The sequence below is a fragment of the Rattus norvegicus genome, chromosome 6, assembly GCF_021556685.1.
Source record: "Rattus norvegicus strain SHRSP/BbbUtx chromosome 6, alternate assembly SHRSP_T2T, whole genome shotgun sequence".
Classification (NCBI taxonomy): Eukaryota; Metazoa; Chordata; class Mammalia; order Rodentia; family Muridae; genus Rattus; species Rattus norvegicus.
The window spans coordinates 28,833,585-28,905,673 of NC_141539.1; the positions used below are offsets into that span (position 1 = coordinate 28,833,585).

Here is a 72,089-nt window from a genome sequence, read left to right on the forward strand (position 1 = left end):
CTACTAACCAACTCTTCCAGCAGGTTCTATTTCGATAGCTCCAGGGATCCTCTTGGCTCAACCTTTTCGGTCCCGGGTAACTAGTCTTTTGTGTATGGGCTCTGCAGGTATCAGGTAAAATTCTTCATGTTTACATAACAAGGACTCTATCACCTAAGCCACGTCTCTAGCCCAAGCTACTCGTTTTTCAACAGGCATACGACAGTGACAGTGTCATTCCATATGACAGCAATGTTTCCTTGTTGACCTCTAGGCCCTCACATTCTGCAGGGCTTTCACGCATGCATGAATGGCACACCCACGTCTCCAATTCATCCCTGAATATAGAGTAACTGGCTAGAAAAGGGTGGTCCTCCAGGCCCCTCGGGTCCCTCCCACAGTTCTGTATGGGTTCTTTTAAGCTGCAAAATAAGTCTTGTGTGGTCTGCATTGGGTAGCCTGCCGGACTGGCCAGGCTGGTAAGCAGCAGACACATGACCCTGCCCTTCCCCCTGCAGGGCAAGGATACAGGAAGGAGAGGCCATGATGAATGTAATTTCAAGACTCCAAAGAGTGACTCAGACATTCCACTGGAGCTTTTCTTTTCCCTCTGTGTTGATGTGTGCAATGTAATTGTAGTCATTTTTTCCAGCATTGATAAACAATGATTATCCATGGCAGATTATGAACTGGGGACGGTGAGAACAGCCCGTGTTGCCAGCAATTCTCCCTCCCACCAGCAACACCTAAGACAACTGCCCAAGCCTGGGATTTCTTGATTCTAGGGGTTTTAGGAAGGGTTCAGGCTGAGGGTATCGAGAGGGATCTGTTGAAAAGAATGGAAAGAAAGCAGTTGGGAGCTTGAGAATTCTGGCCTGACCCTGGCCCTATCCCACACTCCTTTGTTGCCTGGATTGAGGATAAATACAGAGATGGTTGGGTTGGCATAGCAAGGTAGCTATCAGGAAAGAAACAGAAGGCAGTACTTGGCGAGAACCTTGCGCAGGCCAGCAGCCCTGCTAAAAACCTCCTCCAGTGGGCTCTATTCCCTATCCTCTCCACAGTAACAGGGAAACACCTAACACTGCCTGCACACTCATACCTGATGAGATTCAGCAACAATCAGTTCACCTTTCACATTTATTTCTAAGTGCCATATCCTCAGATCCTCAGACTCTGGATTGAAACCACTTTTAAAATTACTCCCGTACTAAACCTGCACACATGGTTGCTTCCTGTCATTATCCAGTAAATAATATAGTATAACAATTCTCTACGTAGCATGTGCATCACGTGAAGTGTTGTAAGTAGTGTAGAGTTGACTTAAAGAGTACAGAAGGACTCGTGTAGCGTCTATGCAAATACTTCACCATTGTATGTGTGAGACTGGAGCATCTTCAGATGTTGCCGTGTGGCGGGAGAGGGTATTAGAAACTGATTCACTGCCTTCTTCCAATTTAGAGATGAGACGTTTGGAGCAGAGAGGATTGCATCACATGGCTGCTCAGTGATGAGGGAAGGAATCAGGTTTGGAACCAAGGTCATATAATTCCAAACTCTGTTTTCTCACCCCAGCAATGGTTGCTTCCCACCAGGAGCTGGCCTTGTTGCACCACTGTGAGGACAATCTTCTGTCTGTAGCTCTGGCAATGTGGGAGAACCCCGGGTAGTGACTCTACCAGCTACTAAAATGCTGGCTGCTAGCAAAAAGCTGCTCTACCCATGAACTGGTCACTGGGGAACAGATGTTCTAGGGAGTGACCAGAGGCAAAATTGGCTGGAAAGCCAGACCAGCTGTGTGTCACCAATATCTGTTTTCTCTGTTGTCCCAGAGGCAACGAGACACAAGGGCTTCTTAGAGGGGCAACATAATTGCTTTACTTGGTGTTCTCCAGAGAAACAGAACACACACACACACACACACACACACACACACATACACACACACATACACACATATATACACACATACACACACAAATACACACATACACACATATACACACATACACACACAGATACACACATACACACATACACACACAGACACACAGATACACACACACACAGACACACATATATACACACATACACACACAAATACACACATACACACATACACACACAGATACACACATACACACATACACACACAGACACACAGATACACACACACACAGACACACACACAGATACACACACATGCACACACACAAATACACACAGACACACACAGAGATACACACACATACACACAGACACACACAGAGATACACACACACACACACACACACACGGAGATTATTATAGGAATTCCATCACCTGGTTATGGGGGTTGAGACGTCCCACCAGTCACCATGTGCAGACTGGAGGACAAGAGAGATGTAATTCGGACCTTCTGTTTCTACTCAGGCCCTTAATGAAGAGCATGATGCCACCCACATGCAGAAGGCTGTGTGTAACTTATCCATCCAAATGCTGATCTCTTCCAGAAACACCCGCCCGGATACACCTAAGAATCATATGTCACCCACCATCCAAATGTCCCTCAGCCCAGGCAGGTTGATACACAGAGCTAGCCATTACAATATTCCTGAGGTATAGCCTTTGCCTTTGTGGGGTAAATTCTCTGGAAACGGGAACACAGGGGACTCCTGGAGGACCCTCTAGGCTAGGCCCAAATGTCAGTGCTGGTGTTGGATAAAGGATGAAAAAGCCAGCAGGCCTGGGGTCCTTGGGCAATGGTCTGGCTAGGTTTCTCTCCATGCTTCTTGGTCTTCGGTCTCAAAGGATTATAAGGTGCTGGCAGTGAGGGCTGGACGAGCCGTTGAGGATGAACATTTGGGTGTATATCAATCACACTGAGCCGAGTAATTATGGGAATCAGGAAACTAGTGGCTTGGATAGACAGAAACACCTTTTCTAGTCCAGCTTATACTACAGGCCAGCTGGGGCCTGGACTTCCAAGATTAAATCTCGAACTTTTAAAAGACTTGTTTTTATGTACGCTTATGTGCCTGCTTCTCTGTTTGTATACTGTGTGCGCATAGGTGCACCTCTGTTCCCCAAGCTCCCACAGGAGCTTACGTTTTAATTAGACCCAAGAGCTTTTTCAAGGGGTTGAATAAGGAGGAGCAGGTAATTTAGTCAAATGAGCCTTGGGAGGCAGAGATAATGTGGAGGCTTGGAATTAGAACCACACTGACGCCCCGGGGTTCTGAGCTGCTGTTTCTCACCATGTAGATGGGGTCCCAAATTCCTCAGTCACCGGGGATGAGATTTGACACACAGAAAGTATGTGATTGGTCCTTGTGTCCTTTTAAGTATAAGTTGGTATACTAGTCGGGGGCCTCCAGAGGAGCAGCAGTAAGACCTGGATTCCTGGAGAGCCACTGGTCTTCAGTCCACGTTGGAAAGTCACAGAATCTGGATTCTGACAGGAGTGAAGGACCCCGGCAACAATATATGCTCACCGGAAAGAAGCCAGTTCTACACACCCGACCTGTTTGTCACTGGAAGAGGCTGCCCATTCGGAACTCTCCCTTGATCCTTTCTGAGAATACGCTCATGAACCCAACCAGACATGTCTCTTTGTTGCTCTGAGGTCCAACTTAAAAAGGGTCAGGGGAGTTTGTGCTAATCCAGACCACAGGACTGGCCCCTTTAAAGATGGAGAGATGGGGCTGGCTGAAAGGAGGTGGTCATATAAAACATTTAACCCAGAGTCCTCCAGGTTCTCCTGCTTCAGGGGCTCCTCCCATAATCCCAATGGAAGCTGCCCCACTGTTTAAATAAAGTTCATCATTTCTGTACTTTCTCCTCTCTGGGACTTCTGTGTGTCCCTTGTCTGTGCCTCCCTTCTTTCTGCCTGTCAGCCCACTGTCCTGTGGATCCCACCCCTGCATCCTCTGCCTCAGTGACCAGCCTTTCCCCTCCTGTCACACTTGCTTTTTCTATGAGGAGCTTCATTCCCAGAGATGCAATTCTTTGTCCATCACGGGCCTAAACTTGGTGGCTCCCCTAGAGGGCCATCCTTCACCCAAGATACCCGAAGCACAATCAAGTTGACAATTAAAATGAGCCGTCAAGGGATAAAACAATAATTAATTATCTGACTGGGCTGGGAGCCTTACACTCACCTCTAAATCTGCAAATTGTTGTAAAATATATTTCTGTGATGCCAGTTGGGATGAAGGGAGGAGCGTGATGCTTTCCCGGGTCTTTTCTATTCAAAAGTCGGTTTGCAAACCACTCCAACCAGTGGCATTAGCATCACCTGGGAGCTTAAAACTGCAGCTCCTTCGGCCCCACCTGGCCCTACTGAACCAAATTTACATTGGAGCAAGAACTCCAGAAGGTTCATATGCACTTTGCCTTCCAGTCTTGGGTGGGAGTCATCTAAGTCATTTTAAAGGCACCAGAGCCTGGGCTCACCCAGAGAGGTAGCAGTTTTCTTGGTCTGGAATGAAGCCTGGACATCTGAGTAGTTTTTCAAGCTCCCCAGCAATTCTGACATGTGTCAGGGATTGAGAAGTTTCTCCCCTTAACATATCCCAGGTATCATGGCACCTGGCAAAGGCAAGCTAGGGGAAGTGAGGTGTATTCCCAGGTTATCCCATGCAGGCCCTCCTGGCCAGCAAAAGCCAGTCTTGGCATTCCTGAGGGTAGCCCAGGACTGAAAAGGAAGAAGACTGTCCGAGAATTCTGAGCTCTAACCTGGGCTCTGCCTCACCAACTGCCTGTATGTCCCTCAAACCAGGCCATGCTGGCCAAACAGGGCTAAGCTCTCTGTCCTATCTAAATCTTTGCTTGCAAAGTAGCCTGGTGGTTTTCCTCCAACCATGACATCTTAATGCTTCCCCACCCACTCTGCCCTTTCCTGTCTCATGGTGCTGAAGAAGTGGCAGTTTATACCAGCTGTGCTCCTGAAGGTCATAGAGGGCCTGGTTCCTTCCCCTGTGGAGGCCATTCTCAGACAGAGGGACAAGAATCATCCCAGCAGTGCCCCCCTTGGCGGTGCCATTGACTAGATGCCGAGGAACCTTGGGTATAGCATTCTTTATCTGTCCCTTGTGGTAGTTTCACGGTGAATGGATGGTGACTGTGATAGTCAGTCAGGAACCAAAGGCTTTATGTAAATTATACTTCAATTATAAAGAGTGAGTGGAGCTCAACGGGCCCCCAGGGAAAGATGAGTCTTCCGTGCAGTTGCAGGGGACTTAGGCAAACTTGAGCATTAAAGCCAAGTTGAGAGGAGGGAATGTGAGAGCCCGAGAGAGACCGAGACAAGTGTGGACAGAAATGAAGAGACACCTGGAGAAGCAAAAATTTCCCTCCAGTTCTAGCCAACCAAATGAGTCCTAGGCAAAAGATGGGTTTGGCTTCCAAGTAGAGTGAGAGCCATACTGGCCTGCTCTGGGACTATCCGCACTTCATCGGCGAAAGTTCTGTGTCTCAGGGAGCCTCTCAGACCAAGATAAATGGGTTACCAGTTCATCGCCCTATTCCCAAGTCTGGGGCTGTGGGTGGCGTTTAGACAGGGCTGTGCAGCAGATAAACTGACTCAGCCCAGAAAGGGAACTCCCAACACACCAAAGGAGCCACCGCACCAGATACCAACTTGTCAAACCAATGCTTTTGTTGTTGTTGTTGGGATTACCAACAGAGTATGCATGCAGGGTTACTTACAGGAGCAGAAATGACTCAAAAGCAGCAGCACCACCAAAACCCCCAGCCCATCACAGGAGACAACTCACAAAGGCTCTCTGTACAACTCAGAAGCATCTCTACAGGTCTGGGAGTCTCCTCTCCACAGTGCTGCTGCCCAGCTGGTCGGCATCTCTTTTCCCAGCAGTCAATTGCTCCTTCTATAAAGCTGGGGAGAGGGCTCAAATCTTGCATGTTTTATTTGCCTCCTGTGATGGTTTGTATATGTTTGGCTCAGGGAATGGTTATTAATAGGAGGTGTGGTCTTGTTGGAGTAGGTGTGTCACCGTGGGTGTAGGATTTAAGACCCTCATCCTAGCTGCCTAGAAGCCAGTATTCTGATAGCAGCCTTCAAATGAAGATGTAGAATTCTCAGCTCCAGCTGCACCATGCCCGGTTGGATGCTGCCATGTTTCTGCCTTGATGACAATGGACTGAACCTCTGAACCTGTAAGCCAGCCCCAATTAAATGCTGTCATTCTAAGAGTTGCTTTGGTCGTGGTGTCTGTTCACAGCAGTAAAACCCTAAGATACCTCCTGAGTCTCGTGAGTCTCTTTCTCCTCTCTCTCTCTCTCTCTCTCTCTCTCTCTCTCTCTCTCTCTCTCTCTCTCTCTCTCTCTCTCTCCTGACCTCAGTTCTAAAGATCACCTGCTATATATCAGGTGCATGCCTAGGAAGGGTTTGGTAGATGGACTCTGTCATCTTGATTAGAAGTGCACTAGGCATTCAGAGAAAGAAACAAGGTGGTGCCCACCAGTTCCTCACCACCTCAGGTCCAACATGCTCTCCCAGGCTTTCCCAGCCAAGCTTCTTGTGCAACCTCCACCCATGGATGACCTCCAGGTTCCTGCACGATTGCCTATTTGCTTGTATTTCCTTGGATCTTAAGCCTTTTGGGATAGGAATACATCCTTCTTGCCTTCAGCTATGGCTCTGCTCAGGGCCACAGACCACCAGGGAGGGAGGGAGGGATTCTTTTTGCACCGTGAATCATTTCAGAAACTCGAGGGAGTTTTGATTCTCTTTTCAGAATAAAGCTTTAAATATCATAAGATGCAGGAAGTTGCAAAGAACATCAGTTCTGCTAAGACACAGCTATTGAAAGGTATTTAAAAACACATAGACTCGTGGGAAAGTCTTCAATCTCCTTCTTTCTTAAAGCACCGCACAGTGTGATCCAGCAGCCGGTGTGTTTTGAGGTCGCCATGACGACAAGTGTTATTTCACAATACCTGCAACAAGGGTGGTATGAAAAACAGAAAACACTCGTGACTTCTGCTAGTGAAAAATGGGTCCCGCTGACATTGCTGTAGCTTGTCCCCTATACCTCTGATGACAGGAAATGCTAAACTTCGCTTAGTTCTGTTTGACAACACACATGTCATTTTGTTCTGTCACTCAAACTCCTGAATAGTGTAGACAACTATCCAAGAAATGCTACAGAAACTAATGAAAACTAAGAAAATGCACCTTGCAAACCATCAAACACAATGTCCTCCTGAGTCCTCTTAGTCACTGAGGGATGCGGCAGTTTCTAAGATGACCAAGAAAGGTTGGAAACAAGGCTCAAACCAGATCATTCATGAGCCCCGGTACTCTGAGACCAGATGGAAATGGAAACTCTAGCTCTTTGTTTTCTGAGCTGAGAGTAGAGTCTTCTAGGTAAGTTGTCTGCTAACACAGTGAGTCTTGGGGTTAAAGTGTGAGCTGGCATTAGTTAGCTAAGGAGAGAGCTTCTCACTGTACCCTTTGAAGGGACGATTCTTTGAGCACAATCTTCGGGGCCTTGCTTGCCCATAGGCATAAGGATGGACTCCAACCACAACATCTTAAAATGAGTGATTTTTAAATGTTATTCTTATTTTTAGTGTGTGTGTGTGTGTGTGTGTGTGTGTGTGTGTGTGTGTGTGTGTAAGCCAGAGTACTGGGTGATTGTTTCTTCAACTGCCTCTCCACTGTAGTTTTGGATCAGGGTCTCTTGCCGAACCTGGAGTTCATCAGTACACCTAGACCAGCTGGCCAAGGAGTCTCAGGGATCCTCCTGTCTCCATCTCCCCAGCACTGGGATTACAATGTCATGCCTAGCTTTTTAGGGAAGTCCTGCTAATCCAAAATCAAGTCCTCCTTCTGAGACAAACACTTTACCATCCAAACCATTCACCCGCTCCACAGCATGAGTTATTTTTAAAAAATACCATCCTATGCAAAGGAACAGGGAAGCAGAGAGTGTGAAGACTTGGGAGATCCCATTCATGGTACTCGGTGTTGATGACCTTGGGCAGGAAAACTGACCTTCAATTGTAGAATAAGAAATTGTGGCCTCACATAATGTCAACTGGATGATCCTAACCCCAGCCCCTTGACATTAAAGCCCCCTGTATAGCATGCTCTTCCTCGCCCCGACCTTGCAGGGCTGAAGCTATTTTTATCTTGCGGTGCTGGTTGTCTGGTAAAGGTTGTGGTGGGCTCCAGAGGCAGCTAGCTTGCAGCGAGCTTCCGGTGTAGCTTTCTCCTTCCTCATGCATGCTGTCTCTCTCCCGGTAGCACTTGCTTCCTGTAGCTCACCCTTGACCTTGGATGTCTGCTGAGCCTTACACCTGTACGCTGTCTGCCCATACCCTGCCTTGGATGCCCAGGTCCGTTTCCGCTGTAGAGAGGGTTCTCAAGGTACTTATCCCCATTTCCCCCTCCCACTCGTGACTCTGTTATGTAAAAAGTACAGCTTTCTAGAAAGTCAGATTCACCAGGTTGGTGCTTAAACATTTGACTGTGAGACACAGCAAGAAACATCTTTTGTTTGTGACCCAGCACAGATATCTACCCATAGCTATGGAGAAAAACAAGCATTCCTCCAAAAAAAATGCGGTCGCCCTTCCTCCTTCTGTTGCCCTCTGACCCCCTTTTATTCTTTCTTGAAAAAAAAATGTTGGTTTCCACCCACAAACAAGCAAGTCGATTTTACAACTATTTTGAATCATAATTCAGTTTGAAAAATATTTGTTTTGCAGTAGTTTTTCTTCCCTGACCTGGGGATGGTGCTAGCTTTCGAGATAGTCTCATTTCCTTAGAAAAGGAAGCTAGTTCTGTGTTCTCATGACTTAGACGGTGAATATTTGGGATTCTGCATATGCGCTCAGTGGGGTCAAATTTGGTCCCACGCCAGTCTTAATGAAATTGGCCACAGAGAAAGCATTTATGCTGTGGTAATGGGACATTAAGCTAGAATGGCTGCTTTTCTTACCTGGTTTTTCTCTCAGGTAGCTGGCTGCTAACATATTTTCTAATATATATTTGATTCTAGTACTGCTCTTGTTCTGGTTGCAAACAGTGTATTGTGAAGCTCTCTGGCATCAGCTTCCTCGCTGATGAAATACGTTGAAAATGCCCTCTTCAATGGGGTGGGGGTGGGGCAAAATGCAAATAATCAATTTGCTACCCAATGGGACTTGAAAGATGAAGTCCCTGAATTCCAGTGTGCTGTTTGTCCTCTCCACCCTTGCTAGTTACACAAAAACAAGATCGTTTCCTATATGAAAAGCCACAATTTGCAGAAGTGTGGTCAGGGACAGGAGAAATGGAGGGAGGCCAGAGCTCTGTAAACTGGAGTTAGACAGAGAGAAGCGTAAATTTGTTTTGTTAGCTTAGTTGGTTTTTCTCTGGCAGAAAATGGCAAGGAAGCATTACAAATCAATGGCCGTTCAATGCAAGCCTTCCATCCAGGTACTGAGAGAGAAGGGGATTCTACTGAACGAGTGTTGTGATTCACTGATTCTCAAGTGTCTAGTGCAAAGGCTTTATGGTCGTCACAGCAATCCAATCCCAGATCCTGATGGCTCTTCCACAGGACAGATGTCTCTGCCTGGGGACAGAAGACACTGAGCCTGGCAAAGTTGGGGCCTCTGTCCATTTGTCGCTGTCTGAGATCAGGCGGACACGGTCCATAACATTGTCACTCCACGCCAAGGATGAATGGGGGATGTGTCCGTTTAGAGTTGTGACTGTGACAGGATTACAACATCAGTACCTTAAACAAAACTTACTCTCCTCCTACAGTTAGTTCTAAAGGTCAGAGGATCTGCCTGCATCCACCTCCCAGTCACTGGAATAACAAGTTCGCAAGGACACCCAACTTAAAATATAGATTTGTTTACTACTCTGAGAATGTCATGCACGTGTATAAAGCATTTTGATCGTATTCACTTCCGTCATCCCCTAACTCTTCCAGATCTACTCATTTCTATACACAATCTTCACACTTCTTTTTCTTCTTCTTTTCTTCTTCCTTTTCTTCTTCCTCCTCCTCTTCCTCTTCCTCTTCTTCCTCTTCCTCTTCCTCTCCTCCTGCTCCCTGCCCTTCCTCCTTCTTCTTCAGAAACCATCAACTGTCAATAGCTCCTAAGCTAGGGGTTGGGGCTCACGATCCACTCCCTGGCCAGGGCTAGAATACTGGCGAGCTTGAGCTCGTGTAGACAGCCACAGCCGCTGAGAGTTCACTATTACAGAAGTCATGTCTAGAAGACACGGGTTGGCTTAGATCCTCTCTACCTTTGTCTCTTACAGTCTTTCTGCCCCCTTTTCTGAAATGGTCCCTGAGCCTTGGGGGAAGAGTATAATATAGTTGACCCATTTGTACATCCACCTTTTTTGTTATAGGTCCTGGAGATCAAAGTCAGGCCCTTGTGCATGCAAAGCAAGCACATCACTGACTAAGCCATCTTCTCAGCCCCCTTCCTTCTCTTAATGCAAGGACCCTTGCACTTAGAGTGGACTCAGTTAGATAACTCAGGATCATCTGATGTAGGTTAGCTAATTAGCAACCTTTCTTCCATTTATAACCTTAACCCATCCTCCCCTCTACCTTATAATATAACATATTCACAAGCCTCTGAGATCTATGTAGGTATCTATGGGGTTTGGAATATTATTTGATTAACTAACATCTCATAAACGTTTATTTAGGGTCTGTTGCAGTTATAAGTAAGCTACTCTTAGTAACCTGCTTAAGCTCCTCACAGCCATCATCCGTAATGGTTTATAAATGGGGACAGTGAGGCAAAGAGAAGCAACTTGCTTAAGGTCACAGAGCTTGTAAGAGAATGGGTTGAACTAGAAATCCATCAGTCTTAGCATAGAGTTCCCATTCTTGCCATAATCAGTTACTTAGGGATGGGTGAGCAATTGAATTCTCTCTGGCTTCATTCTGCTTTGAAGATCTAGAATCCCTTTTAAGATGGGGCAGTTTCTCGGGTCTACCTATATTACCAGTATATGCAACTTGTTTGGACATGGCAGACCTGGAGATGTCTACAGTTGCCTGTTGCTGCTCTTCAGTTCCAAGAGCACTACTCACAGAGGGTCTACAATTCTAAATCAGCTGCTCCATACCCTAGGATCCACGGGTACTACATGTGGTATCTGACCTGAGCCACTTGTCTCCCTCTTCTGCCACAACTCTCTACTGACAGACGTGTCTCAAAAAGTGCCAAAGCAAACGACTACAGGGCTTTTCTGTTGGTTTGTTGTTGTTGGTTTTTTTTTGTTTGTTTTTTTTATAGATTTGTTTATTTATTTTATGTATATGAGTACACTGTAGCTGTCTTCAGACACACCAGAAGAGGGCATCAGATCCCATTACAGATGGCTGTGAGCCACCATGTGGCTGCTGGGATTTGAACTCAGGACCTCTGGAAGAGCAGTCAGTGTTCTTAACCGCTGAGCCATCTCCCCAGCCCCCAGGGCTTTTCTACTTACTATACCTCTCCCCTGCAGTTTTCTCCTCTGTTCACACCAAGTCCAGCCATTGGTGGTTGTGTATTCTAAGGAGGACCTTGAATGTCTGATCCTCTTGAGTTCTTTAACTGCAGGCATGCACAGTCTTGGGTTATTCATGCCATGTGATATCCACCAAGAATGGATAATGAAACTTGACATTTTCCTACTTCTCTTTGCTGTTGCAATCTCAGGACGACAAACGAAAGTTGCCAGAGTAGGAGTTGTACTTGAAGGGAGAGCAACATTGTGCTGTGAGGTGACTTTTAAACCCTTTGCACAAAGGAGCCAGAGTAATAAAGCAGGTCCCAGAAGACAGGAGGTATTCATTAGCCACAGAATCTTCAAAAAGAGGGTAGGGAGACTCCTGACTGGGAAGGCCAGCTAAGTATTTCAGTCTTCACACTCCCATGCAAGAGCTGCCTGTCTTATCTCCAGTCCTCAGACAGAATACTGAGGAGTCTAGACAGTAAGAAATTGGCCTGAAGTACAAATGAAGGAGCCAAATTATATCAGCTCATGTAACATAGCCAAGTTCACCCATCGCCACTCCGTGCACCTCCATTAGGAGGTTTGAAAAGTCGGACAGTGTTGATGGGCCAACCATGAGAAAGGACGAAAGAGCTATTTTCAAACAAAGAATCATTCTGTCTAAAAGGCTACCTGAGGCAGAAGTGAAGAGTCAGGGTTCTGTGACCAGAAGGTAGTGGCCTTTGGAAGGCCACTCATAGCACAGTTGTTGACGAAACTATGTTCCACTGAGTCACCTTAGAACCTTTGTTAAAAAATAAATAAAAAAAATCAATTGGCCTATGTGTGGTTATTTCTGGATTCCATTCTGTCTTATTAATCTTTGTTTAATCTTCATGCAAATACTGTGCTATCTTCATGGCTGTCGCTTTGTGGTAAGTTTTGAAACTAAGAACTGCAAGTCTTCAAAGTTCTAGTTTCTCTTCCAATATCGCATTAGCCCTTCTGAGTCTTTTGCAATGTTACAGAAATTTTAGCATCGGATCATCAGTTTTGAAGGAAACAGTTTTGTTGAGATTTTGATTGCTTTGAATCTATAAATGAATCAAGAAAGTACCAACTTAATTACATTCATTGTCTTTGAGTCCATGAACATGGTATCTCTCTCATTTTTGTACGCCTTGTCTAGTTTCTTTGTTTTGTGGATTTTGTTGTCCATGTTTTATAGACCTAACATTTATCCCTAAGTGATATATTTTATATGCTAGTATAAGTGTTATGTTGTTTAAATTTCAATTTACGGTTTGTTTATTACTACATGGAAATCCAATACATTTTTATATGTTGGATTTAGGTGCTGCAACCATGCAAAAATCACATCGATTCTCTCCTTATTTATACTTTCACAATATTTTCCATATAAATGTCCTATGTAAGTAAAGAGAGATTTTTCACAGTTTATGTTCAAGAAGTCTGCGTTAGATGAACTCTTCAGAATATAGGCGTGAAATAGAGGGACAGTCTAACATGGAGATGGATGAATTTCTCAAGTTACCCACAGGCTAATAGATGCATTGATCTGGTAGCTTTGTTATGGCTAACACTTGTGTGGATTGATATTCCATTGGATATTGGGTATCAGCACAGATCACGTGATTATTTTTACTCACTGTTGCTAGGAGTCTAAATGAGGGCTTAGTGGAGGCAAAAATGCATGGCCTTGGGGTAGAAAATGCTCAAAAGATTTCTTCTCTTTTCCACCATCTTCTTTCCCTCTGACATTCACAAAGCCTTTTCTGGTCTCTGAGAGTCTCACCTTGCCTCCTCTCTCTGAATCAGAGTATGTCAAATGCGAATCCTCCATTTGGGATGAAAATCCAAGCTTTCCCATTCCTGAGTACTCCTTGGCACATTATTTCTTTGCGCCTATCCTGATCAAGTTCATTCCAAGCCCCTCTGTGCAGCTTTCTCCCACACATTAAGTCCCCCCTCTCTCTGCTACTCATATTCCAACCAAATCCTCATCAAGTCTCCTGAGGCCCTTCCCAATGTTCCCACTGACCTGCTAATCACTCTCAGCCCCTTCCTGAGCTTGAATTTGGGCTTATCATTTGACACTAACATGGTGACATGCCATGAGGGCCTGGGCCACCCCTGGACTGTGTACTTCCCCTTCTGTCTGACAAGCGGTGAACACTCATGGATGACTAGGACTGTGTTCCATTTCTCTGGACTCACACATCTAGGCCTAGATCCCTCCCGCCCCATCACAGCCTTAAAGAACAATCTTATGATATACACTGGGCTCCTCTTCCTTTAAAGACCTTTGGCTTCCTGTTTAAAAATCTCTCTAAGAGACTTTAGAAAATACAGATGCCTAGTCCTCCTCAAATCACTGAAATCCAAGTTTCTTGAGGCAAGGGTCTACCATTTGCCTGTGGGATCCTCCAGGGAGTTCTGGTATACGTCAGGGATTGAGAACCACTAACACTGAAGAAAGGCTGTTACCATTCAACCACGCGCTTGATGGACTCTTGTGGAATATGAAAGCCAAGTTGTGGAATGGTGTCTGCTGAGTGTAGCAGTCACCACCACCTTCACCAGAGAAGTTGAGGTCACACACGGAGACCCTCAAGGTCAGGCTTGATGATGCTCCTCACAGAGGGAGAAGCTGAGGAGGGCCATTATACCCTTACCTGGGATTCCAGCTACTCTCCTCCTCCCTGTGCGTCCTTCCCAGTTTTCTGTCATTCTACCCCAGCTGCACTAGGGTATGGAGTACACAGTATGCATGGAGGTATTAGAGTACACACGGGTGGATTTATTCAGCTATGGGAAGTTGTCATTCATGCTAGAGTGCGACTTTGCAGTGCTGTCTACTCTAGGGTCACCATGTTTCTATTTAAAAAACAAACAAACAATAAATGCATCTGTTCGCCATGTTGGACTTGGATGAACAGGCTTTTCTCCATGTCACCCCATGAACAGTTAGTGTAAGCAGCAGCATGGCAGACCCCTCCCGCCTCAGTCCCCTTACTCATGACCTGAATCCTTCCCTGCCATCCAATGCAATGGGAGGAAAAAAAGGAGCCCAAACCAAAATGGAAAGCATTTTCAAACTTTATTTACAACTGTCACAGTGACAAAAAGTAGTTTGGAAAAAAAAAATGCTAGTTTCTCCCTGAGCCTCGATACAGAACAGACAGAAGTCACAGGAGGTTCATCTCACAACAGGCATGTCACTGAAATACTAGGATTTTTTTTTTCAATACGATCAGTTAGAAATACACACAAATTACTTAAAGAAAGAAGAGGAGGAAGAGGAAGAGGAGGGGAGGAGGAGGAGAGGGAAGAGGAAGAGGGGAAGAGAAAGAGAAAGAGAAAGAGAAAGAGAAGAAGAGGCCAGACAGGAGCTCAGCCACTTGTCCAAGAGCAGCTGGGTCCCCCCAACAGGCTCAACCGCTGAGGGGCCTGACGTTAGCTATCAGCCCCTGACCTGCTCAGACAACACACGGTTGTACAACATGGTCTAGTGACCGGCAAAAGGAAGAAGCCACCCCACAGACACACATATACACAAAGCTGATTGATACTGGATTTACAAGCACATCCCGTCACACGGCAAGACCAAGACAGATCGGGGTAGGGGTGAGAAGACACCAAAACACAGGAATTTCAAAGGCCAAACACCTGTCCATAAAGGGAGGCGAGGGACGAGAAATGCCGTGGGAGAAGGGGAGAAGGATGAACAGATCTCTGTAGCCAAAACAGAACAGAGTGGAAGCAAGAGAGAGAAGCTCCCCCATGGTGGGATTGGCTGCAGCTCTCTCCCACTTCTGCAAGGAGCCAGAAAAAAGTTATTGCCATCGGTGTGTATCACAGGCAGACGACAGAGGGAAGAGGCGGGGGGCAGGGGAGGGTGACCATCGGCATCCCAGAACCAAACCTTGCTGAATGCCGTGTCAACAGCACACCCCCACGCTCTTGCCCCAACGTGCCCCAGAGCCACACTGACTTTGAGGTATTAAATAGAACCAGACACACTAGTCCAAAGATGGGGGTCAACCTGGATTGACAGAGACGTGAGGGGACATTGTGAGTGCCTCAGTTGGCCAAGTGAAGCCCAAGGAAGGCTTAAGTCCACCTCTTGACCAAACAGCCCTGCTCTGAAAATTCTGTCCTCTAACCCGCTATTCCAGAAGGTTCTGAGCTATGATCAGAGGCTAAGTCCAGATGTTAATTGTCCCATGCAATTGCTGCCCTTCCAGAGACAGGTAAGGTGAGGAAGGAATAAAGGCTGCTATTCTACAAGGATACCCCAGTGCACCCCATGTCTTCTCCCAGCCTGTGCTCAGGAGCAAGATGAGGAGAAGCAGTGATCTCATAACAGCTACTGTCTCAAACTGGATCCCACAGCTGCTCCACCGGAGGCCTGGTACCCACCGGCGAACTTTAACATATCAATGCGGCACCATGGTTCCTGCATGGACACCCACTAGCCAACTTCCAACCAGGAAACACACTCTGCTTTGAGCGCCCATGGAAGCCAGACTGGGATCCCCACTGGAGTGGTCCTGCTGCAGGTCAGAAGGATGATGACGGCCACAGCAGAGCTGGGGACCATCCACCTAACTGCTGTGGCCAAAGGAGAAGAAAGGGCAGGCCTGGGAGAGCTGACTCTTCTACCCTTTTGCTCCATGGAGACTACATAAGAATTCTTGGGAGACCCACAGTGGAAGGTGGCACTCTCTGTTCAGGTTGCAGCCTTGGAATGTCCCACAAGGGCAGGAAATGCTCTGGCTGTTCCCCCTATATACCGGGAGGCAAAGAGGGGCAAATAGGGAGAAAACTCAAGAGTACTATGCCTTAAAGCCTTCCAGCTCCTGGGGGCTCCGAGAGCCTGAAGCAGCTGGGGCCAGAGTCCATAAGAAGGACAGGTGGGATCTTCCTTTCTTATGTATCCCTCCATCTGGCTTCATAGGCAGCTTCTCCAGACCCTATTTCTCTGCGGGCGACCAAACACACTTGAAAGGAAAGCAAAGGCTGGTGGCTTTGACCAACAGAGCAGGAGATAAAGACGCCCCAGTAGCCAGAGTAAATGCAGGGAGAGAAGCACTTCCTAGCTGTACTTCTCTTTAAAAGTGTGGGGTTTGTTTTGTTTTTTGTTGTTGTTGTTGTTTCAATCCAAAATATTTCTCGCTCATTTCCTCATCCACCTCAGCCAGAACCCACCCCCTCCCCAACACACACACATAGCACTGCCTCTGGCCTCTGGCACTAGAGTTCAGATAGGGATCTTAGAAGCAGCACCCCCTTCCCCCCACCCCAACCCCTGTTCTCAGCAGCTAGCTTCCTTTCTCAGCCTTGCAAGTTGTCAGAGGGCTCCATTGCTCAACGAATCAAAAACAAAACAAAACAAAAAGACAAAAAAAAAAAAAAAGGAAAGAAAGAAAGAAAACCGACTCGGTGATTTTCAGGTGCAAAAAACGGAAGCCTCATTTGACATTTTCAGAATGACTGTGTCTCACTCTTCTCCCATCGCCGTGGGAAAAACAGTTCAGGTATGCTGGCTGGCACGACCCGGGCGAGCCCGCGAGGGACTCTACTGATCCTTCTTTTCTTTTGTTGTCTCTTCACAGTTGTCCTGCTCATCCTCCTGGACCAGGAATTCCTCAGGGGGCCACCGGAGCTCCCCACTCTCCACCTCCCCTTCTGTGGGTTCCACCACTATGGAGGGCAGGCGGTCCTTCAGTTTGCAACAGCGGTCAAAATCTGATGGGTCGGGAAAGATCTGGAAATTTAAAGAACAGACATCTGGTCATATACATATATATCTGAAAGAGAAGCTTGGTTCTTTCCTTACACGCACACACACACACACACACACACACACACAGAGAGAGAGAGAGAGAGAGACAGAGAGAGAGAGAGAGAGAGACAGAGAGAGAGAGAGAGAGAGAGAGCACACTGGCTGCCTTCCAAGGATCATGTTCTGCCTTCTAGACACTGTGGGTGTAAGACAGAATCCAGGGGAGTATGTTCTAGGGAAAACTATCTCTCAGCCAGATTTTTTTTTTTCTAATCATGAAGCTAAAAATTTGTGGACCATACCGCCGAACAAAAGGGTGGGCGTAACTCTGCTTCTAGTGTTTTTCTTCTAGATAAAAGAATAAAAAAAAAATGTTGCTCTCCGTACGTCAGGCTCTGCTAAGGAATAAGCAAGCACCTAGTGCCTACAATCCACATCCTGCAGCAGCCACTAAAACATTACGTTCCTGCTAGAGTAATTATTATTGGTGCCTAGAAGAAATAAACAGCCAAATCGTTCATCATCTTCGACTAACAGTCAAAAACAAGTGTTATGTTAAAAGTCCCCGGCTCGGGCAAACTAGTTATCTAGGCCTTCCTAGCCTGAACAGAGCTAAGGCTCACACTCAGGTGTGCTAGCTCCCATGCTCCTGTATCACCGGCCTTTTGGATTTCATTGCAACAGCCAAGTCTGAACCAAATCCAGATCAAGGCAAGGCCTCCAGTCACAAGCTAGCTGGGAAAAGCATCCACAGAGCCTTCCCTTTGCACCTGTGAGCAACTCCTGACTTCCTGCCACCGGTACACCTGGAAGACTCGGATCTCCTCCCAGAGTCCCACAGAAGAGGCTCCACTGATGTGGGTTCTTCCCAGTGCTGACCGAAACACTGAGCCAGGCTATAAAACTAGGGGCCAAGTCTGGTTTCCCTTTGCACACACTGCCCTGTGACTACAGCTGACCCAATTCTTTGCCCAGTAGCTAAGCACTTAATCCACCGAGCTGCTGGTCCCTTGCCATTCATAGCCCTCAGTGACACACCCAAGAGGGGAGAGGAGCATTGGTCTGGGAAATCTGGGGCTCACCAGATCACTGACAATTGGCACCTTCAAAGCCATCTCCTCCCACCTCTCTGTCTGACAGACCGGAAACCCAGGCTCCAGAGGGGACAGGAGACTTCACTGAAGGTCACACAGTCTGTTCACATCAAATTCAACTGGATGGAACAGACATTAGGAGAAATCCTGGGAAGTTGCCTGTTTTGCTGTACCGAGAGGGTAGAAGAAATGCTTATCCCACCCAAGTTCTGTGGTACCGTGTCTGATCTCCTATGTATACTCAGAAGCCCACATAGGGCTTTTGAGAATCACAGGCTTCAGAAATCGTCCCAATCCCTACAGGCCAGTGATTATTAACCATTTATCCAATAAAGACCTATTGCTTGGGATTAAGCCTTAAGCCAGCTGCAGGAGTACGCATCATTAAAGACTTAAAAGGGCTCATAAAAAGTATCGTTAATAGCTGCCAGACGGAAAACAAACCAGGGAGGGGCTGGACCCAGGCGGGTCAGGGAGGCCTGGAGAAACTGGCCACCATGTCCTGTCATGCCTCCCGCTCTGATGTTTGCCCTTGGACTTCGTGGCAGGTTCACATTAACAAGTGTGAGCAGAAAGTGGATCAGCTAAGTTCTGGGGAGCCTTTACTCACTTCTGTGGAGCTGAGCCCCTTCCCAAAGGTGAGGACACGGACACGAGGTGTGTTCTTCCAAGCATGGGCTCTGAGGTGTGATGCAGGTGCTCCCCAGTGAGTGGAAAACACCCTTCAGTTGACAAAGCTCTATCACATATGACTTCACTGAGACATCACTACCGCCCCAGGGTTAGCAATCGTCTGGGGCTCTGAAGGTCAAAAGGCAGAGGTAGCATTCAAACCTCATTCTGAACCAGGTAGGTTACACATGATAGCACAAGAGAATAGCACAAAGGACTAGGGCAGCCCAGGCCAGCAGAATCAGAGCAGCCAACTCTACTACGAGCTAGAAAAGCGACGCTGATGACGTATGAAAGACAGTGCTGATGATGAGGCCATGGCTGAGCAGAGCCTCTGTCTCCATGGTAACAGTATAGAGTAGGCAGTGGACACAGGGCAGAGCCACCGAATCTGGATTCTTTTTTTTTTTTAATTTATTTATTATATATGCATACAATGTAGCTGTCTTCAGACTCACCAGAAGAGGGCATCAGATCTCATTACAGATGGTTGTGAGCCACCATGTGGTTGCTGGGATTTGAACTCATGAGCTCTGGAAGAGCAGTCAGTGCTCTTAACCACTGAGCCATCTCTCCAGTCCCCGAATCTGGATCCTTATTATCCCCTTGACATCCATGGCATGACCCCTGCCTGTCCAGGCCTCTCAAGCGACCCTCTCAGGTTCTCCTCCAGAGAAACCAAGCGGCCTTCTTATCACACAAGATGGGTCCAAGTTCTTGGCCAGCAGAGAAGTGATACGATGCTTTGAGGACAGAAGCAAAATTCAGATAACAACGTCTTCTTTGCAGTGACCCCCCTCCCCCGCCCCCTCAGATCTAGAGTTCATTCGTTTCCACTCTCCAAGTGTGAGGCCACTCTTCTAACACAGTCATGAAAACAATATCCATCAATGGCTTTCACACCAAGAGATCCACAGTCAAGTCTTTTGAGTCCTTAGTCGGGGTAGGGAGGGGGTGGCAATCCAAGCATCGGATGTCTGATACTGTGGCAGTTGCCAAAGGTCTTTGCACTGTGACCTACTCAAAGCAGGAGCCATTAAAGGGGAAAAGTCAATTTTACTAGTTTTTGTATTTGTAAAAAAAAAAAATCACTATAATAATTGCTTTACCCCTTCCACCGGTGATTTTCTTTTATTATCAGATCACACAGAGTTGTGCCTCTGAAAACTGTAGCTCTCTCCAAAAATAAACAACAACAGCAACAACAACAACAGCAGCAGCAGCAGCAGCAGCAACAGACCACACCCTGCATCTAAATGGCCTCTTTTGTTTCTCCGGGAAAAGACAGAAAAAGCCTTGCAAAAGTGTTTCTGAGTCTTTTCCAGCACAATCTTATCTCCGGCAGCTGCTTAAGAGGCTGACCCGGAGGAGGTCAGCATTTTTCCACTAAGTCATGTTTTTTAATCACCTAGGCAGCAGAAAAATGAGAGGCTGCAACTACAATTTGATGGGGTGGGGAAGGCAATGGAAAAAAAAAAAAAAGAAGAAGAAGAAAAAGAACTCTCAGGTTCGACTTGCCAAGCACATGACAGGTACGGTTGGGGCGGCAGGCAAAGTACAGCACGCTGGGCTGCCCAGCGGAACCTGGCAGAGAACAAAGAACTGCCCTGTTCAGAAACACACTGCTTCTGGTTAAACCTTCAATCCAAAGAGCCCCATCCTCTCTCCCAGCTGCAAACAAACAAACCAGAAAATCCCTCAAGCCATAAAGACTCTTCAGGAAGAATAAAGACTCTACAGGACCAGCCTCGGGTCTCTCCTACCCTCATCCCCTGCAGGACAAGTTCAGAAACATCCAGCAGCCTTCAGCCCTATGTCTTCTTATCTCTGCCATCGCTACCCTCCACAGCCAGCTGTCCCACGGGGAGGGGGGAAATGCCAGGATGATGCCAGGGACAGAACTACTGAACACAGTTCCCACCTACACAGACCGTATAGAGTCCTGTCAACCACACGCGCTCCAAGAACATCTTGGATTCTACGTGAGCAGCACGGGTGCAGCCTTCGTGACATGCTGTTGGTGGCAATGCCCTTTGCCAGGTGCCCTCTCATCACCATGGATCCTGACATTTTGAGAACTTGAGGGCATTCCATGGAAAGGTGGAGGGAGCTTCAGCATGATCTAGGTCTGTGCAATGTGATTTGGACGCCAGCATGCTGGAGTTTCTGGCTGTGAGGGCAAGTGTAGTCCAAGGGAATGCTGTGCCGTGACGAAAAGGTTTTCTGTGCTGTCCAGTACAGTGGCCACTGTCATGGGTGTCATGGGCTAACTGAGCCCACCCTTGAGAGGGGGCCAAATTTTGCATGTGACTTAAATAAACATAAATTTAATAAAAATTTAAACAGCTACTGGACTCAAGCTATATCATTAATTATGAGGACAATGAAAACAGGGTTTTCGGGGAGACTGAGGCAATTGGACTGGCTGACTGATATGGGTGACCTCAGAACAGACAGCTGTGGGGCGGAGGCCAAGGTTTCTAGAGACCATAAACTCATCAGTAGCCTTTTTGCTTCGGGCTGGAGTGTTACTAGTGAGCCAGCTCCCACATCATGAACAGATAGGAACCAAAAGACAAAACTAGGCCTCCAAAGGCCCCAAATTTGGAGGCCTAGCTATCAGCTGTCTGCCCGTGAGCCAGGTGACCTAAACCTAGCTGCCTCTGGGGTGGGGATAAGAAAGAGTTGCCTGGCACCTACTGTGGAAAATGTGAGCGAGTCTAGTCTTTGGGGCCCTTCCCTGTCTGTGCACTGCCCGCCATCCTCTCTGACAAACAAGATGATCTGGCCACCGAGAGGGTGGAGGGCTCAGCAAGGAGCTGGGAGATGCTAATGGGGAAAGCAGACACCAGCAGGTGGGGCAGATGAAAGGTGCTTAGCTGGACACAAAGGGCTAATTACCAGCTGTGCAAGCTGAGAAGCCCGCAGGCCTAGGTACACTGCTCTTCTTTGCTGGGGAGGAGCAGAGGGCAGAAGAAGCTGGGGTGGGAAGGAGGACAGGAGGCCTGGGAGAGAGAGTCAGGCTAGCTCCCGAAGGCATTGAACACACAAAACTACACGGTAAGCCTTTACCCTCTCCAGTTGCAGAGAGCAACAGAGAACCAACCCCAAGCAGGCTACGGAAAAATAGCACACCATGCCTACAGGTGGAGCAGGAATTCAAAAGGTTTGCCTTTTACCTGGCCACTAACCCTTGCTGTCTCACAGGCCAAAGGCCTTGGTTGGATCACCTTAGCTTTTCTGGGTACCCTTGAATGGAAGGAGGAAGTGGTTTAGACTCTGCAGGGTTGCTGAGGAGGGGGTAGGGTTTTGATGCTGAGTCGGCTCTCCCCGCCCTCCCCCTCTATAAATTTGGATTTATACTAGTGCTGATCTTACAGGGTTAGAGAGAGAGAGAGAGTCAGATCCAGGTGTGTATGAACATCCTTTGGAAACTCTTAAATTGCTAATGTTGGTCCTTGTTAAGTAAAGCAGCCTCCCCACCCCCACCCCCAACCCCACCCCCACCCCAGGAGCATTTAAAGAGACCCTGGAAAGCCAGCAACTGTTACTTGAGACAGGAGCAAATGAACTGGGTTTGTACTCACAAACCCCAGTCCAGGTTCTTGGAGTAAAGCCTGTTCTTTGGCGGACCTGCCCCCTTCCCAGAGCCGCTGGTTCCCCCTAGGACATGGATTAGGCCAACTGGAATGGAAATCACGCTCTTGACCAGACTCTTGTCTCACCACAGAGAACCTCTGCTCCTCCTCCCTGAGCCTACTCCAGGGGCCTCACCCAGAGAAGTCGATTCCCTCCTGAAGCCTAGCTTCCCAAAGCCTGGAATTCTCAGTTTTCCTGAAGACCTGGCGTGTTTGCCTGGCGTGTTTCTTCCTTCCTAGGAGGGGCTGGTCTGTAACAGGGAGCGGATCTCTCCCAGCATCCTGCTCTGAGGAGGGTGGAATGAATGAAAAAGCAGCCGATTCAGCTAATACCCTGCACTTTGGTCCTTAACCGTGATGGCGAGAACTACAGTCTTTGAAATCTGACCTCCCGCTATCTAATCTTATCATGTTGTTAGTACTATTAGCATCTTATTGAGTTTTCAGTTTGTTGAGTGGCTGGGGAAAACCCAAGGGCTCTTAGGGGCAGAGGGTTCTAGAGGGGATTCAGAGAAGCCTAATGCTGTCCAGTTTCGTGCTGTCTGTCTCAGCTCCCAACTTGTCTCTGAACCAAAGCTATGGGACATCCAGCTCACCCCGCCCTGCCCTTCCCTGATGCTTCTGATCCTTCAGGGCACTTGAGCAGAGGTTGGAGCTTCATATCAACTTTGAACCTCCTTCCTTTGGATCAAAGATACTTAAGTGGAACCGGACGGAAAAGGAAATCCTCGGGATAAACATCGTCTTTCATAAACATCTCTCAAACACACACCCATCCTGCAAGCCAGGGGTTCCAAATTCCAATCAATTAGTACTAATGGCTCCTGATAATGCTGGACCCAGAAATAGATGAAGCTTCTGGAATATTAGGGGATTTCCCCAAACTTCTCTGGGGGACATAAATGATCTCAAATACCGCTATCTTATCAAACATGTGTGTCATCATTACTTCTTTACAGCCTCCTGCCCAGTCTTCCCAATTCCTCTCACCATGCTCCCTCCTCAGTACTACCCACATGTCCCATGACTACATATCCTCTGTCAGAGAACTCAGCCTGACCCAGCTGCCGTTTCAATCATCCCTCCCTTCTTCATTTTAGAGACAAAAAGTCGAGATTCTTTAACCCCAGCATCCTGCCTAGATTTTGCTTCTAAAGTCTACCCTACAACTTCCAAACCTACCACTCAGTGGAAACTCTTTCAAGCTTCCCAGAACAACCCTGCAGTCCTGTCTCAAGGCCTTTGCCAGGTTTCACCTACCACCATTTTTGCCCCATATTACCAGATCAACTTGTCTTGCTCCCAAAGTTAAGTCATCTGCTAATGACCCATCTTTAAGGGTATCCCCCAACAAAACCTGCCAGACAGTAACACACATCTCATTTCCTGACGGCCCCACTGTTCTCCTCAGCCACATTCTGTTCAGTCTAGAGGAGCCACTTTCAAGGTCCTCTCAGGGAGAAAACACAGATGGAAATGAAAATATTTTCAGTAATACTCAGTTTCCACTTGCTTTTTATATTGTGTTGACACTTACAATGAGGTATAAAAAGCCACAGTCACTGAAGCCACTGGCACCATCACAGTGGCCTGGAATGTGTACCTGTCATCACTTATCATTTCTCACCTCACATGATTAAATAAAGACAAACAACAACACAGTAACAACCCTCCAAGTACTTCATATTTGCCAAATACTGATTCCTAAATAATGCTTTCAAATTTGGAGTGGTGAAATGTCAAGATAAAGTAAAGCATTCCTGCTGCTTACCAAGGTACCAGGTTATCCCCAATAAAAACAATGACATGGTTGAGTTGCCAGCTAAACTAGCCACTTTTTCAATGGAACATCACTGTATTTGAAAAATTTCTTAAAAAAAAACCCAAACTATGGTTATTCCAACATGGATAATTTCTCAAAAATGACAGAGTAGATTGCCATTTTCAGAAAAATAGCTGATGATATCTGTAACCAAAGATGAAAATAGAGCTTTCAAGTGAAAATTAGAATTTTGGGAAATGTGTGTCAGTCATCATGCGTTTGATAACTTCCTATTTCTTGCTAACTTTCTGATAATACTAGCAGTGATATTAACAAGTATGCTTCTTTTATACAGCATAATGAAATGCATCACCATTTGAAAGATCTTATTTCCCAAATGATCAGTATAATACACTACAAAACTGAGCTTGAAGAAAAAAATTAAAAAAGTGCAAGCCAGACCAATAAATCTTAATGTAAGAGTACAAAAAGTTTATATATAAGGTTTTTGTGTGAAAACACATGACACTTGTTTATTACTTGTGTGTAATCCTAGTGCTCTGGAGTTAGAGGCAAGAAGAATTTGAAATTCAAGGTTATCTTCTGCGATTTAACAAATTGGAGGGCAGCCTAGGCCACACTGAGTTCTTGTCTCAAAAGAATGTCAGGGGAAGGGAGGAGGGAATGGGAAAGGAAAGGAAAAGGAAAAAAAAAAAACCTGCCTACTACATGTTACATTTTGGTGATGTACCAAAACAATCTGGAAAAGATGCGAAGCCATTTCTCCCACTCCTAACTGCATAACCTGTATAAGCCAAGTTTTATTCATTTAGTTCAACCAACGCATATTGCAACAAATTTACTCATGGGAAGCACACGTGAGAATCTCACCATTTTCCATTAGACCAGACATTAAGATTTTTTTAAATGTAAAAACAATGCTTTTCCTCTTAGGGTTTTCTGTTTTGGAAAATATAGTTATTTTATGAAAATCTATTATTTATGTCAACATAGAATTGTTTCATTGTTAGTCTAAATAAGCTAATAAGCTAAAATTGAAAAAAAATAAATTTTAATTCCTAAAACAATAAATTTAAAGACATAGCACACATGAACAAAAGATCACAATTTTTTTTTAAAGTGTAAACTGAAACCCAAAATTTAGAACCATTGGCCTGAGAGAAAAAGCATATTCTCAGAAAGACGGCCAGGGAAGTCAATGGTGAAGACAGCATAGGCTTTAACGCTGCAGAAAAGCTGAGTGGAACATCAAAGGTGCCTTCAGATATGTCAAAGGCTGACATGTGAAGACCTAGAGACAGGAGGATTTCATGTCATCACTAATCTGTCCAACAATATTAATAGAGATTAATTCTTACTGTGGATGAGGAAATCAAGGCCCACAGCGATGACATGAGCTGCCTGTGTTGGCACAAATAACACAAAAATGAGGGTAGAAAATAGCTATCCAGATGCCCTTAATCCCTCTGAGTTGAGGGGTTCTGTGTTCCTGGTGGTGTCCAAAGGACTCCTGGGTTAAGCAACACCATGCTACTCTAGAAGAGGACTCAGGTCAAGATGGCTGGCCCATCTCAAACTTGCCTCCCATTCAGATGTTTATTCTGGGAAGGTGCGGTTAGAGGGCCTGTGGGTATAGATGCATTTTTGCTGACATCATCACTAGAAGAATTTTGAACAACTATGTCTCCTTTTGTATGTCCAAACGCTCCTGCTATATCGCAAGGTTAACACCTTAAACAAGGATGTATATACTGCTCTTTTAACTATACCCAGTGTTGAGCTCAGCACAGGAGTGCGTACTTACAAATCCAGCACTTAGGAAGCTGAAACAGGGAGGATCATTGAGAGGTCAGTGCCAGCCCAAGCTACACACTGAGTTACAGACCAGCATGAGCTACACAGCAAGGCTTTGCCAAAAGGAAAAGGAAGGAAGAAAGGGAGGGAGGGAGGGAGGGAAGGAGGGAGGGAGGGAGGAAACAGAAACAACAAAAAAAACCCCAATACACTAACAAAAAACTATGCCAAGTGTATTGTGAGAACTGTAGTAATTTTGAATCAATCATTTTCCACTAAAACAGTTGTAAATAATCTCCTAAGTCAACTTTATAGTATTCCTTCCTCTATTTTAAACCATATTTCTACTCTATTTCTAAACGGTATTTATCCTTGTTTTGTTTTAAAGTATAGATAGTGTTCCACTATGTAACCCAGGCTAACCCAGAACTCACCAAGTACCCCAGGCCTGCCTCTCAAACTTACGATCTTTCTACCGTAACCTTTTGAGAGCTGAGATTCCAGGCATGTACCACCACACCTGACTGGATATTTTCTTAATATATTTTCAAGGTTTTAGCCATTGGTTTTGCATACTTTCCTCCAAACAAAAGATCTATTATGTATAATAGATTGATATTTTTAAAAGTCCAGTGACCTTAAGGTTTTATAAATCTAAATTTTCTATGTTGGCTCGATGTGGCTATTAGTACTAACTGATCAATAAATATCTCAGTTAATTAAGTACAGAGGTTAATTTTTATTGGATAAGTTTCTCACTGTGAAGGAAGGGGGGCTGCCTGGACATGTGTTTTGAATGGCCCATTTTTCCGATAGCCCTAAAGTTTCTACCCCATGGCCAGCTGCTCTCCCTTGTAAAAAGACAGAAAAGCAACCTGGACAGGGAGGAGAGAAAGAGAGCTAGTGAGATATTCTCCAGAATGGTAATTTGTACAGAGTCACAGAAGGAAGCTGAGGGTGAGGGCACACATCTCCTTAGAACCTTCTCTCTTTCATGTCCCCTTGGTGACTTTCTGGGACCTGGGGCAGCTGCCTTCCTGCCTTAACACTTTGCACCATGTGAAGAAGTGTCCACACAGGGAGAAGCAATTTGGCATGAGCTTCTTTCATACTGAAGTGCTGAGGAAAACATCCAGGAAGCATCTGGAGGTGGTGAATCATATTTCGGTGGGTAAATAACAAGGAAATCATAATTGAATACTAACTGTCATAGTGTTTCTACCAAAGAGGAGACTCAACTTTTGAAGAAAACAAATTCCTTCCCGGCCAGTCCCAGTATTAGCTGCCTAAAGAATCATGCTGCAAAATGTCCCACTCAGGGGCACAGGTGTCTGCCAGCTTCACAACGCCACCTTCATTTTCCTGTTACAATTGCTTTGGTGGTAAGCTCCTTCTTTATTGGCTTGGTTAAAGCGTGCTTGCTTAAATATCAAACTCTATTGCCTCAGAAATAGAAAAGCAGTCTGTGCCATGGGAAACGCTCGCATTTTCATAAGCCAACAGGAGTACTGGACCCTACTTGAATACCAGTCTACATTACTTACATACACCAGAAGCCTTGCCAACTTGTTGAGTAGATGGTAAGGCGGCCATTACATTTAGAGCTACTTCTAAGTATCCAGTCTATTCTAACATCCAGAGAAGCAAACCAAAGGACCTCAAAATGGTTCCTAACACTAAGCCCGCCACTGGCCAAATTTCATGGGTGCATTCAACTGCACTGGTCTTTTTAAGGTTACGTGATGCTTCAATGCCATTAATAGAGTAAGAGACACAACTAGGACAATGGCTGGTTTATATATGTTTGTAACCTAGAGAGCGTATCTTTATTAGCTATGGGTCAAGAATATGGTCACTAGCTATTTTTTCAATGCTGGCTAAATGTCGCTTAACCGCTGTTAATTTGTTATCATAATGTGCGTAATAAATAAACCACAGGAAGAGGTAGAAAATCTGAACACACTAAAAAAACAAAACGCCTTCCCGATCCCATCCATAGCTTCTATTATTATCGTATCTCTATAGATGTTGGCAGAGCACACTTTAATAAACTCATTTATGCATCCCGTTTTCAAGGTACTATATGATCGAGAGGCCTAACGTCGTTCGATCTCTTTGAATCGGTAGTTCTATTTCCAGGGATTTACTTCAAAGAAACAAGTCAGGGCTGTGCAGAGACTTACATAAAATGATGTTTGGAGCACTGTTTGTCTCAAGAACAAAAGATGCCCAACCTAGACATCCAGCAATCAGAAACGGTGCACACAGAGTGAAATACTGCTTTACAAAGAAAACCAGAGGACAAGAACACAGTCACAGTGTTAAATTAAAAAAGAATATTTGCTACAATTGAAAAATATGCATGTAAGTAAACAAAAGTAAAAATTCCAGTGATAGGGATGTGATAGATTGTTCCTCTTCCATCTAGTGCTTGGCTACATTTTATGAAGAATAAAGGTTACCTTTATAATGATCACACATACATCCAGCCATACTTTTGACTCAAAAATCCGACTCGTAAAACTATTCTCAAGATATAATAGAGATTATCCCCTAAGACTTATATTAAAATTTCAGTGTAAACCATCACAGTATAAGGGGAAAAAATATGACCAACATTTTCAACAATAAGACAACGGTGAAACAAATTATCATCTGACCTCATGATACAAGGTGAGCTTTTCCAGAGTATAGTGGTGGATGCCTTTAGGGAGGCTGAGACAGGAAGACTGTTAAGAGTTTAAGACCAGCCTAGGCTACAAAGTAAAGTACAAAGCCGACCCCCGGCAGCTTTGCAAAAGCCTATCTCAAAATCAAAAGTAAGAAAGCACATGCAGCTCTGTGGCAAAGCTGTTGACCAGTATGCACAAAATCTTAGATTCAACCCTAGGACCAGGAGGACAGAGGAATATAGCTTCAGATTATTCCGAAAATAATACTGTAGCGACAGCATGCTGCTGGCGACCAGTGTTATTTAAAACTTCAGACCAGAACGCGGTATAAATTCTAACTGCATGTGAGGCACTAGAAGAGAAGGTTAAAAAATGATGAGTTATGCCCCCCAGAAGAGTATAAAAATTAGAAAGGAAGAGAAAAGAAAACGAACATTTTCTAGAAGTCGCCCAGTTTTGAAAAACTCAAAAATAACAAAACGCATACTTTCTCAATGAAAACAGGAAATGACTGACAAGAAGGGAAGGAAGAACTTTCCTACAACTACAACACTCTAACTGGAAAAATAACCCCCCGCCCCGATGTACTGATATCCTGCTGCCTAGACTGTGATGCAGAGTGGGAGTGAGAGCATGGGTGGCTGTCGCATTTGCACCTGCTCTGTCCACAGGGATGGTCGTGGGGATGGATTTTATGGTCCCCAAAGTAAAGGCAGAAGATGAACCCAAGGCATAGGGTCCAAGCACCCCTACAATGGAGTTGGTGATGTTCTTTCTCTTAGGTTGGTCCGTGCTACAGCACACAAAAGATCTAGGACTGTTTTCCCTTCTGGCTGGCCAAGAAGCCAGTAGTCAACACAGCTTTAATTAAATGGTTGGATGCCTACTATAAGGTCTAACCTTAAAAGAAGAAAAGAAGAAGAGGAAGAAGGAAGGAAAGAAGGAAGGAAAAAAGTTGCCTCAATGCAAGACGATGAAGACCACTGGGAGGATGTGGAAACTGACCAGACCCATTCCCTGAGGTCACAATAGTACCCCAATAATGCCTTGGAAAAACAATGGGCAGAGACAAACACTGTCTCTTAGGTGGGTTCATGTAGTTCAGAGGTTAGCCTCAAGCCAAGGATAAACTGCAGAACACAGAATCTGACTGGGTGACACAGATCCTTGCTGGACAGGAAGGGCAGGTAGCAAGAGGCAGGCAGAGGCAGCACTGTCCCTCTCCCGGCTGGAAAGGAAGGAAGCCCCAGCATACACTGCAGCCCTGTGTGAGTGAATGAGGTCCTGTCTTCCTATCCTCTAAGGATTATTTCAGACTCAGGCCCGAAAAGATCATCTCAGGACATTCGCCAGACACCCAGGAATAGCTCTTGGCTTCAGTCACAAGATTCACCACCCAAATGCATTCCTTTTCCTCACCGTACAGTACAATCCTCCTCTTCTATCCAACGTAAGAGAGACTGGCTTGACTGGGAGAAAATGCTGATCTTGTTAAAACATTCACCATGGGATTGCCAAGGTACAGAGACAGTCTCAGGCCAGGAAGGGGAAGGAGGAAGGGCCCATCATTCAGTACCCATTAAGTATCTATTTGTAGGACAGTGGAAACAAAGAGCAGTGTAAGACGTAGCCCCCGGCTCTGCAGCATGACGAACACATGGCTGTGGGAGGAGGGAGGGTGAGACCCAACACAGGCCTTTTGAGAGAAGCTGTATGAATCCAGTGTACAGCAGGCTGGCTGGCTGTGGAAAAAAAAAAAAAACCCTGCTCGCTCCATGGCCAGGCACAAACACACTGTTGTGCCCATTGGGGTAGGGGAGAAGGAGAAGTCTCCCATGGGAACAATTCCAGCCATCTGTAGGCCCTAATCCAGGGACTTTCCACAACAGTGAACATGACTTTTGTGTCTAGGCTTCTAACATAAAAGGGAAGGTACAGGACTCTCCTACAAAGAAGACTTTCAATGCAAGGGTGTGTGGTGGCTTAGAAAGAGCCAGTGTCACTCAGAGGGGACAGCTCGTGCTCCCTAACCCAATGGACCCCACTGCTGTCCATTCCATCACTATGAGAGAAACAGAAGAAGGGGTAGGAGAAAGAAAACCTGTCACAATATCAGCAATGTGTCACATCTATGGCTGACTGTCTCCTACCACCGGTTTTTTGTTTGTTTGTTTGTTTGGTTGGTTGGTTGGTTAGTTTTTTGTTTGTTTGTTTGTTTTTGTGGGGGAGGGGGATATTAGCTTTCTGTCTGTCTGGGGACAACTGAAGATTATAAACCTCTGATGTCTGTGAGAAATGGTTTCCTGGTGACCGTGGAACCTGCAGGATACTATCTTGCACATGCTCTTTCAGTCCTGGCTCCGGTGCAGAGCTACCATAGGCTCTGGGCCTGCAAGAAGCAAACACTGTGTGGAGACAAGAAAGGTCAACCTACCACGGCCCCCCTCGTTACCCTGGGAGATGAAGGGTAGGTGCGGGATGCTCGTAGCTCTCTAAGGCAAAAGGAAGGCCCAGGGGCATGGGGGGCAGTCAGGTGTGTGAAGGAACTGCTCTTTCTGGTTTTCAGAATGGCCTTCTGGAAAAGAGTCTGGGTGCCTCTCTGACTGTTAAGGCAGGCATGCGTGACCAAAAGCGAGAGCAGGTAGAAGAGCGATGACAACAGAAGGAGAGCCTGGGGAGGGGCTGCGGCTGCAGCTCAGGGGGCAGCGCACTTGTCTAGAATGTATAAGGCTCTGACTTTACTCTCCAGCAACACAGCTTGGTACTCTAGCGCTTGGGGTGAGAGGGTCAGAAGCTTAAGGTCACCCTCAGCTTCTCGGAGAGTTCCGGGGCAACATGAGCTAGAGAGTATATGATAATTGTGGGAGAGTACAGTAAACAAACTATGTGTAAACATGGTAATTAAAAATAGGACGGCAGGGGTTGGGGATTTAGCTCAGTGGTAGAGCGCTTGCCTAGGAAGCGCAAGGCCCTGGGTTCGGTCCCCAGCTCCAAAAAAAAAAAAAAAAAAAAAAATAGGACGGCTTATGTATGCTGTACCAGGAGAAGTTAGGGAGCAAGGCCAAAACGCCAGGACCCCCTTAGGGTTCATCAGTATAGGGTTCATAGGGGAATAAGTAGAAACCTTCCTCATAAAGAGCTCTGGCCAATATGAGAGGAACCTTCAGAGAAAGACACATACATCACGTCCTTATAGTCGTGGGTCGGTAGAAAGAGTAGGCTCCACCAGGCATCCAGTGATCGGCTTGCACTGGATGGCCCACGTTCCTGTCCCATAGGCTGGTGACTGACTGGGAAGCCCATAGACACAGCATAGGCATGGAGCCCTTAAAGACATCAATATCCTCACAGAGACCCTCCCACGAGCCTCTGAGAGCATGCCACCGCCCACAGCCGGAGCTAAATGGACTCGGCTTTCTAGTAACCATTTACTCACCCACCCCGTGCGGTGTGATAATTCCTGCCAAATAAACGTGCCACGTGGGTTTCACTTATTTGAATAACTCTCCAGATGGATATGGAGACAACACAAGACACTAGCTCCAGATTATTATGTGTGCTCACAGAATGGCGTGAACTCAGGTCTGGGGACGTAGCTCTCCATTGGCACCCTGCTTGCCTGGCGTGCATGAGGCCCTGGGTTTGATCCCCGGCACCACATAAACTGGCCATGGTGATCTGTGCCTATAAGCCCAGCACTGAAGAGGTGGAGGCAGGGGGATTAAGAGTTTAAAGTCACCTTTTGCTATAGAATGCACGAGACCCCGTCCCAAAATGAAGTAAAATAAAACTAAACACGAACAATTATTGCTGTGAATTTCTGAAGAATAATAGAAGACCTAACCCGAATCCTTTGGGGGATAAAACGTTCAGCAGGACCTTCAGAGGCCACCACAGAGGTAAAGATGGCTAAGTTCCAAATCAGGATACCCTTCCCCTTACAGCTTCTCTGTAAATGTATCGGTACATGAACGGGGAAAGGATGATGGCTAAAGGATGCAGTGTTGATAGCAAGGCCCTGGCTGGCATTGAAGAAAATGCAGGACCCATGTCCTGAAAATCCATCACAGCATCGTTAGAAAGTATAAAGTTCCACAGGCACGGAAAGGATGGCCGTATACACCATAGAGAACTCAGCAAAGCTTGATTCTGAGTGGGTCTGTAAGGTAGGGGAGTGACCTGAACGTCCAATGGGCCACTTATATGATGACCTTGTTTCAAGGTCAAATCACAAGCCTGAGATTGTATTTCATCTGCCAAGTCGGAGTTGCTGTCTCCAGGCCTCACTCGGTTCCTTGGAAAAGCAGGTCTCAGTAAAAGCCACATACTATTATTATCCTCAGGAGTAAAGCCAAGAAGAGAGCACTCAGTTCCCACCCTTAGCTCCAAGCAGAGCCCAAGCATGCAGGGCGATAGGCTTTAGCTAAGAGCCGGGCCCAGCCAATCCCTGGGGCATTGGTGGGAAAGCTTTTAATTTGAGGACACCAGCTTTGTGGGGGCCCGGGGTGTACCCATCATTTGACAGTTGCCAGACCAGCTCACGGCAGAGCCCCACACTTTGCATAAACATGTGCAGCCAAAGGGTATCTGGAGCTGCAGTAGAATTACATGTGAGAGATGGGGTTGCCCGCCCTTTCCCCTGAGGCTCCCACTTTCCTTCAAAGCCCACCGCTCGCTGATTCCCTGCCTCATAACATCTCACATTCTGTAGCATCACACATCATCAGTGCCCACACGTTTCGGGTAGACTGCTGTGTTCCAGAAGTATATGTACATGCTGGTTCCCGTAAGCCCCAGGCTCTGAGCGCAACAACCCGTCAGGCTGAATGTAGAAAGTGTCTAGTAAATACCATTTGGCTAAACACTGAAACTTTCCCTTTTCACTAGACAACCAAGAGCCTTGTCTGAAGCCATCTATGACCAGAGGGCTTAACAGTTCCTACAGTTCTGAGTAAAGTGTTTGCACATGGGGCAGTGGTCCCCACCCGGGGACAGAGATTGACTTCCTGGGGGTTGTGGGAACTGGGCCCTCAATACAGAGGGATGAAGGGGGGAAAAAAACAAACTTTGGAAGCCTTTTTCTCAAGAGGTGTCTACATATTGCAAGAACCCAGAGATGCTTTTCTTTTTCTCCAGCCCCCATCCCGCTCCCCCACGGTCAACGAGATGTGCTCTGAGGGTTACAGGGCTGAGAAGGTTGCCTAACTCTCTTGCCTGGGATATAGTTAAAGGAGAAATAGAAACACACTGTCAGGTACAGCTCGGAAAGGTTCTGTGGTGGAAATCTACAACCCGGAACTGAAAATACGCCCTCACCTGTAACCAGACATTCAGTCTGACTCAGAGGCTTGGAAATTAGTAGCCAAAACTACACAGGCAGGTGGGTCAGGAAATTTCTGTACCTCCCACCTGGCCACAGGGGCTCTCAACTGCCTTTCTCAGTCCCTCTCCAGGAAAGGAAGGTTAGAAGAGCCTTTTCCCTTAGGCCCCTCATCACCCCCTGCAGGCCAACAAGTGAGGTCTGAGGTGTTGACACAAAACAAAGGGATTCCTGAGTCCGCCAAGCATGTCTGGTATCTGAAGACTTGCTTCCAATCTTAGCTTGCCTCTTGGCTTCTTCTTGACTACTCTCCTCCCATCAAATGGCTCCCAGCCCAGTTCTTCTATTCGTTTCATTCTTTACAAAATAATTGTCCCTGAAACGGCTCTGAGGAACAAGCAGCCGGAGTAAGTCTAGACTCAGGTCAGAACTAGCCCAGCGTGAAGGCACAGGATATGTCAGAAGATCAGAAACATTAGGAGTAGAGATCCAAGCCCCCATACACGGCAGGCCTGGGGTCTCAGTATAACTGGGCATTCCCTTGGGATACAGCAAAAAATGAACAAGGTAATGTGTGCCAAGTGCTTTGCACTTCATGCTCCTTCCTTCTTGCCTAGGCTAGCTGCTTTACACAATACCCTCAGCCTCAACACATTCCCTCACACATAGTCTCTCCTCCAAATTTGCCATCTAGGGACTCTCTGATGCTTGCAAACCTGAGGTAACCAAAGTGCTCCTACTGACTGGGATGCTATCCCTCCACCTCGCTGTCACAGTGAAGCTTCACCACACTGGCCAAGAGGGAGAGAAAAGAAAGCCTTCTATTCTGTTCTCGCTGTCCTCCATGTTTATCCCCACAAGACAGGATGATCCCTAGGCCGCAGCCTCTCTCAGCATCTCTAAGAGGCTGTCCTCTTCAGCTCTGTGCAATTTAAACTTGAACTCTGACTCAGCAGGTCAATTATCACCCTGAGATGACAGATAGCCATTCTCCTATCAGACCACCCTTCCCTATCAGCTGCCTCACCTCATGGCTGCATTTTTCCTGGGAAAAGCCTGGCTGGGGAGAGCAGTCTGCTGTTGTTGGGGAAGATCAGAAAGGCTAGCTAGTGATGTCAGTCACTGTTTGCTGAACCCCTAGGTGTCCCGGCACTGTAAATGCCATCAACTCACCCTCCCCCATCACCTTGACTCTTTGTCATACTCCTCTAGGATGCACACCATGGTTGCTTCCTCTGACAAATGGAGAGACTGAAGCTCGCTGTCAGTCAAGGACTTTCTCAAGGTGACCCAGCTGTTACAGGCAATACCTGGACCCTCAGACTCTTACAGGTGATACTGGGATTCCTCAAACCAAGCCTACTTCCAGTCTCGGCAGAAGTCACAAGGCTCCAAGAAGTTTGAGCTCACCTGATAGGAAAGGCCATCCTTGCGGGGGCTGAGGCCAATCTCTTCCATGGAGGGAGCATTCATCATCACCTCAGTCATCTCAGCCGATCTCAGATAGTCAGAGCTGGAAGGAGATCCACACTAGAAGTCAGTGCATGCTCACACGGGCCCTAAGATCCGGGGATTGGCTAAAGGCAAGATGAGAAATGCTCAAACAGTTCACAGCGAAGCAAGCTCACAGGAGCAAAAAACCAGCAGGCCTACAGCACTGTGGCTCACTGGCCTCAAGAGGCAAAGCCTGCCCTCTGCAACTTCACACACACACTTGCACACACACACACACACACACACACACACACACACACACACCCCAACCCCTTCACAAAGCAAATTGAATTTTCTTTTAAACAAACTAGAAACACAACGGTGGCAGCACGGGCGGGGGTGGGGTTGGGGGAGTGCTGCGTCTGTGTGTCCACATGAAAATAATGCAGCCAGGTTTCCCTTCACCCATTAAAAATGAGAGTAATCTTGCCCATGGATTTCCAGTGGGAACTGCACAGTAGGATTACATAATAACAATAGCAGTCCAGCCTCCGGGAGACAAAGTCTAATCATCTAATCATGGTACCTTCTTCACTGTCTCTGTCTGTCTGGTGCTCCTTTAGGCAAAATGTCCCACCCCAAGGGGTCAGCTTTTCTGCAAGCTTCACATCTGCCACCCCTTCTGGAGTTCTAGCAGCTGCTGCTGCTAACTCCCAGCATGAAAAACATCCCTGGATTAAAAGCCTTAAGGGTACAGATTCTGAGTGCAAGGAAATTTCCAGAAGGGCCAACTTGGCCCACCAATGGCTGACATGTGAAAGTACTTTGTACTCCCTAAGCAGTGTACAAACAACGCATTATCCTTGCACAGGCGGTGGGACATACACGGAGTTCAGTAAGCATGGTACCGAATATTCATACCCAATACCCATGGCACAACACCCGGTATTTTCACGATCACATCTGTGTACAAAGTTTTAACAAGGTAAAAGGCAAGGCAGGGGTAGGCTTTAGAGAAACTACATCTAAGAAAACAGGAAGACAAGGATCTTTTTTCTTTTTCCTTTTTGTATACCTGAGTAGAAATGATATTTGGCACAGGGAATAAAAGGAGTCAATAGAAGTTCTGGGAGGGAGAGGAGAGACGAAGAAAGGGTGGACTGGCTTGGGGGCAGGTTTAGTTAGGTTTAGAAGCTAGACTTTCCACAATCCCCTCCCGGGTCTGGAAAAGATGCCCTCCCTGCTTAAGAGCTGTGTGATCTCTAACAGAGAACCTCTCTGAGCTGCGGGGAGCCCTGTTTATGACCAGGATGCTAATGATTGCTAATAATGCATATCTCATGGTCATATCTGGAGGGGAAAATGTTGCAGACATTGTAGGAAGTGCTAATTAACAAAATAATCAGAAAGCTTAATGGGTGACTGGGGGGCTAATGTCCCTAAGGGCTTCTAACATCTATCTCTCTCTACCTTACTAGATTTTGAACTGGGGTTGGGGGTTGGGGGATGTGAAGCACAAGGCCTCAACTCTTCAAAGCCTCACCCATAGGGCAACTGACTTGTCTGCACATGAGGGGGTACACAAGCTTCAAGTGTAGGGGATTTTTACTTTCTTTTGAAAGCCTCTCTAATCATAGTTAAACTGGGAGGAAGAAGAGACTAAGAAAGGGTGACTGGCTTGGGGGCAAGTTTAGACTTTTTTTTTTTTTTTCGGAGCTGGGGACCGAACCCAGAAGTTTAGACTTTTACAATTTCCTCCCGGGTCTGAAAACAACCGTCTCCAACCCCGGAAAGAAGGGAGTCCGTAGCACTACAGCACTATGACCAGGGTCTTCCCCTCCCGTAAGCGGCGTTCTGTTCCTTCTTGGAACTGTGGCGCCGGCCCAAAAAGTTAAACTGAGAAACACGAACTTTCAGAGTTCCTGGGCTAAGCAGAACAGCGCCTCTTTTCCCGGGTTCAGAGCTTGCATTGGACCGGGGACTGGCTCTCCAAGGCTGGCACCTGCGAGCGCGCTCCAGGACCATGGGTGATCGCCTCCCTGTAGCGCCCCTCCTCTACACCACAGCAGGAAGGAAGAAGCAGCTGGCGCGCACGTCCCAGCAGCTAGGGGCCTGTCCCCGGATCCTTCCCAGCGCTGATCCTCCACAACCCAACCCTCCCGGGCTGAAGGCAAACCTCTGCAGCCCCCGACTCAGTGGTGAACGGCTTCTTCCAATCTGGCACTGGGAGAACCGGCTCCTTTCCAGCCCCGGCCCTCCACAAAGGCGTGTTGGGATTTTAGGGACTACGGAGAAGGCAGGGGTTGTGAGGGTGTAGTGTGCACCCTGATGCTTGTGGCTTGCTTGTGCGGAGAGCGTCTCCCCAGCACCCTCCCTCCCCCAGAAGCTCTGCAAACCCAGCGGCTGCACCAGCAGCTCAGCCCCGCTGCAGCCATCCTCGACGCCGAGACTTGCGTGCAAACAAAAAGGAAAAGGGGAGGGGCCCGGGGAGCCGGAGCCCCCTGCACCAAGCAGGACTCATCTCCTGCTGCCCTCGGCGGACAGGGTTTCCTTAGGGGGCCTTCAGTGGGACCCCAGGTTCTCCCCACCCAACGCCACCACATCCACACCCTCTGGCCACCACTTAAGTGAAGGTTCCGAGTTCACTTCCTTTGTCTGGATGCTCTCAGCACCGCCTCCCCCAACCCCCAGCTTTGCAACCTTGACGTCGACTCCTGCAGGGGCTGAGGCGGGCGGGTTAACCCGCACTGGGTGTCCGTGCCACTCTCTGGCCTCGCACCCGGAGCCGGCACTAGGCGGCTGCCAGACTGCGCAGCCACCCGGGTTAAACTGGCGTCCGCCACAGGCGCAAGATACTCACCAGTGAATGGGGAAATATACAGACATGAAGTCCTAGGGGAGGCTGACCCACGCCCTTGTGATTAAGAAAAACAAAACAAAACAAAACAAAAAAAAAAAAAAAACGGTCACTGAGTCCTGAATGAGATTGGCAGGGGCGCAGAGGAGAGCAACGGGCAGCCGAGAGCGGGCACTGGGTTATCGCAGGTCTGCCTTCCGGAGACAGCCTCGCTGCCAGCGGCGTCGGCAGTGCAGACCAAGCTCTCCGCTCTCCACCGAGCTCCGGGTCCCACAAAGAGCCCGGGAAGCAGCATTTATAAGAGAGGGGCGGGGCTTGTCCGGGAGCGGCCCCGCCTCCCCTCGCCCACTCTTAGAATAACGTCACCAAAATCATGAATGGCTTCAGCGCTCGCAGCTCCCGCGGGCGGCGGCGGGGACCAGCGGGGCTCTGCACCCAGACTGAGCTAGTTCGCAGCAGCTACGAGCCCAGCCCCCTCCCCACCGTTGACACACACGCGCGTTCCCGAGCTGGAGTTCAATGTCAATGCTGCTTCCTGCCCACAAATCTGCAGCGTCCGCAGCCCCCTTCCCGCGCACAGCCTGGGACTCTAAAGGCTACGGGGACGGGTGGGCGTGAGGAAAGAGTGGGGACCCACGCGGGAGGTGACAGCTCGCTGTGGGGAAGGCGCCGTTTCTCCAGCCCAGCGCATGCTGCCGTGTTCTCTGTGACTCCCACATCTCAGGACCCCTCACTGGTCAGCCATGCAAAGTAGGCCTCTCTTGGGCATCATCGCCCGCGGCACCCTGATCGTGGCGTCCAGGGCGAGACTAGGAAAAAGAAAAGATGGGAAAGAAGATTGCAGACGAGAAGCTGAAGGCACCCATGCCCGAGAAGGCATATTGGCTTTCTAAACATCTGCAGTCCTGGAGTCCATGGAGGGCTCTGTTTGTTGGAGAAAGGATGTGGTGTCTTACTAGGGTTTTTCCATTGCGCGAACGCGCTTGCGTATACACACACACACACACACACACACACACACACAGTCGCACACAGGGTTTGCGCTGGGAGTAGGGGGTGAGGAGGACGGGCAGAATGTAAGTACACCCTAATAGCCATAGTCCCCAGAGCCGGTCTGCTAGAAAATACAAAGAGCTAAGGGAGACTGACTCTTTGATAGCCCAGGAATTGCGGTTCCGGTGTCTATCTAGGAGACTGAGCTGCTGTGCAGCCGGCAGAGCCAGGAAGACAGGAATCCGACTCAGTGCCCAGCGCTGCCCCTCTGTGGCCTCTGTTTCAATTACTCTTGTAAAACAGCTTCATAACCTTGACCTATGTGCATAAAGGGATTGGGAAAAGGGAGAGCCCATGGTCGAAAACTAAACACAATTAAATGTGATTTAAAATAAGTCTGCACCCTGAAAGAAAAGTGTACTGGTTATTTCCAGTCAAATGCTGCTGGGATCAAGAGAGGAGTTTTCAATGGTAGGGCCATGAGGATGTCAGGAAAGAGGACCTCATAATTTTCATTTATCTACTTGTTCTCTCCAAATTAACCCAAAAATAAAATAAACCTATAAGAGCAATTTTGCAATAACTGCTTTCCCAACTATGTGTACCTATATACAACCTGAGTAAAAACTGGAGCATCCTAAGAGAGCTGTATTTCATAAGTCCTGTAATCAGAAAAATAAACGAGACTGTCCTTAGCCTTGAGACAAATCAAGAGCCGATTGTGCTGTTCGGGACTTCCCTTCTGCTCTGGCCAGGTGACAGGGGTCTGGTGTGGGGACGGGGGCTGGGTTTTATGAGCAGGAGCTTTTAATAGGATGGGGAAATATCTCAGTACCGTTCTCAGGCATGTGACATATTGTCACTTGGGGAGCCAAAGAGAAGCCAAAGTTTAGAGATCTAGATTCTAGACTGAGCTTTCCTGGAAAGCTTCTGAAGGTGGTCCCTGAGGCAGACCCTGGGATGAGCAGAAGGAAACCTTCTCCCATGTTTGCCCATACAATCCCTCAACAAGGCCTGAGCTGAAAGGTGGCTACCTTACCACGGTGACCTATCACAGGCACATGTTACTTATTTGTGATTATTCCCTTGTGAGGCTATTAAACGTTAGAAAGCTATCTTAACCCTACCACCACCACCACCACCACCACACACCACAGATGTCAATCAGCCCTTTTGGGGAAGAGGATGCGAGGTAAAGTCTCTCTCTAGAGTAACAACCTGGCCTCGTGGGAAATGCCCTACATTGGAGTACACCGAGTTAGTGCCAGGTGACTACTCTCTGGGAAGTGTATGAATGAACATTTCAGCTCAATTTCACCTCTCGGTAAGTTAGAGCAGAAAGGCAGCCTTGGATCGGGATTCCCAAATCTAGACTATACCAATTCTCAGTGCTACTGCATTTATGTAGTTCCTTGCAACCTTTCAAAACAATGTCACCATGCTGGCTTTCAACCGAAGGGGCTGAGGTCAAATAGCACAGCTTAACAGTTTACAGTGCCCAGTTTACAGATGTACAAACCGTGGCTGAAGTAAATTAGGGAACTTGTCAAAGCTAGACCAGGCTGGGCTGGAGCTGGACACTCAGCTTCCTCTTCTGTCACATTGTTCCCTATCTCTGCCTTTCCTCGCTCCCTTGAGATACAGGAGACTGGGCAGGTAGTGACAGTGTAAGCCTTTAATCTCAGTACTCAGGAGGCAGAGAGAGGCAGGCAGATCTCTATGAGTTCAAGGCCAGCCTGATCTACAGAGAGAGTTCCAGGACAGCAAGGGCTACACTGAGAAAGCCTGTCTCAAAAAAAAAAAAAAAAAAAAAAGATGCAAGAGATTTTGAGGCACACACAACATCTCTTCTCTCTGCTCTATGAGACAGGTCTCTACCCTTACTGCCTTTGAATAAACAGAAACCAGCAAATGAAATGACTTCAAGCCCCAGAACCTTAGAACTGAAAGAGACCTTCCAAGTGGTGAATTCCAGGTTCCTCATTTTACAGGAGAGAAGACACTCCACAGATTAAATGGCACGTTCACGTTCGCCAGCCTGTTCGTGATGGGGATGGAAACCACAGTGTCAGACCACTGGGCAAGTGTTCTTTCCGTGATCACACTGCAGTGTGCTCCCTGTTTGCCAAGAAGCCCACAGCAGAGATCAGATGAGAGACCTGAGCCATCAACCAACATCCATGGAGCATCCCCTAGTGTGTGCAGATCCACTGTGCCCTCGGCACCATCTCCACCATCCACCTTGGTCCTGAGGGACCAAAGGGTTGAATTGCAATTCAACTTAAATAAAAAAAAAATCCAGATAGAATTATTTTGCTTTATAATCTTGCATCAGTCTGGTCTCTTAGCTCCTTTCTCCTTTGCATAACACCAGTTTTTTTAAAAAAAGGCTTTTTTAAAGGATAAAGAACTTAAGACATGCATATATGGTGATAAGTGTATATACAATTATACACATAATATAGCCTGGAAATGTTTTGTTTTGTTTTTCAGACAGGGTCTCACTCTGTAGCTCAGCCTAGCCTGAAACTTGCAGCAAGCCTGTTTTGGCCTCCCAAGTGCTGGGAATTACAGGTGTGAGGCACCATGGCCAGTTGGACTTAAAATCTTATTAGCGTTTACTATCTCACTTGTAACCGTGTGGCTAGGAGGCACATGGCTAACTACTCATTTTATTAAGAAGTCCCGAACTAAATTCATCTAGAGATGTGTCTCACATTAGGTCAAGGACAATATTTTGTTTTGCCAAGGAGAATGTTGCCTGGTAGTGGTGAAACAGGCACTCTGGTTAGTTCTATGGTACTTTGGTAAGTATATTTGATCTGTTTGAGGACAGCCTGGGGAGGCAAGGAGCAGCATTTGCTGAGGTGTTCTCATGTTTATGCCTCAGAACACCTTAGTCACAGGCCCTGTGACTACCCTTTATGGATGAATGAAGACATCTAGTCTCCAGGGATTAAGTACCCTGGCCACGGCCACAAGGCCTTTTGGTGGCTAAGCCAAAATAGAACCCTGGTGTTTGCAAGCTCCAAAGCCTGTGTCCCTTACAATATCACACCTACCATGGCCCCTGTGCCTTTGTTTGTTTTAGCAGCTGAACTGTAAGCTGAATGCAGCAATAGCAAGGACAGGACTCTTGGTGTCTATCCAGCAGGGCAGGACAAGCAGAACGAACATGTTACCCAACCTGAGAACCTGGGAACTTCTTAAAGACATCAGTCAAAGGCTTCGGTTTGTTTTTGTAATGTGAGCAGATGGGGAGTTTGGGGGCAATTTTTCAGCAAACTCATTTGGCTACATAAGAAGTCTAAATGGCAAGAGGCCGTGTGGGCTGACAGATGAAAAGGGGTTGTGGAAACACTTGGTGCCTTGGAAAGCACTGAGAAGACTCAGGGCTTTGCTGGCAAGGTGTTTGGGGAAGAAGACCAGTTTAGCAGAGTCCGCTGCATCTGTTACAAAGTCTTCTACGTTATACACAGAGCTCTGGATCCCCCACCCTGTCCCCTGCCTGTTCCTCTGCTGCTATTTTCAGCAACAGTAGCCGTGATCTGTCCAGTGGCCACGACTGTCACTCCAGTGTCCACATCTCCCTACAGCATCAGTACCCCAAGCTTGGTGCATGATGAATACAGAAGCCTGGGAATGCGAATCTACCTTCTCCCCTTGGTCATTATGGAATGAGCAGTCAACAATACAAAAGCCCCAAACCCACAAGACAAAAATCTTCAACCTTTGATTTCCTTTACTGTGTATCCTCCAGCAAGATGCCAATCCCAGCACTCGGGAGGAAGAGACAGGCAGCCCTTCAGGCAGCCCTGACCACATAGTGAGTTCCAGGTACACACACACACACACACACACACACACACACACACACACACACTAACTTAACCTCTCTGCCTCAGGCTCCTAAAGCAATCCAAGAACCCACTAGATATCTTATCTGTCTTCTTTGTAGGTCTAGAGAGATGATGATGTTGAAAAAAACTGAGTCCAGCAATTATTGGGAGCAAAGCGCTTTTGCATCAGTGTTCGGTCTGTTGCTATAATTGCAACACTAAAAGTCTATATCCCAAGGTCTAATTGCCTCAAGACAAGGAGATCCTTTCACATACCAGTTTCTGTTGTACAAACCTTTCTCCCTCACCACCAAGAAGTAGGGCTTCGGTTCCCTGGCTTGGGGGTCTGAGGCAGAGACCGTGGTGAGAGGAAGATAAATTACACAGGGTAGGGGGAGAAGGTGCCATGGAGTGGATCATGAGCTCAGAGCTACGAGGGTCAAGTTGGAGCAGGAGCAGCGCAGGGGGAACATGGCAAGTGGGATTATTGGATTATTGACAGAGAAGTAGACAAGCTAACATGGAGGTTGCATATCTGCCTTGCTCCAGTGCTGTGAGCTTATTATAAATTTAAAGGCTTTGTGTCTCCTATTTGGGAACTAAATGATCTAAGGTGGGGTAGAAACCCCCAAATAATATTCGCCTCAAAACAGCGGGACTCTGCAGTCCTGTGGAAAGCCTGCAGTCCTCCTGCCCTGCGCTATCTCAGAAAGGGCCTCCTCTTTCCACCCCGTATCCCCTCACTCTAAAAGAGGCCTGGGAACTGGCTGCCCATAAACTCTTGCCTTCCCAAATATCAAAGAGACTCGGGCCTGGCTTTCTCTTTATTTCTATCAAGGGGCCTTTGAATCTAAGGGATTTTTTTTTCCTTCTTTCTGAGAATGAAAACACTACAGAATCTTGAGGGACCAGGCCCTAAAAGAAAACAGTCCAACTGGAATTGGTTCAAGGCCCTCGTGTCCAATTAAGGAAACACTCACATTCCTGCGCCAGCTCTGGCTCTATCTTTCTTTCTCTCCCTCCATATCCACACAGGAATGCACTTCTGCAGCCAGAAGGAGAGGCTACTATCACCGGGACACTGCTGGCACGGGGGGAGCACTCCTCTGGTGGGCTGGGCCTGTCAAGGCTTTAGACAAAGAGCAGGGACTACAAAATAATGCAGACACCTTCATGCCAACCCAATCCTGCTTCTAACCAGCCCAGCGACCCCCGAGAGACTCCGCCATACCTGCGGCATTATGAAAAAAGGAAGGAAACACTCCAGTTTTTTTCTCGGTAGAAACGCACTTCTCGTTTTCTTTTCAAATAGATGGGATGTCGGCTAGCTTCCTCCAGGGGCAACAGGTCACAGGAGATCTCATACCCACTGCTCTTCCTCAGAGGAGCAAGCAGCCTGTGATGCCTCCAGAGAATGGCTTCTGAGCACTTCACTGCCTCTGAGTGGGTAACCTGAGCCAGCTCTAGCCTGCTGGAGTCCCTGGTGTACTTCACACCCACAAGGCACACCTTGGAATCAGATAGCTAGACCCATCTTACACCCTTCTGCCTTGTCAACAGTTCCAGCAGGCATTAGCACCTACGATGCACCAGGAGGGTTGGCCAGGTTTCCTAGGACTTCAAGTCTCTCCCATCTGGTCTCTCCCATCTTTGTCCTTGCCCTCACCCAGACAAAGCCATTCCTCATTGTGTTACAGGCAGAGGCATTGTGCCCAGCGAGTGAACACAACTATAAGAATTCCCTAACCAGCATCAGTGACTTCCAATGAACCACAAAGCTACAATGCAATGGCTCTCGACCTTCCTAACGCTGCAACCCTTGACTACAGTTCCTCATGCTGTGGTGACCCCCAACCATACGATTATTTCTCTGCTACTTCATAACTGTAATTTTACTACTGTTATGAATAGTAATTTGAATATCTGACGTACGGGATATCTGATATGCAACCCCCAAAGGGGTTGAGACTCATAAGTTGAGAACCACTGCCCTAGAGAAATGGCTCACACACAGTGATAAGCACAGAGTGTGCTGAGACCCATGACTCCTCCTCTTTCTATTCAAGTTCCTGTTACAAAGAAATGAGGTGCTGTCTCTGACGCTGGGCATCACGTCAGGCACTAAGGAGGCAAGACTAAGATACCAGCTCCCTCTAATCCTGTGTGATAAATGCCACAACAGAGACACATGATCATGACAGAGCAATGAAGGCACTGTCATGAGCTGCAGGCCCTGTGACGGGGTGTGGAAGCTAAGCTCTACTAGAACAACGATTGTGCCTAGCTGTGTACTAATGTCCCTTTGACACACAGTAAGTACGCTACAAATATCTGTTAGATGTTGCTGGGAAACGGGGCTCATATTAATATTGTTGATCTCAAAGGATGAAGAGAAGCCAGAGAAAGGCAATCTTGGCAACAGGGACAGTGCTAGCAAAGACTCGGGGGTAGGAAAGTACCAAAAGAATGCTGGGAACTAGAAGTGACCTATTGTCATCTACAAAGTTCAAGCAGAAACAAAACAAACAAAAAATACCACCACCACCACCACCACCACCACCAACAACAACAACAACAACACCACCACCACCACCACCACCACCACCAACAACAACAACAACAACAACAACAACAACATGTGACTGAGTTACAAGTAAAGGAAATCTCAATGCTTTAAGTGAGTTTACTATTTTGCATTGGGATACATGTATGACTAGCCTCCACTGCATGCAGCCCACAGGCTGTAGGTTGGGCATGGAGAGGGCGTTGATAAGTCTTGGGAGGAGATGCTGAAACTTCTTATGATGACAACTTGGGGTGGCAAACAGAAGGAATACCTAAGGCTAGAAAGGGCTTTGTGCTCTACGGAGGGACTGCACAGAATTTCTTGCAGAAAAAGTGGGGGCTCTCTCTTCTATCAGCCAAACCAATTCTCCACAGGCTCTGTGACTTGGACTAGTGACCAGGTGGGAGGAGCAAGTGGGTCAGATTGAGTTTCTGTGATCTAAGTCTTTGGAAACTTCCCCTTCGCCCCCCTATAGGTTTACACTTCTCTGCAGCTGTGTGCAACCCTCTGCCCTCAGAACCTAAGACTCCCTGAATGCTTCCCAAGTTCCCAAGCCTTCCTTTTCTTTTTCCCACAAAGGTCTATCCCGTGACTCCCTAAGTTTCAGAACTGCCTGGCCAAGAACTTAATCTGACACATAAATTCTCGCTGCTACAAGGATGACATGTGGCCCCAGTCCAAGCTGGTTCACTAAGGTAGCATTTCGGGCAGGTGAGGGCAGGAGGCACTGCAGGACCATGGTGATGCAGGAGGGAGAAAGTTGGCAGGAAGTCTGGGGCGGACACCAGCAGCAGGCACCCATAGGGACAGTCCTTCCCATCCACACATGTCACACCTTTCTAGAGGACATCTGACTGGAATCCCTGACCCTTGCTCTAATGTGATTAATGTGACCAGCTCCAGTGATTAATGAGAGGATAACAACGAAAGGTCCAGGGAGATGATTTTCTTCCTCCTAAGAGGAGAAAGAGACTCGGACCTGAAGGAACTCCTCTAGTTGAACTGGGAACTTGATGGTCCCGCACAGGTGTGCACTAGCAGAGGTCCCCTTGGTCTCAGTGAGGAAGTCCTGGACTGCGGGTCTTGGTGGCATCAGATGCTAAGTGCTTTCTCAAATGCTCCAGGATGTGCCAGAGGGTCCATGCGGGATGTGGAACTCCGGAGCAGGTATTGGGGGGCTCATCTGACTGTCCCAGCTGCTGAGGGTGATTGGGCAGCTGGCTATCCGTACCACTCACCCTCATGGCTCAGGACCACTTTGGAAACCTGGCCTTGCATTCACAGCTTCACCCGGAGCTGTGGCTTCTCCTCTAGGAGAGGAAAAGCTTCCCCAGTGCTAACCCCAGAGGCTTTAGGGCAGCCATCCTCCACCGTCCTAATGCTGGGATGCAGTTCCTCATGTAGTGACCCCCAACCATAAGGTTATTTTTGTTGCTACCTCACGGCTATAATTTTGCTACTGCTATGAATCCTAATGTAAATAGATGATATGCAGGATATATGATGTGTGACCCCAGAGGGATCACCATGGCCCACGGGTTCAGAACCACTGCTTTAGGGCAAGAGGCAGAGAAAACAGCCGTGGGCATCTCAGCTCACCGCCATTCCATACGGAAAAACTTACATCAGCATGTAGTAGTGCATGCCTGTTATCCCAGCACATTGCAGGCTGAGGCAGGACTTTCTGAGTAGGACTAGCCTGGGCTACTCTGTGGTACCTGGTCTGGAAGGAGAATGAGGAAAAGATGGTGTTACCTGGCATGCATGCATACATACATACATACATACATACATACATACATATATACATACATTTATATATACATTCATACATTCATACACACAGAGACATAGACACAGACACACATACACACACACACACACACACACACACACACACACACACACACACATACATATAATGCCACCACCAGTTCTCTTTCCTTGTTGGGGAGTTTACTCATCTGTAAAAATGGCCTGATACCTGCTGTCCTTGACTGTACTGCACAGCCAAGGAACAGTGACAGGGGCTCAACTTCCTTAGCAGAAAGGTGTAGTGGTCTCTGAAGACAGACAGTGGGAAAGAAAAGAGAAAGGGTGGAAGGAAGGGAGGAAAGGAAGGAAGGGAGGAAGGAAGAGAGACAGGCTTATCAAGGATTCTACTGTTGCTTATTGGTAGATAAACAGCAAAAGCACCAAGTGCAAGACTTTCTGGGTTTCCCAGCACAGCCAGCTCTAGAAGAGAATGATGCCAACAACTGTGGTCCATGCCCCATCTCTCCTTCTTTTGACGTACCTTTTGGGGTGCATTTATTCAGGACCTCACACTTACCAGCATCATGTCCACAAGCATACACAGGACTGACGGCTGAGGTGTCTGGGTGGCAGGATCTGAATGGTCCACTAGTCCTCAGTGGCGGGCTTACAGACACTGCCCTCAAAACCCATCCCGATACACCCAGGGCCACAGACACTCCCGTCAACATCTTATAGCTGGCAGTTTGATGGGAAAACATTAAGAAAAACCACGGTACTGAGTGCCAGCAAGTCGCTCCGCTCTTTTGTTCTTGGAACTTCTGCATGTCCACACAAGCACACACACTCCAGGCCAAGGGCATCTCAGACTTGAACAAGTGCTCTGCGTTCTGGGTCAGCGCTGGGGAAAGAACACCCACTCCCAGTCAAAATAGAAGCTTGTCCAATTCCCATTGTTTCGCCATCTTTTGTTCTTGTGTTTGGGTATTTCTCACATGTAGCAACCAACGCTTGCCAGTGACTTCAGGGAAACAGGTGTGAGGGACAGGCTCGGTGCCAACAGAGTTCTCTCTTCATTCTGGAGGGCAGTGATTCATACAGGAGGTGGCAGGAACATCATAGCACAGAACCAGCCACCAGGCTTGAGTGCCTTCTAGGAGAAAGAGGGGCAGCCAACAGGTGGTTACAAAGGCAACGAGGGAGGGGGTTTTGATGGGAGCAGGGGGAGATGGCCAAAGTTGATGTCTAGACAGACCGTCAGGACTTCATCACTGTGGGGATGGAGGATTGGAAGAGAGGGAAATGGAACAGGCTTGACGATCTCATGGAGTTCCCCAACAGTCTCCCGGCATTTGTAGAGTAGCTGCAGTGTTCTTGTCTAGCTATCAACGCGTGTCGTTTCTCCAGCTCTGGGGTCTGTGGCACTGTGGCTTTTCCTGTATAAAGGTCATGAGCTTGCAAGGGTGTGCCATGGGCATTTGTACAGATTGGGTCCTGCAGAAGCCTTGGGATCGACATCTGTACAAAGGAAGAGATGCCCAATAGAAGAAAGAGTAGAGTCTGGTGGGAAAAAGGGAATGGGAAACCTTGAGAACTCTGCAAGGGAATCTGGGGCAAATATCATCCATCGAAATATCTTTTTATGACAAAATGTCTGACCCTTTATTGCCTCGCCCTGCTCAGTCCACAGCATGGGCTGCCTTGAAAGGGTCTGGGCACCGGGGAGGCACATTTGGAAGACGGCAACAGCTGGAGGCAGTCCTGCTGGCCCACACTCCCAGCCGGGCCAGACTCTTCCATAGAAGGAGATCTGGGTACCTCATTGAATGTCTTCCACAGAGCTCAAGGCTTGCAGCCCTGTCTCATCGCTTCTCTTCAGCTAGCTGTGTGCTGCACAGCACTGTAGCTGATTGACTGACTCCTCAGGGAGGACCTGATACCTGTTCATTGGATTCTCCCACATTGCAGGGGACAGAATAAAAACCCAGAAAAAACTACTTCTCAACAGTGAGGGCACAGTGAGCCTGCGTCTGCCACCATGTGGTCCCGCCTCCCCTCAGCTTCTCTCCTCCTAGGTGGAGGCAGTTGGATTCTCTGAGAAGGAAAACCACAGCTCCTGCTCGTGGAATGGCAGATGAGGTGCCCCTTCTTCCTTGTACACAGCCCTTCAGGAAGCCCCAGCAGCTTCCTACCCAAGGTGAGGTGAGCATAAGACCGGGAGACCGAACCCAGGTTTCCAGGGAGTCCCCAAACAGGTTCTTTCTTCTGGTTTTTATCCTGGGGTTAAGTCAGGCCAGCAGAAGTCATTCTGGAGTCTTCCATAATTGCTCTTGCTGGAGTAGGCATTAGCCTAGCTGTTTATCTTCATGGAAGGTTTTTATGAGAACATCCCAGGAAACTCCCTCTGGGCTTTACTGTAGGGCTGTGGTTGAGGCCTCTCCAAGACAATTGGGTTGAATGTTCTTAGTCTCTCTTAGAGACCCCACAGGGAGCCTGGGCATAGGAAATGATCATACTTACCTGAGGCAGCTCTGCTTTGAGCTTAGATTGGGAGGCTCATAGGTTGCTTTATAATTCAGGAATTCTGGTCTACATTGAAAACATCCCAGTATCGGTGCCTGGGGATTCACAGCACGGATCAAGGTAGCAACTGCTCTAGGCGCCACCTGCTCCTGCCTTCTATGTTTCTCTCTCTAGAGTCTCTCACTTTCTAAAAACCCGTGCTCTACTCTCGAGGGCTCTTGTGAGCGAGAATGCTTTCTAGAATGATGTTAAATGTAAATGACAAAACCAAGTAATGCCTTTGGGGGGAAACTGTTTTGGGGCTTATTTCTCCTTTTCTGTGTGGAACCACTCTGTAGGGATGGTGCGCTAGACTTTTAGGGGGCTCAGAGTATAAGCGCTTGCCACTGCAATGCAAATTATGGTAGCACTTAAGAGAGGTTAGTGTGCAAATGGAGTCACAGAGCATCCAGACACACTGAATTCATCACAAAAATCAGGTCTTCCAAGGGCCTGGGAGACAGGTCTCACAGCTCTCAGTTATCTAGAGGGTACTGGATCTGGAAGCCTGACTGCTTCCCCCATTGTGGTCCAGACATGGTGAAGCTTCTCCCTGGGCACAGCTGGGTTTATTTTGCACACCACAGATCTTCTAAGTGTTTACGTCGCTCCAGAATGCTCCATCTGGTCACCATTGTAGTGTTTCCACAAGCTGGACGTTTCTATTCTCGTTTTTCTCCTGCAATCCTCAACGGGCTGCCTGAGGCGTTCTTTCCAAGCTGACACACCCACAGGACTCCTCCAACTCCATGTCCTTAGGCGGAACCTATCAGCACTGGAGAGATTGGAAAACCAGACGTGTCCACCTTTCTGCCTGTTTGGAAGCCAAAGCTTCCTAGGCCAAACGCTGATAGCAGGATCTCTAAAGTGCTGTGCTTTGCCCAGGATTCTGGATGAACGGACAGGATGATTTCATCCCCAGGTGTCGAGAGGTCCAATCACCACCAACAGACAACGCCTGTCAGCCACAGGGTGTCTATTACCCTTTGTCTCTAGGTTATTTCAGACCACTGGGAAAAGGAGCGATGGCAGCAATGGGATCTCTTGGACTTGCCATGTAGAGAACATGAGTTAACCTTCCCCAGCTTCAGGCTTTTTGCTTGCCAAGTGGGGGTGGGGATACGGACACCCACCTTGTAGAGGTGAAGAGTTAAAAGAAACAGTAGGAAATACCTGGCGTGGCACCGGTGCTCTGTCTCTTTCGATGGTGAACCAGTTTCTGCAAACACAGTCACTTGAAGCCTCAACTCTTACTATTCCAGAGAGGCCTGAAGGTTAGCCCCTTACATTGATGTCGATTTCTGGCCATCTCCACCCGCCGAATCAGAACCCTCATTTTAATTCGATTCCCTTGTCGTCGGTGTGCACATCATGGTTTGAGAATTGTCACTTTAGAGGTCAGGAGCCTCACCTTTGACCCTCGTGTGTTTAAAGGCACATCTCCTGGCAACAGATAGTCAAATAAGTCTGCCCATCAAATTAAGACAATATTGACCTAACACAGGTGATCCCAGGTCAGGCTGACTGTGCAGCAGCTCTGACCAGACAAAGGCTCCCTCTGCTCACCTGCACCATTTACCTGCCCTCTCCTATCACCTGAGCAGTAGCCAAGGCCCTGGGGAGACTGCGGCTCCTGTTTACTGAGTAGGCACAGATAAGGTTTCTCACAACTCCACCTGGGCCCCTCTGCCAAGGTAAACTTGCTCTCCTGAACTGCTCCCTGACTGGAAAATGTGTCCGACTATTTATTTCTCACTCCCACTGGAAAAAAAGGTGGGGGGGAGACAGGTTGGTGATGACGTCATTCTTTCCACGGAACTTGTCACAGGCATCACATGTCACAGTCACTTCCAGGCACTGCTTGGGTTTCTCTGCACCGGACCTATGGTACAGAACTAGCCAAGGGTGCAAGTTTCCCTTCCTTCTTCTCCTACTCTGCCTGACCATCACCCCCAGCTGGGGCCTTGACCCTCTGGGGACCCGAGAGCAACCTTGAAAAGGAACCTTAGTCTAGGAGGTGAGGCACTGTTTCCTTGATATTTCTCTCAAAAGTGAACTACCACTCCACTAAACATTTGGTATTCAGTGGGGCAGGGGGCCTGCTGTTGGTCAGACACATTGGAGAACTGAAGACAACGGGTAAAAGACACTTCCCGACAGAGTCCACGAGAATTGCATTCATTCCAATCCTTGCTTAAATTATTGACACACTAATCTACTCACTTCACATTCTTTTTTTTTTTTTTTGGTTCTTTTTTTCGGAGCTGGGGACCGAACCCAGGGCCTATGCGCTTCCTAGGTAAGCGCTCTACCACTGAGCTAAATCCCCAGCCCCCCCTCACATTCTTTTATTCTAAAGTAACTAGTAGAAGCTGTGCCTGCTAACACACACCTGGGACTGCCGCCCTCAGGAGGCTGAAGCAGGGTGGTTTCTGCATGTTTGAGGCCAGCCTGAGCTCAACAGGCTGGAGCAGGGCTAAGCTTTCAAACTAGGCTTCTGGACCCCGCAATGGACTCAGTAGGGTTGTGGCAACAATAGCCCCCACCACCCCCAGTCTCTGGCCAAACCTAACAAAGATTCCTTCTTACCCATCCTCATGTTCTGGATGTGCCATGCATGTGTCTCAGAGACCAGGGTGTCTGGGCTGCCGTGTTCGCCAAAGCTTATGAGGTCACAAATGTGAGCCACACTTCTATTTTACCGGGTAGGGGAAATCTCCAGGCCACTTCTAACTCAAAGTAGAGAGGAAATACAATCATCTGCCTGGAAGGCAGAGAGCTAGAAAATACTTAGTGCACTGCATTTACGACGGTCACATGAGCGTTAGCAAATATTAACACATTAGCCCTTTTGCTTTGTGTCTTTTTATTTCAAAGAAGGTAAATAGTTAGAAGCCTTGCGTGGTAGTGCACACCTGTCATCCCAGCATTTAGAGATGGAGGCGGAAGACTTCTTGCTGCAAGTTCGAGGCCAGCCTGAGCTACAGGATATGTGCCAGGCCAGCCAAGGGTACACATGGAGACCCAATCTCCAAACCCAACAAAGTATTCCAAAAAACCCAGAAGAAGAAAGGAAGGCGATCCGAGAGAGATACGGCTACGTTCCTCTCTGAAACCTTTAACCCAGTCCCTGCTCAGTCGCCAGAACTTGTTTTGAGTTCCATTCCAACCGTTTTCTTTTTATTGCACCTGTGCGCGATTACAAACATTGTAAAGGATTATTTACTGATAAAGTATTATAAGCCTTTATATTACTCAGGCCACAAGCATATAGAGAGAGAATTATAATCTGCACCATGCTTCTGCCTTGGCACCGTGATCGTGGGATCGTAATCTCTGATGACACATGCCGTTGTACTCCATTGTACGACTACAATACGGATTGCTTATCCCTTCCCTTGTTGATGGATATTTCGGTTGTTTCCAGCGTGGCGGTGAACATCTGCATACATGTCTTCCCTGACTGTCTGCTCAGAGCAGAATCTCTGGACACGGTCACTTTCGCCTTCGTGAGCTCTTGCCGGATCCCGAGTGCTGTCCTCCAGAGTGTGCCTGAAGCAGCTGCCAGCCCCGCCAGCGGTGCGTGAGACTTGGAGCTTTAACTGCTCTTTCCTAATACTTGGCACGAGCTGCACATTTTTACTGATCTGGTGGGCGGAACGGTAGCTCTTTTGTTTTGCATTGTATCTGTCTAACAGTGAGAGTGTGCGCTTTTTCATATCTGTTGGCCTTCCGGGGATTTTCTACTATTTGTCTGTACTCTTTGTCCATTCCTCTTCCATATATTGACTAGTCATTAATTCGAGAAATTTATTTACATATTACATCAATTACAAATACCTTCTCCCAGACAATATGGTTTGGTTTTCTACTTGTAGTGTTGAATAGATGTTCATGCAGCTAAATTTATCAACTTTTTTTTCGCCTTTAATTTTGTTTGTGTGTTTTGCTTACTTAGTGAAATTGTTCTTTATCTTTAGATCACGGCTTTCAAAAATATATTACGTCATCCTTTCGAGTTTTTCTCTTCTTCATTCTCTAGTCTTGCTGAGATTAATCTAACACAAGAATCGACTTTTTGGTTTCTCATATAGATGGAAGGTATTCCGTACTCATCAGTCAACAGAACACCATTCCCGCCCTGCTCCACAGCGTCGCCTGTGCCCTGTGTTGTCTCTGAAATGGAGGAGCCGTGGCTGGTTTTTCTGCCCGCCTCCATGAGTCAATCCTGCGCCCAAACCGCATTGTCTTCTTATTAAATATTTTGAGACTAAATGTTGACATCTAGTATGGCAAGTTCTTCTCCCTTGTTCCTCTTCAAAATCGCCTTTTAGTTATTCTTGGCCATTTGCTTTTTGAGAGGAATTTTGCAATGATATTATCTGGTTCCAAACAAAACAAAAACAAAGCGAAACAGAACCCAACCCTCAACCTAAAACTATTGAACTCAACTGACATTCTATAGATTAATTTAGAAAAAAATGGCATTTGTTTTTGAATCTCCTTTTTAGTTATTTGTATAGGTGTGCACTTACAGTTTCCCGGGCTTGTGTAAGACTCCTAACGGCCTTATTTCCTCTTTCTAACCCTTCTTTGACTCAAGTGTTATGTTCCATTTCTTCTTATTGCTTTGTTATCCTTCCTTGAGGCACCATCCCATCTCTTTTAAGTTTCCACATTCATTGAACTCCTCTGGATGTGCGAGAGATAAAACCTGGACAACCTTGGTAATGATGGGGCTGAGGGAGAATGAGCTCTCTGGCCATTGCCAATGAAGAGATAGGAAAGCATGATTACGTATGAGGGGTGCACGATCATGCTTTTTGAGCTTTAAAATATAGTGTGTGTTACATTTAACACACCCAGGATGTAGTCAGGGTGTTCTGAAGTCCAGCTCTATCGTTTATCAAATCAGATCTTGGGGAAAAATACATGTCCTCTTTGTGTCTCAGTTTCCTCTCTGTAATGCAGTATTGAAAATATTAATTATTCTGTGCTCATAACTGCAGGGAATGAGAGTTAACATGAGTCAGGCACTTAGACAATGACAGACACATTGCAGGTACCTTTGATGTGTTGCCTGTCATTGCCATTACTGAGACAAGCATTTGAGCCTTGCTCAAAATTCTCATTTGTTTGATTTTGGTTTTGGTTTTTGGAGATAGGGTTTCTCTGCGTAGCCCTGGCTGTCCTGGTTCTCACTTTGTAAACCAAGCTGGTCTCAGACTCACAGAGATCGACCTGCCTCTGCCTTCCAACAGCAAGCAAAGAGGGCAGGTCAGTACTGCGTCTTCTTGGCGGGCAGAAGGCCTCCAGGTGATGCAGTCATTAGTGTCCCTGATGGTTTGGTTTGGATCACACTTGAATTTCAGACTCGTTTTGCTCAGGATTGAGTGCCAAGGAAGATAAGTTAACCCACTTTCTTGCCTCGTGCTTGCTAGTCCTTAGGATAAATATCTCAATAAGGCTGGTGGGGGTGAGGGGATCGGTTATGAGAGAAAACGGAAAAGGTTGGAATCTTGACAGATCATCATGCGTACTTAAATAAACAAACTGAAGAGATTAAATACCAGGGACCAATAAGAGTTGCCAGGTTGCTGAAAGAAACCCTTAAGTAAAAGCTCATGTTTCTCATGAGCTGGGGTTCTGGAGAAACAGACTTAGCAGGGTAAGGTCTGAGCTTTTATTACTCCTAAGTGGGATGTTGGAGGAATATATCTCTTTCCCCTGTTCCCTGCCAAGCAGAGGATCTGAAAATGTCTACCACTGTGAATATGTGACTACACACACACACACACACACACACACACACACACACACACACACAGAGGCCATATCACCCACAACAGCCTTAGTTTGAATTCCTCCATGTGAGCCTAGAGAATTATATTATGGTGATATCAAAGATGTAAAGTGTTGGGCCTTTTAGCATCAGGGAAGGCCAGTGGAGATCCAGTGAAATCCGTGGAGGCTAATGGGGAAGTCATGGATGAGTGAATAGGAAAGGAGAGCCAAACAGTGGGTGGATTGTTGCCACAGAGTTACTTCTTCATTGGCCTTAAGCCCCTAGAAAGTCTCCGGCAATCCCAGTAGCTGCAGACTTGTGGGAAGTCTGTCCTCCCGATAAAGCAGGTTTAAAGCAAGGGATCCACATTACACTGGGACATTAGGACTCCAGGGTAGAGGTTGCAGTATGTATCCATGCTGTGGTGAGAGCAGTCTGTGTTCAGAGTACAGGAAGATCTCCTCTGCTTCCTCTTACCCCTGGGAGCTACATGGGGCAGTATGATTTTTTTTTTTATCTCCAATTATAGAAAAGAAAACAAGGTTCAAGAAGAAGAAGCATCCAAGAAGTCAAGTCGGTCGGGATGGAACGCAAACCAAGTAGGGAGCCAGTAGAGGTCATTATCTCGGGGCTGGGCTGGGCTGGTTGACTCAGGAGTTCCCTCCCACAAGGACAGGTCTGCTGAAGGGGCTGCCAGGCTAACAGAAGTCATGACCTGGGTGTGGGCACATGCTGCAGTCATGACTCAGCGGCTCTCCCTGTGTGTTCACGGCACCTCCTGGCTCTACCCTCCATCCCTGTATTTTCTTGATTCATTGATTAATGCATTCACTCAGACAATAGACACGGCTGCACTGTGCACATAGAGATCGAGTAGGACTCCTTCCTGCCCTTCTCAGAGTGTTGGACGGCAGCAAATGCCAGACAGACAAATGAAGGACAAATTGCTCTTTTCAGAGAGCGCGTTGGTTAGGAGCACAGGCTTTGGAGCCGGAAAGGACAAACGATGAACAAAGGGAGAATACCTTTGAGGGCACAGTGACTAAGCACTACTTAGAAATAGAATTCGCAACATCAGATTGAATGGATCCCTAGTGTTAACAAGAGAGTCAGAAAAGGGGGTTGGGGATTTAGCTCAGCGGTAGAGCGCTTGCCTAGCAAACGCAAGGCCCTGGGTTCGGTCCCCAGCTCCGAAAAAAAGAAAAAAAAAAAAAAAAAAAAAAAGAGAGAGTCAGAAAAGGAACCCAGATCTCTGTAGTGAAATTTAAGAACATAAATGACAAAGAGAAGTCTCAAAACACTGAGAGATGCTAGAGAAACTTTGGATGGAAAAACATCGGGACACCCGAAACTTGACGGTGAAACCGAATATGGCAATTAAGTAATACTTAAGGTGTTCACGGAAAGGGATTTCATACCTATAACTTCATATTCAAACAGTCACTTAAATAAAAGTAAAATAAAAGTAGTATCAAGTGTTTATGATTTTAGATAACTTTATTCTAATTCTCTTCTGGAAACCTTCTTGCAGCTAAATAGTCAATAGCATAGTCTGACAAATGAAAACAGTAACGAAAAAAATCCCAGAATAAACCTAAAGAAAACATATTGCAGACGCCGGGTATGGTGGCTCATACCTGTAATTCCAGCACTTGGGATGCTAAACAGGAGGATCACCAAGAGTTCAAAGGCTGTCTGAGCTACATAGGGAGTGCCAAAGTAATTGTTGCTGCAGTGAAACCTGTTCCAACACACACACACACACACACACACACACACACACACACACACTCAGAGAAGTCAAGTATTATGAAGCTGGCAAGGTGACTCCATTGGTAAAAACAGTTGCCATTGGCAAGCCTGATGTCCCGGGTATAATTCCCAGGACACACACAAAGGTTTAAGGAGAGAACCAATTCACAAAGGCATCCTCTGACCTCCACACACAAGTGTATGAGCCAATACACACATGGAAATTATACATGCATATACATACTAATAAACTCTAACATACATATATATCCACACAGATGCCTGGTAAGATTGCTGGAGGGATTCAAAAGAAAAGTTAAAGTCATATGCTAAGTACTGAAAGTGTCACAGAGCTAACAAAAATTTTAGGCTAACGATATTATAAACATTATACTTTGGAAGCTTATTAATATTGATAAAGGTTTCTTTTTGGTAAAACTATAAAATTCCAAAGTTGGATTAAATAACAAGCCAACTTTTTTCAAGCATTCAATAAAGAACTTCCCTCTAATCAAAGACCCTCCCTTTCCTGAAAAGCCCTAGACTCAGGCCACAGGTGAGTCCTGCTCTTATTACCGGAAGAGATAATCCCCAGACAAACACAAGCTGTTCCAGAAAAGAGAATTGAGTTACTCCATTGTGAGACTAACCTTTATTACAAAGTCAGATAAGGATGGTAACACTTCATGTTTCCGAATTCTAAACAAAATATTAGCTAGCCATATGTATGTAAGATAGAAGTCAGGTAGAGATAAAACATCAGGGGAACAGTGGGCGGGGGAGCAGGATGTGAGGTTAGGTGGCTGAAGATGGTCAACATGTAATCATGTACATGTCATAGTGAAACCCATTATTTTCTACAGTTAATAAATGCTAACTAGCCAGGCCAAGCATCGGGACGGGCTCTTTGATCACAGCACTTGGGAGGCAGAGCCACGCAATCTGCAAGTTCTAGGGGGCCTGGTCTACATAGCAAGTTCCAGGCCTGCCTCAACATAAACAAAAAAACTAATAAATGCTAATAAAAATGAAACAAAGTAAAAGGAAATAACAAGTAAAACTGTCACAACTGGGGCTAGAGAGGTGGCGCGCTGGTTTAGAGCATTTGCTGCTCTTGCAGAGGACCGAAGTTGGCTGTTCAGCACCCGTACAGGCCCTAACAACATCCGGTAACTCCACTTCCAGGAGATCTGATGCCCTCTTCTGGCCTCTGAGGGCACTAAATGCACAAGGCACGCAGACATATATGCATGCAAAACACTCATACACGTAAAATAAAAACAAATAAACCACTTAAAAGCTTATTTTTAAATAGAAAAGTCTAATTTAAGAAAAAGTATGATTTTGACTATTAATGGACTGGTGTTCGTGAATTAAAGTTCATAAATATGTCAGTAAAGTGTTTTTTTTTGTTGTTGTTGTTGTTGTTTTTGTTGTTTTCTTTCTTTCTTTTTTTTTTTTTGCTCCAAACTTAATAAGTCTAAGAAATTTGGAATTTTAAGAAATAACAAACATCTCTTAGTTCGATTTTCTCAAGTGGATGAGGCTATTCATTGAATGTTTATGCCCAGTAGAGGACCCAAAGAAACTTCAGGCTTATGCCTGCAGTCAAGGAGCCTGCTATCATTACGACAGTTCAAGAGAGTGTTATAACCAAAACCATAAAGCCAAACGAACACATAAAAGCTATAGGGAGGGAGTAAAGGCTGATGCACAACATCAAGGAACTCCACCAACGAATTATTAGATCTAATGATGGTTTAGCAAGCTGGGCTGGAGAGATGGCTCAGTGGTTAAGAGCACTGACTGCTGTTCCAGAGGTCCTGAGTTCAAATTCTAGCAACCACATGGTGGCTCACAACCATCTGTATTAGGATCTTCTGGTGTGTCTGAAGACAGTGACAGTAAATCTTAAAAACAAGTTCAGCAAGTTTCCTTGATGTCAATTATTTTACAAAGATAAATGTCACTCCTCAATACCAGCAATAAAAGGTATGTTAAAATATAAATCATATGAGAATATACAAGATTTTCAGAATAGAAAATGCAAAATAAAAACCCTGGGACATTTGTAATTATTCTTACAAGAAGTGTTAGCCCTTTTAAGGAGAAAAAAAGTATTAAAATGGCCTGAAAGAAGAGTCAAAGAGAAATAAGACTCCGTTCATAGGATAATTTAACTATTTTTACCATACGTTTGTAATCTTTATTTGTGTGTGTGTGTGTGTGCATGTGTGTGTGCTGTGTGTGTGCCCTGTGTGTATGTGTGTGTGTGTGTGTGTGTGCCGTGTGTGGGTGCCAAAAGGAGGTCAGAGAGGATGCTGGATCTCTTGGATGTGACCTTACAGGCAGTTCTGAGCCACGCAGGGAAACCACTGTAGGTCCTCTGGAAGAGCAGTGACTTAACATTTTTGATGTAGCCATTTCCTTGAAGTTCATTTATAAATTCAATCAAATTGCGAGTTAAAACTCCATCGGATTGTTTTAGGGACTAAAGAAGCATATTTTATAATGTACATGAAAAGGCCATGGGAGTGTGAGGTGTATGTGATGTTGGGGCAGGGATGGGCAACGATTACAGAACAAAACAAAGACGTCAAAGCCAGCCTCTGTGTTACACAGAAGAACCTGACTTGTATGGTAGAGGCTGCAGCCAAAACGGTCAGGAAAGGATGAATGTAGAGATCAGCAGTGGGATCTAGCTAGCTCAGCCTATGTTAAAAAGCAAAGTGTACTCTGACCTTATGTGACATGTAAACTCAGTATGAAGAAACAGAATTTCCTTGTCACTTTGGAGTGGTAAAGTATAAACACGTGGTAGAGACCTGATAGAGTTGATTATTTACAAAGTGCACTTTTATTTTGGTGCGATGTATGTATCACTGAGTGATAGTCTGGAAGAGTGTTTGTATCCAGCAGGGGCTGCACATCTACTAGATTAATATATTCGCATCTCTTATAAACCAATAGAAAAGAGAGGAACTGTCAGGTGACTTTTGGTAAATTGAATGAATAGTCAGGAGGAGACTCAGATGTTTGTCAAATGTGTAAGATACCCAACAACATTAACGGTTAAAAAAAATAATAAAAGGATAGGACACCTTCGTATACCCACTCAGCCAGCAAACCAGAAAGGTGGAGAAGCTAAAACAGTAACCCTTCTGTGCAGAAATGGAAGCCTTAAGAGTCCACTGGTAGGGGTAAGGAATGGTGTTGCTGTGCTGGAGTTCACTCTGGCTGTATTTGAACTTATGAACCCCAGACCACGGTACCTAACATTCCTACTCCTAGATATAGGCCATAAAGAGACTTGACAGTTAGCTATAAAGAGACACAGGCACAAATGTCCCTTGCTAAAAGACACACAGAGCTGCCTCACTAAGGGAATAGATCACTCGAAAGAGATGGAGATGAACAGAGACCCACAGTGATATACAAGGAAGTGGCTAGAAGTATCAATATCAATGTGAAATAAATCTCAAAGATGAGTTAGGGATTCCATTAAGAAAATACCAATAGTCAGAAAAGTATTTCTATACTAATAATGAGCAGTCTAGAAAAAGAAATTGAATATCAATTCCATTCACCACAGTGTCAAAAGGAATTGGATATTCTTAAGATAATTGACTGTGATGGGGAAGCTTGCATTCACAAAAACTAACAAAAAAAAAGTTAAAATAAAAATAAAAAGAATGATACCAGGTGAGCATGTGTTCTTGTTGGAAGCTCAAATGTTAAGATGCCTGCACTGCCCACATTGTCAATGTAACCCCTAAAAAATTCCAACGGTATTTTTTGTAGAAATAGTTTTCTGTTCATGGGAAAATTAATATGGAATCTCTAGGGGCCCAAATAACAATCTGCTAAGAAGATCGAGCAGGGAGGACAAACACTTTCTGAATTAGAGACATATTACAGACCCACAGCAACCAAAACACTGTAGCACTAGCATAAGGACCTGCAAATGGGGAAGGGCTGGTCTTAAAATTATTTTATTTACTTACATCCCAAATGTTACCCTTCCTCCTGGTCTCCCCTCGAACACTTCTTCCCCCTCCCCACTACCCTTCACCTCTGAGAGGGTGCCCTCCCCACACACACCCTCCCTGCAGCATCCTCTCCCACCAAGGGCAGACAAGGCAATCCTCTGCTGCATACGTACCACGGCCTCGGATCGAAGGGCTGCTCTTACACAGACTGTGTTGGGGCAGCTGGTGATGAGCCAACACCTCATACCGCACGCAAAAAATAACGCGTGAATGAAAGGCTGATGTAAAAACAAAACAGCCAAATTATAACATCCCTAAAACTCAGTATTAAGTTTGGCGACTATTTCTTGGATGACGTGACACCAAAAGTACAGGTAAGAAAAACAAAAACATACAGGTGAGAGACCAATGGGCTGGAGAGATGGCTCAGCGGTTAAGAGCACTGGTTGCTCTCCCAGAAGTCCTGAGTTCAATTCCCAGCAACCACATGGGGGCTCACAACCATCTGTAATGGGATCTGATGCCCTCTTCTGGTGTGTCTGAGGACAGTAATAGTGTTCCCACATACATAAGATAAATAAAATCTTAGAGAAAGAGAGAGAGAGAGAGAGAGAGAGAGAGAGAGAGAGATAACCAAACTAAAAATTGTTTGTGTATTAAAGCATACAGCCCACGGGGTAGATGGGTGACATGAGACAGGAGGTAGGTGATGGGTACAAATTATATTTGTATCATTATGTCTGATGACTGCCTATCTAGAGAAAGTAAAAAACTGCAACTTGATAATAAAAGATCAAACAACCTGACACAGAAAAAGAATAAAATCATGCCAGTCGCTGCATATATTTTATGCGTTTATACCTTTATCTCCAAGTCATTTTTATTAGTGCATATTTATCAATGGTTTCTATTCTGATTTTTAATATATGTATATGATAATCTTTGACCATGCATCTACAGATGATTGTGTTAAACAAAATAAGCCAGACCCGGAAAGACAAAAACCATGTGATCTCTCGTGTATGAGCCTAGATTTTTAATACTGAGACAGAGAAGTCAGAGGATTGCTTGAAATGAGGAAAGGGGTCCACAGGAGGAGGAAAGGAGACAAGAGAGGGCAACGGGGATAAATATGGTCAAAGTTTATCATATATATATATATATATGATAATCATATATATAATATATATTAAAAAATCAGAGTAGAAGCCACTGCTTTCCACAATAAAAAGATGACATAGCGATATAGGTATAAAGTGTTTGTTGCGGAAGCATGAGGACCTGAGTTAGATCCTCACAACCCTTGTGTATAACCAAGACATGGTGCCGAGCTTGTAAGATCAATGCCGAAGCAGAGACCAGAAAATCCCTGGGGCTCCCTGACCAGCCAGCCTAGTAGAATCGGGAAGCTCCAGCCCTTGAAGAATCCCATCTCAAAAACCAAACTGGCACTTGAGAAGGGCATCCAAGGTTGGCCTCTGGCTTCCACACTCACACTTATACTTGAGCAAACACACACACACACACACACACACACACACACACACACACACACACAAGCACAAGCACATATGAGCATGACACATACAAAAATGATCCACAACTAGTAAACCTATGAAAAGATGTTCAACATCAATAACTTTCAGAGAAGCGCAAATCACAACTACCGTGTCCTCTTCATGCACCTGTGTCTTTCCAGAAAGCAGCAAATATTGGCAAGGATATTAGGAGACTGGAGCCGTTGTCTCCATCACTGGGATGGGAACATGTTCTGACCGCTACAGAGAACAGGATGGATGCTTCTCAAAATAAGTGTGACTAGATCCCTGACCCAGCAGTCCCACATCTGGGCACTCAGACCAAAAAACTGAAGCAGAACCTTGAAGAGATATTTGTATACTGACACTCATGGTGGTTCTAGTCACCATGGCCGAGAGGTATAAGAAACCTCAGGAGTCACCAAGCAATGGATGGATTTAAAAAAAAAAAAAAAAAAAAAAAGGTGCTGTACAATATCCACCCACTGGAACAGTGTTCGCTTCCGGAAAGAAGCGCATTCTATATCGCATGCTGCAACACTGAAGAACACAAGGACAAGATGCTAAATCGGTGAGTCTCAACTTCTGGGTCATGACCCCTTTGGGAGTCAATTGACCCTTCACAGGGGTTGCACATCAGATATCCCGCATATTGTATATTTACCTTTATGATTCATAACAGTAGCAAAATGACAATTATAAAGTAGCAACGAAGATAATTTTACAGTTGGGGGTTACCGTAGCATGAGGAACTGAAGTAAAGTGTCGCAGCGTCAGGAAGGTTGAGAACACTGTGCTGGATGATGTAAGGCAATCGCGAAGGGACAAATTAGGCTAAGCAGTGGTGGCTCGTGCCTGTAATCACAGGGTTTGGGCGGTTGAGGAAAAAAGATTGCCATGGGTTCAAAATTAGCCCAAGTGTGAGGCTTATATTTTAAGAGAGGAAGGAAGTCAGGAAATGGTGGCCCACACCTTTGATCCCAGCGCTCTGGAGGCAGAGGCGGGGGAACTCGGTGAGTTTGAGACCAGTCTGGTCTTCAGAGCTAGTTCCAAGTCAGCCAGGACTACACAGAGAAAGAAACCCTGTCTCGGGGAGGGGGAGGGGAGGGGAGGGGAGAGGGGGGCGTGGCTTGGGGGAGGAAGGAAGGGATAGGGAGCCTTTGGATCGTAATGATGATTAGAGATTGGTGATAGGGATTTTATTTCTATGACAGACGTTTAGGAGATCGAAAGGAGGTGAAGGCCTGTGCCTTAGTGCCCAAGACAGGAGTCAGAGTTTAGTCTGTGGGGTGACTGGTGCGAATGTGTTAAACTTTTTGGTCTTACTAAAACAGAACTCAAGCAGACCTCTCTCTCTCTCTCTACCTGCTTCCCAGGACACAACAGTAAGCTGTGTCCTCTGGCCAACTTGGAAAACCCTGGACACTGAGTTTTGGCTGGGAGTGACAGTTCCAGGGCTTCTGGCTTCTCAGGCTCAGTCTCACAGCAGCATTTGTGTTTCTAAGCTGTGTTGGCTGCTGCACACTCTGCAGAGGGCTGAGGAAGATAAACGTGTAGCCAAACCCCGGGGCCCCTCAGCTGCTGCCCCAAAGATTCAATATAGGACCCTAGGGGACAGGCAGAGGATCGGAAACAGACTACACTAGGATGCTGTGCGGAAGTCCACATGACCCAACTAGTCTGAAGCAGTGACATTTTCTTCCCTTTCCCTATTCCCTGTACCTCTATGCCATCCCTGTATCTCACGGGCTCATGCCCTAGTAGGAGATGCCGCATGCTAAATGCCTGGGAACTCACCTCCACTGAGCTGTACGCACATAGTGTCTAAAAGGGGCTTTTACCCTAAGTGTCCCCATACTCCCACAGGTAGAAGAGAGGATGCTCTCTTCCTGGATGCAGAAGCAGGTGTAGAGGGAAATGATTCCAGGTTAGAAAAGGGCGGGTGGCGTTGTCTCTGTTAAAATTCTAGGAGTGTTCTAGTGTCTTGCACGGCCTCCACCTCCTACCACCAAGGGATCTTGCAGTCCACTTTGGCTTCTTCTGCTTTGAAGGGGAGGAAAGGAACAGTTCCCCACCCTCACCCCCACCCCCGCCTCCTGAGCGCGAGGGCTTTAAAGGATGTAAACCTCTTGAGTGGCAGGCTCCTGCCCCCTACTGGTATGCCTGGGCATTGCTCAAACAACATTCCAGCCCTTTGAAGATCACTTGGCTTAGATTAGTAATCTGAGCGCCATTGCAGCAGCTCCCCTGTCTCTGAGCAGAATACAAATCACGCTATGAGCTCCAGACGAAACGTCAGGAAATACCGTTTCCAACTTCACGTCTGTTGTGTTGTATTGGGCTAACCTCTCGGCTTCTACAGGTCTGTTTTCAAAAGTCTAAAATGGGTATAATAATATTTACCTTTTGGAGTGGACGCGAGGATTGAAGAGGAAGCTTATTTGGCATTTCACAGAGCAGAGACCAAGGAAGAGCCATTAACAGTCATTGATATTCGGGGTTTTATGAGGTTGTAGCCGCTCCCTGCCCCACTTGCCTAAGGCCTGAATTCTGCGCAACTGTTTCAAACAACCTCAGAATTAGAAGGTAGTTAAAGGCAAGGGAGAAGAGTTAGGTATCAGTTCCTGCCCCACCTCACCACACACCCCCAACCCCATTCTCAGGAAGCCACAAGCAAGCTCTGTCTCTTGTAGCAGGGCACACCATACATGCAGAGGTCCAAGGATGAGGTTGTGGTGCAGGCTTTCAAACCATGCACTGTTTTCTTTCCCAAGCCATTTACCTCAGTGAGTGAATTTACGTTGGGGGACTGCCTGATTTTTGCACTTATAAGGATATTTTTTCCAGAGGTGTCAGAAGATTGAGGATAGGAAAGAACGTCATAAAATATACTGTGTGAAATTCTCAAACAGTAATTTTAAAATAGTATCTATCTATATCTATCTATCGCTCTCTCTATATATATCTTCTTCATGAATCCCCCCACCCTGATGTCTCTTTGGAAATAGCAGACCCTCATCTTCCAATCAAGTGTTTGCTAGCTGCTCTCAGTTGTTCCCACTGGACGTGAGTGTCAGCCCTGCCAACAGGTACCTGAAGCACCAAGGCCCAGAAGGGCGGGAGAGATCTATGGTGGCTAATACTGTCAGGTTGACAGTATCTAGAATTGTCTAAAAGACAAACTTTTGGACATCTGTGTGTGGGGGGGGGTAGATCTAGATTGGATTAGTTGAGGTGGGAAGATGAGCCTGGATGTGACTGGCACCATTCTCTGGGCTGGGCTTCCAGGCTACATGGGAAGGAGAAAGTGCACTGTGCACCAGCAGCCATCTTCCTCCACTTCTGGACTGTGCATACAGTGTGACCAGCTTCTGTCACTGTGACTCATATTGGAGCCTTACAAACCCTTCCTTCTATAAGTTGATTTGGCTGCCATTTTGTCAAAGCAACAAGAAACAGAAGTAATGCAAAGGTCCTCGGGGGCAGGTAAGTCTGCACAGAGTAGGACTTCAAATTATGAGAAGGTGCTGAGAGCATTGGGGGGAAAATTACCCAGTGATGGAGGCCAGAGAAGTCTCCAAAAGTAGGGGTGGGGGGGTGATTGATGAAGCTTGCTGGAACCTGTAGTTTTTATATAGGAATGCCTCTGCCGTCGGTCTGGCAGGGATAGCACTCCTGTATCTAGAAATTACCCAGGTTAGCATGTCTACTGGACTCATCTTTGTTCCACTTGTGTTTGCAGCCATGTTTGTTAGGGATAGTCTGGAGCTGCTGTGGATTCAAATGCTAAATTCTCTACCCCAAGATCTGGCTGCCCCAAGATGAGCTAATTCTCATGTACAAACCTTGCTCCCCAAGTTAATTGGTCAATAAAAGGCTAAAGCCTTTGATTGGGCAGTAGAAAGGCAGGACTTGAGGATCCAGTGAGAGGTCTCAGGAGAGAGCGGAGAAAGAGAAGAAAGGAAATGAAGAGAGGAGAAGGCGGCCATGAGAGGAGATGGACATGAGCCTGTGGCCAGAAGAAACAGCAAGTAACAGGGACATGTGGCTGGGATGTAAGTCAGAAGAGCTCAAAACATGGCTGATCTGAGCTTACAACTTGTAAATAAATACTAAGAGTATGTGTCTTTTGCATGAGCTAGCTAGAATATATGATCCAGGAGACTTCATGGGTTGGCTTCTCTGACATTTCTAGGAGATGAAATCTCATGCCAAACTTCCTGTCTCTCTGGCTCTTACGATCTTTTCTGTACCGTTGCCTGAGCCTTGGGTGCAGCAGTGTTTTGTAGATGCATCCAATGGGACGGGGCTCCACAACTCTGCATTCTGATTAGCCGCCATTTTCTATAGTGGTCTCTTGTCTGTGGCAAAGAGAGGCTTCCTTGATGAGGGGTGAGGACTACACTTATCTCTGTGGGTGTAAGAATAAATATTTAGAGTGTAGTCAGGGACTATATTGGTTTAGTAAAGAGATAGTTATAGGTTCTTTTTCAATATGACTTCACTAGCCCCGGGGTGGTTGGCTAGGTTTCCAGTAGCAGGCTTGACTTCCCAGGTGTTGAGCAAGCCTTAATAGACATGCTAATGTGGAAAGGAGAGGGCCATGAAGTCGCAACTCTAGACTAAGAGCTAGGCAAGTAAGAAATGCTAACTACTGGAAAAATGGAGAAATGTTCTTCCCAGGGAAGAGCACTCCAAGTTATCCAATACCAAATGGTCAGCCTTGAAAACACACATATAAGTTACATTATATAGACATATATGTATATATATATGTATATTATATATATTATGTATTATATATGTGTACTATGTATGTGATAGATAGATGATAGATAGATAGATAGATAGATAGATAGATAGATAGATAGATAGGTGTGTCTATGAGCGCACACATTCCACACACATATCCATGAATTTGGAAGAAAGCAAGAAGACTCATGGGAAGGACTGGAGGGATGAAAGAGAGGAAATGATGTAATTATAACCTCAAAAATTTTAATTAAAAAAAAGAAGTAAGTCATCCAAGAGTTCAGAAAAAGGCCTTGTTATCCAATGTCTTCTTTGGAGTGCATATGTATCAGAAAACCTCTTTAAATGAAGCAGGAGAGACGCAAATCTAAGTGTGAGTTTTAATTAGATTACAGCGTCTGCTCCGTACTTGGCCAGCGCGTTACCTGTAAACACCCAGCTGTGTGCGGCCCTTGAGCTGGAGCTCACAGGCCCACACATGGGAGTCGGAGTCTCATGATTACAGGATGCCTTCGTGAGAGAAATGTGGAAAACAGGGTGGGGAGATTGTAAGAACTGGAGTGTGGGAAGGAATGGGGGTGGGGGTGGGGGTGGAAGCTGTCCTCGGGGCATGACGTGGCTAACTCAATTGCAAACACACGGACACTCTGGCTGTCTGTATAAGACCTGAACAAAACAAAACAAGAAAACCAGAGGGAGAGGAACTGGGGAAGGGGCATGGAGAATTGGATTGGGGAGGGGATGGTAAGACAAAATGTTCCCAAGTACTGTACACATGTGCAAAGGTGCCAAAAATTAAATAAAAATGATTTACAAAATAAACGACAGAACATGAAATGTATTTGATAACAGTGATTTTTCTAGGCTTCCATGTTTGTGTGCATGTTTGTATATGTGTGTGTGTGTGTTTGTGTGTGTGTATGTATGTGTGTGTGTATGTGTGTGTGTATGTGGTATGTATATGTGTGTGTATGTATGTGTGTGTATGTGTGTGTATGTGGTGTGTATATGTGTGTTTGTATGTGTGTGTATATGTGGTGCATATGGTGTGTATGTGTATGTACATATATATATAATGTATATATGTGCATGGACTAACTGTATCTATAACTGTAATAAATTGATCATTTTTAAAAATTCATACAGGGTGATTTACAAATACTCCAATGTCTAAGAAGCACGACCTAAGAAAACTCCCTAACCCAGCCACTGTGTGATCACAATTGTCACAGGCTCTGAGTGGCCACCATGTGGTCATGGTCATCACAGGCTTTCAGTGGTCAGTGCCTTCTTTCTTGATCCAGTAGCTGGTCTGTAATTCTTCCAATATATTCAAAGCCTTCCTGTTTTTTCCTGAAATTTTCTCTTTATATTGAAAAATGAAAAAGAAAAGAAAGGGGGAAAAAGGAAAGAAATAGCTGTCGGTACTGATTTGAGGCCCCGAGGGAGAGAGAAAGAGATCAAAAGTCAACATCTGTGATTCTGCAAATAGAAAATGAAATGTTTCCCAGACAGGCTGGGAAGTGGCTCTGGATGGCTTGGCTAGTCCTCCCATGGTCCCATTGAACATGGCTGTGCTCAGTCCACAGCCTTTAAAGGAAACACCAGACTGGGCCAACAAGGTGAGCTGAGGGGGACCTTGCTCCACACTGGAGAATTTCCCAGCAAAGCAGGGTGAGCTGGCACCCAGATGTAGGGTGCACTGCACAGTTCCTGCTCTGCCAGGCCTGAGCCAGGCAAGAGCCATCATCGCCTTACCCTTCTTCTAGCTGAGGACCCGGCATATCACGGTTCCAGGAAATGCTGGAAGAGTGTTGAACCTTCTTGCTCAGTGTTCCCTGCAGGTTATTTCTCAGAGACAAATCATTCTGTACAGGTAGGAGTCAGGCAGCCAGCATGGCGTGGCAGATCCAGTCATGGCCAGCATGGTTGGGGAGACAGTGGATCCACTCCAGACACCAAGGTCTCCATGAAATCCTTGAGATGAAGACTTGGATGGGTTTCCTTCTCAGGCTTCTCAGAAGAGGTGACAAAAACAAAAATGGTGTGTGACCCAGTTGGTTAGAGAGGTCCTCCTGGAGGTCGAGAATGACACTAACTCCTTTGCAAGTTCCCTGTCAGGGTCCTGCAAGGTGGGCAGCGGGGCTGGACTTATAGAAGGAGCCAAGACTCCAAGGGATGAGTAGTCAAGCCCAAACTCTAGGAATTCTTAAAAGGCAACGCTTGAAGGGACCCCAAAGTTGGTGATCTACCGGATGAATCTGCCGTAGTTCCCAGAAATCGAAAAGCACTCACCCAACTTTCATTAATTAGCCCTGTAACCATAAGCAAAACCCTTTGTCTCCTGTGGCTTGTCCATTTTGAAGAACAGAAAATATTAACAAGACTCCTGGTTTTATAAGGTGCCTGACAATATAGCAAATGCCCCAGAGGATCCTAACTTTGTCTTCTTTTGAGATCTTTATGAAAAGGTATACACTTTTCAAAAGGAGGTTTAGGTCTGTACCATTGATTGGCCTTGGGAGAGACTGGCCTCCCTCAGGTGAGGAATGAGATCTGGGGCTGAAAGGTGTCTCCAATAGAGCTCTTGAGTCTGTCGCTTACTTCAGAGGTTTGCTGTCCACCAAGCTCGTGAAGTCCCTCACCACCATACATGACCTCAGCTCCTCATACCTTATCCACTTAGCCCAAGGACAGAAGGCATCGAGACAGACTCACCTTGGCCCAGCTGTAGTTTACTCTCCCCTGCTCTGAATTCCAGCCAAGAGCCAAAATCAGATGCACTGGTCTTGGGAACATTGGTTCCTCAGTGTCTGGCAGGTCTCCCAGCTGGAGGGAAAGCGAGCACCTGTGAGAAGGTGCTGGAGGGAAAGCAAGCGCCCGTGAGAAGGTGCTGGGAAGCCAGGTGGAGAACAGCCGGCTGCTGGGCCACGCATGACGTCTTCTCACTAACTCTACAGTTAAAGAACACTGCTAAAGACCCAAGAGGGGTCTTTAAGGAATCCAGCGATGAGCCGTGAGCTGCAGACCGTGGATGGAATAGAATGCCCAGACTCACCTTCATGGCTTCAGAGTCTCACAGGCCACCCAGACACTGCTCCCTTCTGACGTCATCCCAGCCAAACAGAATCAATGTCCTTTTACGCCTGAATGTCAAGTGTATAAATAAACACTTCCTTTCTATAGCCGTTCTTCCTAGACGGTTGGATTATGGTTTTTATATTCCATAAAATGCTAAATATTCACTGTGCTTAACCCAGTAAGTCTGTACTCCTGATGTTCTATTCAGGGATAAGAGCAAAGATATAGGTACTCAAGTCATTGTGGAAAAACTGGAACAGCATAATGTTTACCAACAAAGGGCAGCATTCTTGATGGATAAATATACCCATTAGAAGTCATGCTGTGATCATTGTTAATGACCAAGAGTATATGAGAACTATGTGAGGAGCATATGGAATATTTATATGTTTATATACTATTCCTATAACATACAATAGAAAATATTCTAAAAGAAAAAAACTATAAATGTGAATGGTACCTCTGTGGATTATTTAATTGTGTTTTTCATTTATTTTTATTTAATCTATTTTTTATTCACTGTGGTTTCCTCTCAGAATAAAAAAAATGTATTTGTTAAAAGAGGAAAATCGATCTGTCTAAAATGGAGCTCGTTAAACTCTACCCACCATGAGGGTTGGAAAGGACCCCATCGGTTGGCAGAAAGAGCATTAAGGCTGAAGTTACAGCTCAGTAGTACTTGCCCTAGCACATGGAAGGCCCTGAGATTTTGTTTTATTGTTTTTTTTTAATTTATGGAGTTCCTAGAAATAGGAGTCTAAGACAATAGGAATATGTAAAGATACAGATTTAAGCCAGGCATAATATGCTTTTAATCTCAGCCCTTGGGAGGCAGAGGCAAGCAGACCTATATGAATTCCAGGCCAGCCTGGTCTACATAGAAAGTACCAGGACAGCCAAAGCTACATAGTGAAACCTTGTCTCAAAAACAACAACAAAGTTAGAGCTTTAGCAGCTAGGGAAATGTGCCTGCTGGGAA

The 72,089-nt window shown here is 46.4% G+C and overlaps 1 protein-coding gene and 1 long non-coding RNA gene across 3 annotated transcripts; one reads left to right on the plus strand and one right to left on the minus strand.

The window, feature by feature from the left end:
- Positions 1 to 14,931: 14,931 nt before the first annotated feature.
- On the minus strand, positions 14,932 to 38,747 carry Lbh (LBH regulator of WNT signaling pathway). Its single transcript, NM_001129880.4, has 3 exons — positions 38,502 to 38,747; positions 35,618 to 35,720; positions 14,932 to 17,216 (listed from the first exon to the last, which is right to left on the minus strand). Exons 1-3 carry the CDS (start codon positions 38,525 to 38,527, stop codon positions 17,028 to 17,030), a joined length of 318 nt encoding a protein of 105 aa, NP_001123352.1. The 5' UTR covers positions 38,528 to 38,747; the 3' UTR covers positions 14,932 to 17,027.
- A 10,702-nt stretch (positions 38,748 to 49,449) lies between these two features.
- LOC148005104 (uncharacterized) lies at positions 49,450 to 54,488 on the plus strand. 2 transcript variants are annotated; one of them, XR_015622847.1, is made up of 3 exons: positions 49,450 to 49,848; positions 53,641 to 53,792; positions 54,308 to 54,488. It is a non-coding gene; the product is annotated as an uncharacterized LOC148005104 (long non-coding RNA). The 2 variants fall into 2 exon arrangements; XR_015622846.1 differs by lacking the exon at positions 49,450 to 49,848 and having other exon boundaries at positions 53,491 to 53,792.
- The last annotated feature ends 17,601 nt before the right edge of the window (positions 54,489 to 72,089 follow it).

Bases quoted from the DNA above. Each gene is read 5' to 3' on its own strand.
- Lbh (NM_001129880.4), bottom strand. From the start codon at position 38,527: ATGTCTGTATATTTCCCCATTCACTG. The intron at 35,721-38,501 runs GTGAGTATCTTG...ATCTCCTTCCAG, and splicing joins GTATATTTCCCCATTCACTG to CTCTGACTATCTGAGATCGG. The intron at 17,217-35,617 runs GTGAGCTCAAAC...TTAAATTTCCAG, and splicing joins AGGATGGCCTTTCCTATCAG to ATCTTTCCCGACCCATCAGA.